The sequence below is a fragment of the Borostomias antarcticus genome (genome assembly GCF_949987555.1).
Source record: "Borostomias antarcticus genome assembly, chromosome: 18".
Classification (NCBI taxonomy): Eukaryota; Metazoa; Chordata; class Actinopteri; order Stomiiformes; family Stomiidae; genus Borostomias; species Borostomias antarcticus.
In genome coordinates, this window is record NC_140251.1 from 8444480 (window position 1) to 8516568 (window position 72089).

At 45.8% G+C, this 72089-nt stretch overlaps 2 protein-coding genes across 2 annotated transcripts; both read left to right on the plus strand.

Moving 5' to 3' along the window:
• The first annotated feature begins 4577 nt into the window (after positions 1-4577).
• ice2 (interactor of little elongator complex ELL subunit 2) lies at positions 4578-24817 on the plus strand. Its single transcript, XM_084452535.1, has 15 exons — positions 4578-4670; positions 6229-6336; positions 6455-6689; positions 6822-6941; positions 7267-7401; positions 7590-7706; positions 8096-8255; positions 9195-9376; positions 9466-10459; positions 10682-10854; positions 11037-11166; positions 18785-18869; positions 19262-19312; positions 20034-20289; positions 24580-24817. Exons 1-15 carry the CDS (start codon positions 4657-4659, stop codon positions 24724-24726), a joined length of 2907 nt encoding a protein of 968 aa, XP_084308661.1. The 5' UTR covers positions 4578-4656; the 3' UTR covers positions 24727-24817.
• Positions 24818-25103: 286 nt separating this feature from the next.
• Positions 25104-32283, plus strand: LOC311321000 (annexin A2-like). The gene is made up of 13 exons (XM_084452867.1): positions 25104-25170; positions 26143-26201; positions 26303-26393; positions 26827-26921; positions 27526-27639; positions 27878-27968; positions 28538-28617; positions 28749-28808; positions 29378-29471; positions 30868-30963; positions 31404-31462; positions 31686-31808; positions 31912-32283. Exons 2-13 carry the CDS (start codon positions 26154-26156, stop codon positions 31969-31971), a joined length of 1011 nt encoding a protein of 336 aa, XP_084308993.1. The 5' UTR covers positions 25104-25170; positions 26143-26153; the 3' UTR covers positions 31972-32283.
• Positions 32284-72089: the final 39806 nt, after the last annotated feature.

The following is a 72089-nucleotide window of genomic DNA, read 5'->3' on the forward strand; positions in this document are numbered from 1 at the left end:
ATGTCAAGCAATAATATATGTGGTGTATTATTTTTTAGTTTTGTGCATAGGCTCCAGACATCTGCATGTAAATACACCTCTTATTTATCACTTTTAGTTCTGTTCCATTTTGTGGTTTGTTTTCCTGGTTGTCTTTATGTTTCATCTGTATATTTGACTGGTTCTGAGAACAAAGAACTTCATCTGGCCTGTATATGTATATCTTAATTTCTCCCTCTCTCTCTCCCTTTCTCTCTCTCTCTCCCTCTCTCCCTCTCTCTCTCTCTCTGATTTTTACTCACAATATTTAATGTTACTATTGATCACATGTATAAAGGCAACTTTGTAACTTCTGTCTGTATAGGTAAGGAGAAAATACTTCTACTAAGGCCTACCCAGTGCAAATATTTATCTGTTTATCAAATACACCATGTTGTACAATATCTCTGTTTCTAGTATGCTTCTCTCCTTAGGCTTAGTTTGATAGAGGTAGGGTGTGCCCACATTTATTTTGTGTTATCCTGATGTGTGGTGCTAGGTAAGTTAATTTTGTGGACAAAGTCTTGATTCCTAGACCAGGCCGCCCTATTAGACCATCCATCTCATTGAGTATTGGTGCATTCTTGATATTAGGACTCAATAAATGATAATGATATTGATAATTATAATGATTATGATAATGATAGTGGTAATAATTACCCGGTCGGTACCTGTATCAGCGTGCTCGTCTGGGGATAAGGCTCTTATTTCCGTCTCGCTTATAGCAAAGTCAGTATCTGCTAATTAACACGTTATTTAAGGTTGCTTTTCTGATTTCTGAAAAAAAGAAGTGTTCAGGCTGAAACGGGCAGTATTGTGTTTTTTTTCTCTGATTGTAAAAACCACTTTCTGAAGCGGTAGCGGGTCAGAGCTGACCGGGGAGCATTATGTCTACAGCTGCATAGTGCTTCACCTGACTGGGTAGCACAATGTGGATGTCTTTTAACAGCCTCCCATTAGACTGCCCTGAAACAGTGGTTTCTTCAAACCAGCGTCATAGACCCTTTTACACCACAGTTAAGTGTTAATATAAAAAAATGTACTGAAAATGATTGCCACGTGAGGAAGCAAGTCTTTTCCTGAACTTATCTTTTCACTCTTGTAGCAAATATCAGCCAGAATATGCTTGCAATAATACACAGTGCTCCATGCTGAGTGCCTCTCAGTGTGACAGGATGTGTACATGGGGTTTCAATGCGTTTTTGTGTTTGTTTGTTTTCCAAACGTGTACTCAGCTGACAATATTTCCACATGGAGATTTTTCGTGTGTTCTTTACCGTATATCGATTGATCCTTCTCATGTTAGTTTGAGGCACCATGTCAGACATGTCTGTTAACATATTCACTCTGGGGTGCGCAGGTTTCCCCTGTTCTGAGTAGCATAACTAGGAATGTTAAGGACGATCTGAAATGGTTAAATGAAGTACATTCTTGCTGATCATATTGCATAAAATATTACCTGCACAACCAGGTTGTGGAACACCCAAAAGAATGGACAATCCACTTTGATGTTTTTTTCTCTCTTTGTTTTATGATGATCAATTTTGACTTTTTTTATTATTGAAAACATGAAATTGACTAATGCATTGTATTTTAAGTATTCACATGTGTTTGCAAAAGATGCAAACAACACACGTGAATTTCTTGTTCTATGTTAAACGTGAGCTCAAGGGGTTGGGGTAACTTAGGATGAGGGGTGGAGAGAGAGAGAGGGCGGGTCAATGCTCCATGCAAAGTACAGTACAAACTACGGGAAAGCCCAAACTGGTGTGTGGCTGTCACATATTTCTTAAGTCACATGTTTGCTACTGATGTTAAAATGGGGACAGATGATCATGTAACTTTTTATCCAGCTCTTTTGAACTCTTTAGCAGGTAGTCTATTCACAAATGTAGTTTTGCTCCTTCTTGTCTGATTCTTAAATATGGAAATAAGTATTTTGATTCATTTTGTAAATACAGCTGTAAAGAAAAATAAGAAATTTAATGTTGTCTTTTAAATACTTTTCATTCTAATATGAATGTTGTTATATTGTACTTAGAAACTGTACCTTTAATATTACCTTTATTAAAAGTGCATTGGACACATCAATTTAAGATGTGCTTTATGTGCTGTTATCCCATAATAAAATTTACCGCTTGTAATGGGCTCTTATTATCTGTCTGTCTCATTTTATCAATATGAATCCAACATAATTCTTCAAAATGTTTTTCCTGCACATATTATTGTATGCTTAAGATAAATAAGGCTTCTCTTAACTCTGCATAAGGCTTTGGCACTGGTGTCTTTGACAATAAGTCATCATTGCGTGTGAGAATTCATTATTTTTTTCTCCCATTGCTCACAAGGTTTTCTAGATATGCATATTTTGGAAACAATATTTCAATGATTGTAATTTGGCTGTGGGTTAGGAATGTATACAGTAATAAGGTCTGATACAGGGTGAGTCCGGCCCGTCTCAACCACCCTACTGCTAAACATAAACCTCCAGTACCCACGGTTCGGGCTACACCAGTTCCATCTCACCAGTGCTCCATCACCATAGACCTGGACTCCCTGCCTGCTGCCTACCGATTTTCTCAAAACCATTTTTGACTCTGTATCCTATGACATTTTAGCCATTGTCAATGACTCCCAATCTACAGGTGTCTTCCCACCAATACTTAAAACTGCTTTGGTGAGACCTGTGCATAAGAAAAACAACTTAGACACTTCAGTCCTTAGCAATTTTAGACCAATCTCCAATCTTCCCTTTTTGAGTAAAATTCTGGAAAAGATTGTCTTCAAACAGATTAATGATTTCCTACCTACAAGTTCTACCCTTGACCTTTTCCAGTCCGGCTACTCGCCCATCATAGCACAGAGACGGCATTAGTCAAAGTTGTAAATGACCTCAGAATTAATGCTGACTCCAAAGAGCTCTCTATTCTCGTCCTCCTGGACCAGAATGATACTATAGATCATGCAATCCTCATCAAAAGACTGGAGAAGTGGGTTGGCCTCTCCAGTCCAGTCCTTAATTCGCTTAGGACCTATCTAACCGGTCGTGATTTCTTTGTTGCCCTCGGTGACCATAGTTCAGGAAAGACCCCTATGACCTGTGGAGTGCCCCAAGGATCGATCCTAGGACCTCTACTTTTCAGCCTGTACATGCTGCCCCTTGGCAGTGTCATTAGGAGGCACAACATTAGCTACCATAGCTACGCAGATGATACCCAACTCTATATTTCTGTAACACCCAGTAACTACAGCTTGGTTGACTGCCTTGTCAAGTGTATTACGGATATAAATGTATGGATGTCACATAATTTCCTCCAATTAAACCAGGACAAAACAGTACTGATCATTGTAGAAAAAGCTGAAAGAGAGAAACTATCTGCACATTTAAAAACTCTGGAAATTGACACCAAATGGCAGGCTAAAAACCTAGGTGTCATACTTGACTCAGATCTTAATTTCGAAAACCACATCAAGAATATTACAAAGACATCTTTTTACCACCTAAGGAACATTGCCAAGGTGCAACCCTTTCTCTCTCAGGCTGACACCGAAAGACTAATGCATGCTTTCATCACAAGCAGGCTGGACTACTGCAATGCTCTACTATCAGGCCTAGCAAAGAAAGCAATCTCTAAGCTACAAATGATACAGAATGCTGCAGCACGAGTCCTCACTAAGACTAGACGAAGGGCACACATCACACCAGTCTTAAAATCACTACACTGGTTACCTGTCAACTCCAGAATAGACTTTAAAATAATATTACTAGTCTATAAATCTCTCCACAGTCACGCACCAGAATACATTTCAGACATGCTTTTTAGGTACATGTCCAACAGACCACTCAGATCCTCAGGTACTGAACTTTTAACAGTTCCAAAAGCGAGGACCAAGAAACACGGCCTAAGAAGGGCCGAAACAACGGAGGTCTTCAAACGAGATCTCAAGACGTACCTTTTCGACATACAGTAGCCTACAATCACTAGCCAGGACCTTGAGAGAAAGGCAGCCTCAAACCTACCTGTGAATCCTCAGTATACATTGGTGTATATCCTGCTATGCACTGTATGTATATCAAGTAGTGTACAGAAGCTGGTTACCCTGAAACAGGCTTGTTCTGTACTGACATCTGTGTTGCTTCAATGGCTCAGCGTGCTACTAACCTTTTTCTGCCTCCCCTAGTGCCTCTCTCTCTCCCTCCTATCCTCTAACCAGGTCCAGTGGATGCCCCACTGTCGCCCGCAGACCACCTTGAGTTCAATATTGAGAGGGGTCAGGGAAGAATTTTTACAGCTCACTTATCTGGCCCTCAGGTGATACTGTTTTTTGGCTTCCCTCTGGAATATGTAGGGGTGAGTCATATGCCCACCTCCCTTGTTCTCTGTAAAGCGCATTGTGTTGCCTCGGGGTATGAAATGCGCTATACAAATAAAGCTTTGATTGATTGATTGATTGATAAGGTATGTTCATCCGGACCATTTTAAAATCGGAGTGTTTCCTTGACGAGAGGCTTTGAAGGTAACACCATAACAACAAGGCGTTGGAATCCTTAGAGCACTCAAACCATTGAAATCAAGTGGCTTCAAGTATCATCCATAGCAGGCTTTTAAACAACAACAAACGATACATAGCTACACGATGGAACTGTTATGGTGAGTCTTTTGAACAGGTCGAGTTAGCTTGCTATAAGTATGCTAGCAAGCTAACTTGCCAATTGATGCAAACGTTAGCGTTACTTGGCTACTATTTTGGGATTTCACTATAGCCACGATTACCTACCTAGCTGGCTACAGTAGCTAGATAGATAGATGGTTTTTATTTCATTTCAAACCTTACACTCGTGAAGCACTGAGGTTTCCCTCATTTACAATGACGAGTTTACACAGACACAAATCAACAAAACAAATGCAATGTATATTAATAATAATACAAATAATAATAATTAAATACAGTTACAGGTTGAAGTACATAGGTCTAGAGTCGTGGACTTAAACTCCGTGGCTGAAGGAAGGACCTCAGGCTTTAGAGTCTGTTGTGAGGTATTCCATGTCATCATGGAAGAAGAAAAAAAACAGCCCTTCAAAATTCAGAATGCCGATCGTTAGGGTCTGGTAGGTGCCAAGGCTCCAGTCCAACAGAGACGAGATGTAAAGTGAAAGTTTACCAATGATGGCTTTGAAAATAAACAAATACCAGTGATAGTTACGCCTTAGAGGAAGAGATGGCCGGCACACCTTATGATAAAGAACACAGTGGTGAGTGTCATATCCATCACCCGTAATAAACCTTAGGGCTAAGGGAGTCCAAGGGTGTCAAGGTTGTCACGGAAGCATATCTATACTGTAGATAGTGTCACCATAGTCTAATACTGATAGAAAAACATCTTGAACAATTGAACACAAACCAAGATATTTATACTCCGTGACTCTCTCAATATGCAGGCCATTAGCATTTGAAAGGTGGAGTCGATCATAATCAATAGTCCTGGCTCTAGAGAACAACATCAATTTAGATTTGTTAGGATTTAGGACTAGTTTAAGATTGGTGATACTTCTTGTAGTACATTAAAAGCAAGCTGCAAATTAACAATGGCTTCCTGAACAGTATCTGCAATACAGTAGACAGCTGTATCATCAACATATAAATGAACATGACAGCCGGTTAGTGTAGAGACAATATCATTAATATAGATGGTGAGAAGGACAGGACCCAACACCCAACCCTTAGCTAGAGACAGGAAATTAGATTGAATGCTACCCGATTTCACACATTGACACCTTGATGACAGTTAATCCTGAAATCAGTCACAAGCATCTCTATCCAAACCAATACTAGAGAGTCTGTTTAAAAGCAGCTGGTGATCGACTGTAACAAATGCTTTTGAAAGATCTACAAAGAGGGCAGCCCAATGCTTCCTGTTGTCTAATGCCCAGAATATGTCATTAGTGACAAGAGTGACAGCTGAAATAGTACTATGATTAGCTCTAAAATCAGATTGGTGAGGACTTAAAACTGAATGACTTGAAAGAAAAGATTTTAATTGGTTATTTACCAAGGTCTCCAGAACTTTGGCTAGGCATGGTAACCTTGAGATAGGATAGGATAGGCTTATCCCTATCACCTCCTTTGTGCAAGATGTAGCTACTGTATATAGTGTAATATATAGCCACAGCTAACGTTGATTCGTTAGCTAACACCTTTATATTTCAGGGAGGACATCCCACCCGATGACGGCCCATTCTTTACCAGAGAGCTGTACGACAAGTATTCTATCGCACCTAATGTCAAGGAACTCTGGGCTATTGTTCAAAGCCAAAGGTACAGTGTTGAATAATATATAGCTACATATTGTTCCAAGTGTATTTTGTGGGCATCTCATTGTTGCAACACCAGGGTGACATGTACTGTACTGCTCCTTGCCCTCACTCATTTCAAGTTCCGCGGAAGTGCAGGGCAAGTCCAGCGGCGTCAGCGGTAGCGACAGCGCCTGCGGTGAGGGCCATGACTCTGACGAGGGCTCTGCAGACGACCACCATGACAAAAACCTCAAGAGCCTGGAGGCTTACCCGGAGCCCAGGGTTCCTTTCCCCTGTGTGTCCAGTCTCACCAGCCAAGACCAGCAGACATATCTGCGAGCGCTGACAAGCTGCCCTCCCAAGAAACCTCCTCAGGTGCCGATACTGTCCTCTCCTCAGTGAAAGCCCCGTTGTAGCTGGAACCCTAATGTCTACACTCTCCTCAACACTGATAAATACATAATAATAGTCATAAAGAATGCTAACATATTGATCTCTACTCTGCAGAATTTGTGTGTGCGTGTGAGCAGTGAGGTGTCCCAGTTCATGTTACACCTGCAGAACGTGGCCAGAATGTGTGCTGAGGATTACAACGTCTTATCCCAGGGAGCAGGGCTCTACACAGATGTACGGGTACCACACCGACACCGCACAGCCTCACCCTGCCTCACCCTCCCTCACCCCCCTCACCCTCACTCCCTCACCCTGCCTAGCCCTCCCTCATCTTACACCCTGCCTCACCCTCCCTCCCTCACCTCGCACCCTGCCTCACCTCACATGGTCTCATGGGCTCATATGGTCGATGTGGGGAGCTACTTTAATACATGTATCTTTGTGTGAAAACCCGGTATTGGCTCTCCCACTCTACTTGAGCTCCGCCAGCACGCCATCTACTACCAGACCAATGAGAGTGACACGTTCAGGAATACTAACACGCCCATCCCTGTTACAGGAGTTCTTCAGAGCCTGCTTAGAACACATAAAGACCTATCCACAGAGTTACCGTATTCACGAGATGACCAGTTTAACAGGTGGCACCTTCAATCCAGGCCTCAGCCTGGCCTTTGAAAAACAGCTTCTGGTGATGGTAAGATAGCATTTAGGATGTTTTTATTTATAGTAAATAGTAAATGAATAGTATAAATAGTTTATTTACAATGTGTGTACAGTATATTCCCTTGATTGCCATTGAATATTTCAAACTTTAAAGTACAGAACTTTCTTTCTCTGTGAATAATCGTGTTCTGTCTGTTTTGGTCCCCTTTGTTTCTCCAGGGCAATGTGGAAATTACAGACCATCAAATTCTGCCTAATGATGCGCAGCTTGCATCGGATTATGAGAGAGTTTCATCAGAGAATCCCCCAGCTAAGAAAGCCAGGGACACACTCGCTGTGAGCATGTCACTCCCCTTTTTAATTACTGCCACCCGGCAAGGCCCAGAGAAGTGTAGGTTTTTACTGTTTTAGATCCACAATGATCAGAGGACTTGCAGCTCTCAGCATATTCAATTTCTACTTTAAGTCACCAGAGGGTGCTTAAGTGTAATTTGGGACAAAACACTGAAGGTTCTTCAGTAGTTGAAACCATATTATTGTCCTGTTACTCCACTCTGTTCTAGGATGTGCTTCTTTTTTTTTTTTTTTTCCTATCTTTTTTTTTTTCACCATCTTTCATCATCATTCAATTCCCTGACAATAGTAGCAGTGCACATTGGGACGAGGCTCGTGCACGTAGGGACCAGGCTCATGCCTGTTCTCTGTCCCTTTCTCTCCCTCTCCAGACCATCGGCGATGACGGCAACGCTGAGAAGCTGTGCGCCCGCTACGAACCCCACGTCTGTCTGACCAGAGACGCCCTGGTTCAGCTGCTCGACAACCACGGTCCAGAGTTCGCCGACGCCTGGGAGCTGCCTTTGTGGGTGAAGACCGGCCCAGGGAAAGGTCTGCCATCGTCGTCCTGAACACCGGCGTACTGCACACAGCAGTGCCGTCATAGAGCCTTCTGCTCTCACGCTGAAACCCCTCCGACTCTGGGGCGTTCCGGTTACCGAACGCCAGTTGACCGCGGCCACTAGGCAACGATCGTGCTCCCGTTTCACGTTTCAGACACGTCCCAGAACCAGCTCTCCCAGAACCCGCTCTCCGCGGAGCTCCAGTACAAATAAACAGCGGACCTGTTTTTCAGTATCACTGAAAAAAATTACTTAATAAAATCCTCGTAACATTTTGCATTAGTACTTTTAAAGTCAATTTTACTGCTGTAATATCAAGTAAAACTCACTTGCCAGTAACAATTATATACAAGTTCATTATTTCATAGACAGGAAAGTCGCAGTAATCCAAAAATTAAGTCAATCTTATATATCTGTATTAAACACTCTTATGAATAAGTAGATTTTACTGTATTCTTTTGATAAATGGATGGTAAATGGGTAGTTGGGTCCAACCCCCTGACAACCAGGCTGAACATCAAACAAAATGGTCGCTCCTGAAACGCGACCAGTGGGAGTTGAAGCCGTGTGGAGGACGGAATAAAACCTTGACCGCATTCCACTGACCCCACAGAATCAGTGGAACTGAGGCGTTATTATACCAAAATATGTGTTTGTTTGTTTGTTTATTGTATTTAAAATAAGGGACAATGCACATTAATCAACATATCAGTTTCCACATCAATGTAAATGTACCAGAGTTAGCTAGTAGACCTAAGCAAATTTTCATAATTTTTACACAATACAATAGAGTATCCAAAGATGTAACAGAGTTCCAAAGATGATAGCCTACTCAGTGATTGCAAATCTGGTTTGCTTTAAGCCATGTCTTGGCACCGAGTGGCCACAAGGCGGTGCTATTACACCAACTTGGTCCTGTGATTTGCAGGTAGTGGTCAGAGGAAGACTGTCTTCATTGACTCGCCCCTGCTGAAGACCGAGGTGTCTGTGAGAGAGAGGAGTCACATCTACCACGAGGAGAGTCTCAAGCTCTCCATCAAGAAGGACGGACAGAAGAACGTGTTCCACCTCCTGACCGAGGTCCCCACTGCAGTGCAGTACGCCCCTGTGGTACGCCCCGCCTCCTCTCCGCCACACACGGATTCTGATTGGTTACTCGCCGTTGTCTAGACTAACAGGTTTGAGCATTTGTTGAACAGGAGAGTTCCAGAGGAAGCCTCGTGCCACTTGAGGACACGGGCCTGGACTTCGATGTGGACCTCACCGACCTCGAGACATTCGGAGAGTCGGCGTCCGGAAAGTTCTCCAAGAAGCCGGCGAGCCGGAAGAAACGGAGCGCACCTGTGGAGACGGAACCGCCCGCACGCTCGGAATCCGAAGCAAAGCTGAGCGAGTCCAGCGCCGCCACCGAGAAGGAGAGCGGCGCCCCGGAGGAGGAGGAGCAAGGAGAGGAGTCATCTACGGAAGAGCCAGCGGAGACGACGGAGAGCAAGCCGAGTCCTGCCGTGCACCGGTCCAAGAGGCTGAGGAGGATCGTCGACACAGACAAGTCCGAGGAGGAGCAGCTGGTGATCGCGGACGCGACGTTTGGCGGTGGGGACTCCGAGGACGAGCAGTTGGTGATCGCGGACGCAAGGTGCAGCGGAGACTCCGAGGACGAGCAGTTGGTGATTGATGACCCGCTATCGCTAGACGCGCCACCCGACAAACAGCCCCAAAAAACGGCCAAGACCAAGACCGCACCCCAGTCTTCTCTCCAGCCCCCAGAGACACCCCTGAGCTCTGCTGAGTCCGTCCTGGGCCCCCCTAGGGCCCCCTCTCCCCAGAGAGATGGAGCCAGACCCGGCCCTGCCTCGCCCCCTGCCACGAGGCCCAAGAGAGGCCCCAAGAGGGCCAAGGTTCCCGGGGACCAGCTGGGCCAGATCTTGCGCATGCAGAAAGCCATGCTCAAGCCTTCCCAGAGCCAGGACCCGGCCAAGGCCTCTTCCTCCTCCTCCTCCTCCTCCCAGCCAGCGGGCCCCTTCTCTCCCCCATGGGCAGCGGGGGCTCCGGGGCACGGCCACCCTCAGTCTCTGGTGAAACCCTGCGTGTCTTCCTACCTGGAGAGCGGCCGCAGCATGGACGACGGAGGCACCTACGCTGTTGCTGCTGCCGGGCCCGTCTCAGACAGCACGACTACCACAGAACCGAAAAGTTAGTATCTGTACTTGCTGTTTCTCCGCAACGAAAAGATCGAAAATAACTAACTACATTCACAAGGAAAGCGTTTGTGTCTCATTGTACTATTTTGAGTTCTGGTGGTCACGGTAGTGTGTCACGTTGTAACCTGCCCCATCCTGCCCCTGCAGGGCTGCTGTTTTAGGAGCTGCTGGTGAGCGTGTCACATTGTAACGTGTCCCCCCTTCTCCTGTGCAGGGCTGCTGTCTGAGGAGCTGCTGGTGAGCGCGGAGGACGAGCAGGACTACCAGGCCCCAGCGGAGGGGAACCTGCTCTACAAGCTCTACAGTCTGCAGGACGTGCTGCTGATGGTCCGCAGCTCTGTGGCCCTGGCCCACAGCCGGAGGATCGGCCCCGACGGGCCCAACCAGGTCAGTCAGGGCCCGGCTGATTCACCGGGCTGATGACTGAATCTGTCATAGTCACGCACGCACACACACACACACATGCACACACACACACACACACACACACACACACACACACACACACACACACACACACACGTCTTTGTGCTGAACTTTTGTTTCTCTCCCCTCTGTCCTTGTCCAAGTTGGTGCCCGTGCACGTTCTGCCCAAGATGGAGTACCAGCTGAGCTATGGGGTGGAGTGCCTGACCAGCCATGAGGCCTGCCAGCTGTGGGCCGAGACTCTGCTACACTCCAGCACTGTCTCCTACGTAGGTAAGAATACTACTACACTAGTATGCTATAGCCTAGTACTGTCTACGTAGGTAAGAATACTACTACACTAGTATGCTATAGCCTAGTACTGTCTACGTAGGTAAGAATACTACTACACTAGTACACTACAACCTAGTACTGTCTCCTACGTAGGCAAGAATATTACTACACTAGTACGCTATAGCCTAGTACTGTCTCCTACCTAGGTAATAATACTACTACACTAGTATGCTATAGCCTAGTACTGTCTCCTACCTAGGTAATAATACTACTACACTTGTATGCTATAGCCTAGTACTGTCTCCTACGTAGGTAAGAATACTAGTACACTATAGCCTAGTACTGTCTCCTACGTAGGTAGGAATACTACTACACTCAAGAACTCACACTAGTACACTATAGTACTGTCTCCTAAGTAGGTAAGATAACTACTCTACTGCATATGAGGAACAGTTACATTATGTTCTATCCTCACCAAGTTCCGAACTGTCCTCAGCTGCAAGCAAAAAGGCCTTGCAAACGAGGTTCTAGCAAGCCTCCGTTTGTCTGGTTCTTAAAATGGAGGCAGAAGAATACGTGGAAGTTGTAGTCAACCTCGTGGCCTCAGACAGAGCCCCCTCCGGGTAAGGAGCGAACGAGCAGCCCTCCCTCCCAGGCCGGTGGAATAGCACTGAGATGAGTCATTCCACCGCTGTGGCTGTTTGGCCTCTCGGTTTGCATGGTTGCCATGACAACAACCACATTTTGGTTGCCGAGGATAAACAAAGCAGAAGGCCATGGCGTCAGCCAGACGACGGGTCCGGACTGCTCTGCAGCGTGGTGCTATCTGGCTCCTCAGGAATCCAGGAGAGACCCCACCCTGACTGATATCACTGTTCACTACGCAACAGGTTAGGCTCAGTGACTAGTTTTACAATGTAGCCTAGTAGTACCTCAGCACCCAGACAGCCGTAGTGACAACATGGCCCTGTGTATGAATGTCTGTTGAGCTGGAGTGTGGCTAAACAGTACCAAGCTCACTGCATTCCCACATAGCTGGCAGGAGACACTCCTTCAACCATACTTGATACTACATACTAGTATATGCATCAAAAGTTCCATTCTCCCAGTGTGCTGGGGCACAGTTGCACAGTTCTATTGCAAAACATTACCATACTTCATAGTCTGAGATATTAAGATCTATCTTATGAATTTTTACTTTTTTCCATTAGTTGCTTCTGGAAGTACTGAAAATGATTTAGTTTCAAGTTAGACTTCAGGTTCATGGTAGACAGACCACACATAGGGCTAAATGTCCAAAATAGCACACCCCTTTAACTCAATTATTAACCAAGATAAACTAAACATTAACAAAAGATGTTTTAGTATTTGACTCTGTGCGGGTGGAAGGATTATCTTATATCAATCCCACTAGCTCTCCGAGTGCTCAGAATATTATCACAACGGTGGTCTGCCAGGTACGTTAGCGCATCTCTGAATCGTCCCTCCCCCGGCTGATTTGAATGGGTCTCGGGTCGGTGCAGTTCTTTTGTGAGCGAGTGTTGGGTCGTGACGGGGTGATAACTTGACTCCCTGACCAGGCGCTAGCCTCCAAACAGAGGTGATCGGGTCCGGCCTCTGTGATGGAGATCCACGCTCCAGCCACAAACACCACCGTCCCGTTCACAGGGCCTATTGGTTGTCCCCCTCACTAGGCTCAAGGCAAAAGCCAACCGAGCCTTTGCATCAGTGGCACCAAACCAGTGGAATGCCCTTCCACAGGATTTAAGAGCGACATTTTTAAATGGCAGCTGAAGTCTCACTTGTTTAGACAGGCATATGTCTAGCCGTGTCTGTAATTTTTTGTTTATGTCCTGTCTCTGTAATTTATTGTCCTAGGTGCTATATTAAATATACTTTACTTACTTACCTATTCATATACCAACCGGTGTGGGCACTATGCCATGGGAACGGGCGTGATGAGCTTAACTGTAGCAGGCGGAAGGCTTCCGCAGCGCAGAGATTACTAGAGAGACGCAGTCTAGGGAACCTCGCTGCTGGTGAAATCATCAGACTGGGCAGGTCTGAACAGGCCGTGTTTGGACTGTGTGTCAGAGACGTCTTTAACAGACAGGGTCATGCGCCTTATCATGTGCAGCACTATTCTACTGTACATGTTCTGTTTGTGAGGTCCGACCCCATGGGCGTAGTGATGGAGAGTTCATAGAGACAGTAGGCGTGCTGTACGCGCTCATTATCTGTCTGCTACTCTCTCTCTCTCTCTCTGTCTGTTCCTCTCCCTCCCTCCCTCTCTCTCCCTCTCTCTCTCTCTCTCTCTCTCTTTCTCTCTATCTCTCTCTCTCTCTCTCTCTCCCAAACTCTCTCTCCCTCTCTCTCTTCCTCCCTCCCTCTCTCTTACTCTCTCTCTCTCTCTCTGTCTGTTCCTCTCCCTCTCTCTCTCTCTCTCTCTCCCAACCTCTCTCTCCCTCTCTCTCTACCTCCCTCCCTCTCTCTTTCTCCCACCCTCTCTTTCTCCTCCTCTCTCTCTTTCTCCCTCCCTCTAGCGCAGGGGTGCCCAATACGTCGATCGCGATCGACCAATAGATCTCAGAGGTTATGCTGGTAGATCTCTATGTTGGTAGATCTCTATGCTGGTAGATCTCTATGCTGGTAGATCTCCAGCCATTCAAAAGAAAAGCCATTATAAGGCGACTTGATGATGCGTGTGGAAGTTGCGTGTGCAGAGATAAGCAGTCTCATCACCTCTCTTTTTGTCCAAATGAGCAACTTTTTCCTCCTGCTACTTTGTAGATTACAAGGGTGACCTGCAGTTTAGCTGAGCGTTTTAATGATTTAATCATGTGTGGGCTGATTTCATCATTGTTTAGTCTTGTATGTGTAGCTGACAGCTGATAGTAGCCCAGCAAAATCAATCAGAAACTCAAAAAAGCCCGAATTCTGCAACCCTGACTGATCCATTCAGTGCAAGTCAGCAGTGTATTGAGCTGTGATTGAGTCATGTAAGCAGGCTAAAGACACTCTGTTCTGACCACTAGTTGATTGTTACCTGTTAAGATTGTGCAAGGCATATATACAACAAAGTTAACGTTCCACTTCCAGTGTGAAGTAATTGGTAGCTTGATTAATAATTAATAATAATTGATTTTGAAACAGTAGCCGTATGTTGTTATTTCGGTTGTATGTTGTTATTTTTGTGCGTGGCGACGCACCAAAGATGGCAAATATCCAGTTGTCACTCCCTCCCTCCCTCCGTCCGGTTGTTGACCTGCAGTTCTATGTTGCTACCACAAGAGGCAGTGGTTTTTTGTGCATGGCTGCAGGCCAGCGCACCTAGAATAGCGTTTGACCGGTTATCACTCCCTCCCTACCTGCATTTCTCTGTTGGCACCACAAGAGGTGTTAATTAATATTATGTTATTTTCAGTATGGGATAATTTTTTCTTTTAAGATATGACTTTAATGACACATGAATTAAAACCTAGCCAATGTTAAGTGACAAGTGACAGAAGGGCGGGGGTTCCGGGGGTGTGAGGCGGGGGCCCACCGGGGGGCGGGGTTTGGGTGGTAGATCTTGATGAGCTGGTCATTTTAAAAGTAGCTCACCGGCCAAAAAGTGTGGGCACCCCTGCTCTAGCGGGTCGTCCAATGATCGCACTGTAGGGCCGACGGTTCAAATCCCGCCTCCTCCTGTCCATATGTCGAAGTGTACAGATGTGGGAACATAAGAATGTAACTTGCTGCAGCATTTCACGTCGCGGTATTTGGCAGGGAAATCCCGTTGGAAATCTCGTGGGATTTCAGATGGGTGTTATTTCGTTTTAGTGATGCACTACCGCCAGGTGGCGTCTTTGAGTAGATTTAGCAGGCTGGGCTCTGTTTTTCTCCTATAGTCTACGAATGAAGCATCATTAAATTTCACATTCTTTAATTTAAATGCTCTGTTGTAAAGCACTTTGAGCTGAAGGTATCTGTATGAAAGGGGCTATACAAATAACGTTTAATTGTTATTATTACCTTGTTCTCAAACACATGTTTTATCCACCTCGATGTAATTTAATTATTACGAACACCTATAATATATCTAGGCCTACAGTAGCCTATCTATCTCGGCAACTGACGTCGGGTCAAGACGTGGTGGCTGTTTGGTCAAATGCGCAAAATAACAGTATTGTAAATATATTTGTTAGTAAAGATGTGGTGAACGTGAGGGTTTTGCGTTTTGTTTCTGGAACGCATTCAACTGTTAGGCTACTCGTAAACCCCGGAAGTAAATTTGAAGACGGGGCATAATGTAGCCAAGTCTGAGCGCAGTAGGCTATATGGCTTCAGCACGATACAAAGAAAAAATAAGCTTGATCGACTTGTGGATCCATACAAAATTGAAATAGTCGCCATGAGTAAAGATCACTCATTGCCAATCATATCCGGACATTAACTATCTTGTGCATAGCGGCAGGTTTGACAGTGAGACATCAACCGATAATTGTAATAATGCGATTATTGAAATGGTCTTGTGAACGCCTTTATCTGATTTCCAAAATCGGGGTAAGGTCCATAGGACGATTGTGGGTTTTCATTTGCACATAACTATATTTTAATAAAACATTGAAGTCCGCCTGTCAATGACTTTCCCTAAAATTGTGTTCTGTTGCACCCCCTATTGTTAAATTATAAATGAAAAAAACATACACAATATGTTGTTATTTGAATGATCTTGAATATATATATTCAAGATCATTCAAATAACAAAATATCGTGTATGTTTTTATTTATTTATAGCCTACCGGCCGCCAGCTGTTCAATGAACGGCTATAGGGAATGCGCAGTTTCGCGCTGGCTACAGCCTATTATATGAACAGTTTTGCGCTATGTAGGCTATTATAAATAGGCCTAAGTATTATTCATTGGGAATAGCTTGGACTCGCTGGGGACTGGTGGAGAGACGCAGAGCCTCCCCAGACGCGACATCTCCAGTTGGCTGTGTATTTGAGCTGCCGCCTCAACCGTGCGTAAGAGCAGAGCGCATCATATAGCTACAACTAGTAGCCCATAGCCATTAAAACGGCTTATTGTTTTATTCATATATCAACTAGATAATTCGATAATAATGAGTAGCCTATAAAATGAATTCAATAGGGCAAGCCTTAAGTTGTAGCCTAGGCTACAGTACAATCACAAGACGTATAGGCCTAGCCTATCGTAAAAAGCGTTGCGTTCTCATAGGCCTATATTAACTTAGATAATTATTAATTATGCTCAGGTCATAATGTCCGTTGAAAATAATTCCCTCTAAGCAGAATTTGAATTGTATTAAAATAGGAAATGATTCCTTCTAGGTCTATATAAAAAAAAACATTTTTCTAATGTGTAGCCTATAGGCGATGAACAAAACCACAATGTAGCCTGCTTAGCGAGCGAGAGGGCAGTCTACCATAAAGTGTATAACCATAATGTAATATATCTAGACTACATGCATTGTGGTATTTCTTTATATAGCCAATTGTTTCTCAATAAACAGTTATGTCATCCTCTGAGTCCGAATGTAGGCTAATAGACCGGCAGCTCTAAATGCCTTCCCAATCAATGAGACATGGTTGTAAAAATGATGTTTTATTGATGAAAAGGGTAAAACTGAAGAGTCATTGCATTGATCGATGCAGTCCGCTACCAGCAAACACTGAAAATACAGGTCCTCCAGCGAACCTGGACTAGACTATTGTAACCCCCCCCCCCCCAAAAATTCTTTTATATTCAAATAAACTGGAGGAACCGGTTTCCCTGGATCGTGGGAGGGGGGTAGCCTGCGTTAGCGGGTGCTTTGCCATGACCGGCCATTGAATTTATGTGTTGCCATTCATTTAAACCACCATCTCATCTAGACTACTTCTGTTGCTGCATTTTTACATTTATGCTTTCATGATTTTAGAGCGCAATAAACATTTTTGCAGGATTCCAAAAAGTCCATCCATTCATCCAACTTTGTTCTGAGCGCAGCGCAGGCTGGTAGCCTACTGTCAAGGCTCACGACTGATGCACTCCCTTAACACGTCTCTTCCCAGGCCATCAAGATAATTTCAATATGAAAGACCTTGGGATTCCAGGAGTCAAGGCCGTTTCAGACGGGGAGCGACATTCCGCCTGCGTTCTGCTCGGAGCGGGGGACGCACGCGTCCTGCGCGCAGCGGGGCAAGCTGACTACAATTCAGCTCTTGTCGCGGGCGGGCGTGTGCAGCATAGTTCCATATGAGAACACTCCTCGGTCCAATTCCGTATAGTAGATCAGCCTGTGTAGCCTACTTTCAACGAATGTATTATTAGACATAATATCATAATAATATATAAAGCCTTCAACGACCTCCTGCTGCCTGCCTGATGGTCTCAGGGCTAAAGAGACCGCGCGATCATTCCTCTAGCTGCTTTGCTGCTAATGCGAGTTCGTCTCCGTTCCTGCCCGAGAAACAGAAGTTGAACTTATAGCATCAAAATAGCTACAGGAATCAACGTTGTAAAGTTATCTATCTGCTTTTTAGCCACCGACAGCTACCGTTAATATTATGGAAGCTGCTGTCGTGAGCTAACGTGCTATCACGGTCTCATCGTGCAGCTTCACAGCCTGCTATTAGCAGACAGCATTAAGTTGACAAAATCACACTTGCACATCATTAGAATTCCAACCATTTATATGGGATTTATCATTCAACTAAACATGGAACCTGAATAGCCTAGGCTACTACCTGATATTTCAACCTGCTGCCATCAGTGATCGGCGCGTCTGCTTGTTTGAGTCATGAATATCTTACGCAGTTACATTCCATGTGTCCCAAAACTGTTAAATCATTCCCCATGTAGTTCACTATGAGTCGCACTCAATACATCCATGGTAATAGGGAGGGAGTGAGTGAACCATTTCAAACACATCTCTGGTCATCTCCGTTAGCCATCTTACTCGTCCTGATGCCATGTTCCATATGAGAACACTCAGCCTAATGTATTAAACTTCTACTTGTCCCGACAGTTAACAGATATAGACCCGGCGACAGTTACAGAGATAGAAACTATAAATAGATAGGCTTTGTTCGTAATAATTAAATTACAACCAGACAGACAACAAGGAGTTTGAGAACGGTAGGCTAATCTAATGTGCGAGCCAGCAATGGGTCAATGAGTGGTATTACTGCGCCCCTATGGGCAGGCGAGCGGTGGTGCGGAATGACGTAAAGCGCCTGTTAGAATACCGCGGGTCAAGTTACATTCTTATGTTCCCACATCTGTACTTGGGCAAGACACTGAAGCCCAAATTGCTCCCAATGAGCAGGCTGGCACCTTGCATGGCAGCTGCCGCCATTGGGTGTGTGAATGTGTGTGAATGGGTGAAATGAGAGGCCATTGTGAAGCGCTTTGGATAAAATGTAAGTGCAGCCCATTTACCATTACCATTTACCCTCTCTCTCTCTTTCTCTCTCTTCAACCCTCTCCCTCCTTCTGTCTTGCTCTCCCTCCCTCTCTCTCTCCCTCTCGCTCGCTCTCTCCCCTCTCTCTCTCCCTCTCTCTCCCCTCTCTCTCTCCCTCTCTCTCTCTTTCTCTTTCTCTCCCTCCCTTTCTCTGTCTCTCTCTCCAGGTCACATCAGTGCACACACATCAAGGCTGGCTCTGCTGAGGAATCTGCCGGCAGACTGGAAACGCAGCGTTTCATGTGACTTCAAGTGAGTGTCGAGCGTCCTCAGCCAGGAGTGTCGGTCACTGTAGTATCCGTCCGTCCGTCTGCCCGTACGTCCGTCCTCACCCTCAAACATAGACACCGCACTGTCCTGCACCGGGACGCTCACAGGGGGGTTAGGAAACAGCTTGACCCAATCATCAGTAGCTATTTTAGTCAGCTTGACCCAATCATCAGTAGCTATTTTAGCCACCTTTAGTCAGCTTGACCTACCGAACTATTTCAGTACCTAGTGATCATAGTGATCACTACCTAGTCAGTTAAGGCAGTGAGGTATTCAAGGTTTTTGATCGTTCATAGTTCTGTTGATCACTGTTTGAACATCAAGGCAGAGTTGACGTGATCCGGTGTCGCTACCCTCTGCTTCTCTGTTCGCAGGCCTGCCAAGTCACTGAACATATTGCATCATTTGCTGAAAAAGACCACTGTGTAAGTTTGTCTCTTCCTGCTGGCTCTACTGTAACTCATCCCCCTGTGCAAGACGAGGCAGAAACTCTGCGTCAAGAACGTGCTTGTCTGGCTCAGCGAATCCAGGTTTTTGAGATAAGCCTCTCATTGGTGCTGCTCAATTCCAGCGGCACCAATCAGATTCAATCCCCCGACACTATTTAGGCCAAGACAATTGTGATTGGTGGATCTCAGAATGATAATGGGGTGCAGCCAGACCCTTCTCCTTCTGTGTGGAGAAAGGTCCGGCTATGCGAGACTGAAGTACCGGCTACACGCTGCAACTCTACGAAGTGAGAAAGCTTTTCCCTCGTCCGCTCTCTCACCTCTCTCCCTCCGTAACGCCCTGCTCCTCTGTCATGGCCGCCTGGGTAACGCCCTGCTCCTCTGTCATGGCCGCCTGGGTAACGCCCTGCTCGTCTGTCATGGCCGCCTGGGTAACGCCCTGCTCGTCTGTCATGGCCGCCTGTGCAGAGTGAGAGTTATGTGAGGAGAGCCTCAGGCCTGAACAGGCTTCCTCCACCTGTGTTTGTGTTACGTGTTGCTCAATCTACCGCCTGATACATCTCACAATGGACCTGTCACCTACTGCTTTCTTCCGTCTTTACACCCAGACATTCCTCTCTCTCTCTCTCTCTCTGTCTCTGTCTCTGTCTGTCTCTCTCCCCCCCCCCCCCTCTCTCTCTCTCTCTCTCTCTCTCAGGCTGGAGGCAGGCCGCTACCTGCTGAGCCACAAGGCGGGCGAGCCGTTCGTCACCATCTTCCGGGCGGCAGGGGAGGAGAGCAAGGCCAGCTGTGGGGCGTACGACCTGCGGCGGGCCCACGGCGGTGTGCCCCCGCCCCCCACTGCCCGCGGCCACGCCCCCCCCTGGGTGCCTGTGGACCCCAACGTGGCCCTGCCCTTCCACAGGAGACACGGCCGGGTGCCCTGCACCTTCCCCCCGAAGGACCCCCGCAAGGTACGGCCAAGCCCCGGCACGGCCCCTCTGCGTTCAGGCGCCAAAGCTGATGTTAAGTGTTTTGCGACACGACACCGCGCCCCTCACAGGCTGTAGTCATGTTTGAGGTCGTAGTCGCGGTTGAGGTCATAGTTGTGGTTTCAGTGAGCTTCACCGAAGCAGCCAAGAGACTGTTCTCTCTGACCAATCAGCAGTCTGGACAGTGTTTACACGACCCCCGCTACAGCCGGCTTGGAACCTCGACGGAGCAGGTCCTAAAAAAGTAACGGCTCACCTCGCCTCTATGTGCCTTTGCGTGTTGAGAAGCCCCAAAAAGCAAGTAGTGTAGAATGGAGTAGATGTGCTTTTTGGTCTGGTGGAGATGGGCTGTGTGTGTGACGTCACGGGGGGCGTCTGGAAAGTCTGCCACACCCCATGTCGTCGCTCGACACCGAGCTACCGGCCGAGCTACTGTACACATGTACACCGTTGCTGTGGAAACACGTGACGCGATCGTATTCCTCACATTCCTGAGTTGCCTGCGGTCGCTGTTGACTATGGAGCTGCTGCGGTGATTGATTGATGATTGAACAAACAAGCTAGTTTTATCTTTATAAGTGTAGTATTTAAATTCAGTTATATTCAAACTAGCTAGCTAAATTAGACGTTAGCTAGTGCAAGTCCGAGGATTTATTTTCATATTTTATTACAAATACATTAGGAACGTCCAATATTTGATATCAATAACAAGATAGCTAGCAGAGAAATACAACCATTTTTCTTCCTTGTCTTCCTTGACACATGTCACCTATCAGATAGACTTAATGTTAGTTACAAGGCAGATTCATTGTTCAATAGCTTATTAATCCAGGAATAATACATATTTCCCAAGCAAAAATGTTGAGTACCTGAAGCGTGTCCCCCTCCAGCGTAGAGCACAGTGGTTCAGGGTCATCTGAACCTGAAGCGTGTCCCCCTCCAGCGTAGAGCACAGTGGTTCAGGGTCATCTGAACCTGAAGCGTGTCCCCCTCCAGCGTAGAGCACAGTGGTTCAGGGTCATCTGAACCTGAAGCGTGTCCCCCTCCAGCGTAGAGCACAGTGGTTCAGGGTCATCTGAACCTGAAGCGTGTCCCCCTCCAGCGTAGAGCACAGTGGTTCAGGGTCATCTGAACCTGAAGCGTGTCCCCCTCCAGCGTAGAGCACAGTGGTTCAGGGTCATCTGAACCTGAAGCGTGTCCCCCTCCAGTGTAGAGCACAGTGGTTCAGGGTCATCTGAACCTGAAGCGTGTCCCCCTCCAGCGTAGAGCACAGTGGTTCAGGGTCATCTGAACACACCAGCTCAGGTGGATGGGACACAGCTTCCTCAGCGGGCGGGCTTGCTCGTGATGAACAACTAGAAGACACTTACTTTTCCGCAGAAGCTTCACTGAAGCATACAGTGTCAGAGTCTTCAGCTGGTGGCCATCTCCTGTTGCACAATACAAAGTAGCCCCTCCCCCCCCTAAATAAAAATAATAATAAAATAATAGGCAACAGTGGAGAGGGTGCAAAACAGGACAGTGTAAAAAGTATGGTGTGCAGAATATTACCTATAATATATATGCATGTGCAATGTTTACATGTACGTATGTGCAGTGTGATCCAACTTTCAGACAGAAGTAGTTTGTTTTGTTCGTGTAAGTATATGTCCATAACTGGCATCACTTCACATGTTTTAGTAAGTACTTGACCTTGTTACAGAACTCTTTCCCCTGGTCCGTCAGGGTGACCTCCGGTGCACCATGGGTGTGGACAATGTCCATCAGGGCCTGGGATGTTGCCGCTGCAGTCTTGTCCTAGCTATGTATACGCAGTATATGCCATGGTACTATTATTTGAGATGCGTGTGGTTGATGAACTGAACAAATAGTTCCAAGTACATTTTTAAAAGCATGATCATTGTTTATATCAGAAATAAATACTAAACACACCGAGCACAAACCTGGATGGGAACCGCCTCCACCCACTTGGTGAAGTAATCAGTCGCCGTGAGGCAGTAGTAGTTGCCATTCTTGGACGAGGCCTTGAACGGTCCGATGAGGTCAACACCTAGTAGAATACAGTCAAATACATGTCTTGGCATACTCTAATATTGGACAAGATGAAGTAAAACTTACCCTGAAGCATTAATCTCTCTGCCCCTCTCCGGATGCAACGCTTCTTTCCCTCAGAGACACCCTCCTCATACTTCTCTGCTCTGGACAAATAAAAGAAAATCTCATTGAGTGATGCCATATTAGATAGATAGCTCGTATTACAGTAATTAAATAGCACATTATCAATTATTTAGCCACTAGCTAGCTAAGCAATTTAAGCAACAGTTGTCTAAACCAGAAGCTACAAGCACTTCAAAATAAATCTAACAGACTAACAACTAACAATTATTTAACTATCAAGCAAGCAATTTACTGTTGGCTAACCTTATCCAAGGCAACTAGCTATCTAATAATTTTTGCTAGCTAGCTAGTTTGCCTAGTTCGTTTCAGTAGTCTAGATATCTAGCTAGCTAGAAACTTCAAAATAAAACTAACACGATCTAAAATCTAAAACAATGTGTACAATATAAAAGGAAAATGATATAGAGGTTATCTGCTGTAGAATCTTGTCTCGGATTATGTTGTGAAAAATGTCTGTAAATGCCTGAGGAACGTTTCCACATCAACGATAAGCAATTACGTCACCCGGACACATTTTGGCCTCCGGACACATTTTGGCCTGACACCTCCACCCCTCTCTGCTCGGGCTCCACCCCCCTCTGCTCTCGCTCCACCCCCCTCTGCTCTGGCTCCACCCCCCACCCCCCTCTGCTCTGGCTCCACCCCCCTCCGCTCCTGCTCCACCCCTCTCTGCTCTGCCTCCACCCCCCCCAGCTCTGCCTCCACCCCCCTCTGCTCCGGCTCCACCCCCCTCTGCTCCCCTCTGCTCTGGCTCCACCCCCCTCTGCTCCCCTCTGCACTGGCTCCACCCCCCTCTGCTCTGGCTCCACCCCCCTCTGCACTGGCTCAACCCTCCTCTGCTCTGGCTCCACCCCCATCTGCTCTGGCCCCACCCCCTCTGCTCTGGCTCCACCCCCCTCTGCTCTGGCTCCACCCCCCTCTGCTCTGCCTCCACCCCCCTCTGATCTGGCTCCACCCCCCTCTGCTCTGGCTCCACCCCCCTCTGCTCTGCCTCCACCCCCCTCTGATCTGGCTCCACCCCCCTCTGCTCTGCCTCCACACCCCTCTGATCTGGCTCCACCCCCCTCTGATCTGGCTCCACCCCCCTCTGCTCTGGCTCCACCCCCCTCTGCTCTGCCTCACCTCCCCTCTGCCCTGCTGTCCTGGCCTGGAATCCCTCTCTTATCAGGCTGAAGCACTCAGTCGCTCCACTCCCCCATGTTTCAATACATCCAGTCTAGAACCAACAAGATGGGGACAATGGAGGGAGGTAGTAGCTGCTGGTAGAAAACTATCTCTGGTATGATTGTCGAAGGAGGAGCCACAGTCAAATTGTTATGGAATGAGAAACATTCCTTAAAGAACACTTGAGAGCTGTTTGCTGCTGCCAGTCACAAAGGCCAGGTTCACACCTCGTACTGTCTGCCTGTCTGTCTGACTGCCCGTCTGTCTGTCTGTATGTCTGTCTGCCTGTGTCTGCCTGCCTCTCTGTCTGCCTGCATGTCTGTCTATCTGACCTCACTTTACCTTCTATACCACCTGAAGCACAACTTACTAACTTTCTCTCTCTTTCTCTTCTCTCTCTCCTCTCTTTCTCATCAATCTTTCTCCTCTCTCTCTCTTCTCACTCTCCTCTCTTTCTCCTCAATCTCTCCTCTCTTCCTCTCTCCTCTCTTCTCTCTGTCCCTCCCTCTCCCTCCTCTCCTCTCACTCCTCTCCCCTCTCTCTCCTCTCAATCTCCTCTCTTCCTCCTCTCTCTCTCCTCTCTCTATCCCTCCCTCTCTCTCCTCTCTCCCTCCTCTCTCTCTCCTCTCAATCTCTCCTCTCTTCCTCCTCTCTCTCTCCTCTCAATCTCTCCACTCTTCCTCCTCTCTCTATCCCTCCCACTCCCTCCTCTCTCCTCTCTCCCTCCTCCCCTCTCGCCTCTCTCTCTCCTCTCAATCTCTCCTCTCTTCCTCCTCTCTCTCTCCTCTCAATCTCTCCTCTCTTCCTCCTCTCTCTCTCCTCTCTTCTCTCTCCTCTCTCTATCCCTCCCTCTCTCTCCTCTCTCTCCTCTCTCTATCCCTCCCTCTCTCTCCTCTCTCTCTCCTCTCTCTCTCTCTTCTCCCCTCCCAGTCCAAGGCTGTACCACCACAGACCAACCCCAACCAAGAGGACAAGAAGAAGAAGAAGAAGAAGAAAAACAAAGGAGCTTGGGCAAAAAGACGGGATGTTTGGATCCAGAAGACTGTTCAACGCCACAGAGGAAAGAATGCTCTCTAGACTGGACCATGACTGTGCTGGCCCTGCAAGGTCATATTTCTACTTGAATTTAAACATGTTTAGAAAATGTTAAAGCACTTACATAGGCTACTTACAGAGCTTGAGTTGATTGGTTGTATTTTTTGCCACTTATTATTATGTTGGTACTCTTTTCAATACTTAATATACTTTTATATATTTCTAATAAAAATAAATGAAAAAATAAAATGTATTTTTTGAAATGGAACTGCACATGAGGAAGTTTGGAGAGGGGCGGGGCTCCGAGTCAGGGGAGGAGAGAAGGGGTTGAGTTTGAAGTCCAGTGAAACGCCCCTTGTGCTATTTAACCACCACTCCCACTCCGGTCCGCTCCCATGCCCGTTCACACTGCCAGGACTGTTCACACTGCCAGGACTGTTCACACTGCCAGGACTGTTCTGTGTATCATCTCAGCTCTGTAGCCAGGTAAGATCAACATGCCTAAGTGTCTCATTTCAATATTTGCCTGGCTTTCTGTGATACCATAGAGTTTAGTTTATTACACAGTAGTATAATACATGATCGAGCAAGTCATGCATGATAAAAATGTCACAGATGTGCGAGTTATAAACTTGATTGTGCACTGAGCATGCAGGAGACTCACTGAGACGTCCTTCATTCATTCATTGTGGATATTACTGGACATTACTGCACAGTTTCCCAGAGTGGAACTGTAAATGAGCACTGTGCCGCTGTGTGGACAGAGCGGTCGGGCCAGTGATTCATTCACTCCTTGTGCCTCAGCTCTCTCTCTCTCTCTCTGTGCAACTTTTTCCAGGGTGTGGTCACCGGTTTCTTCTTGGGATGGTCGCCAGACTTTCTTTTTCTCTCTAATTCTCCATATTTATTCAACAAGTCAACACATTCTCATAATTATAGCTTTACTTTGTCAGTGATTATCAATACTGACTAGAAGGATCTGGACACAGATCTTGTTTCTTGTTGATTAAAGTGCAGTAGCATTAGACTATGAAGGGAGAGACCGTGGTGTTTGGTATCAACCTAATGAGAGAGCAGAGCTGCGTGTCTGACTGATGAATCTTGCTGTAATCAAATCTGAACAAAGTGGAGCAGCGGAACCACTCCCGTGGCTCGCGGGGTCATATGACTTGGCTGCAGGCGCTCACCGTGGCCTGAAGTTCTTCACACAGCTCCTGTGTGCCAGACAGTGAGGGGGAAGTCCTTATCAGGACTCCCCCCAGGAATGCAATGATGTCCTCACACACAGCAAACACGACATTTGCACAGTCTGTCCGACAGACTTGCGCAACACCTCTGTGAAAGGGTTACCATGATGAGATTGAGACATATTGTTGAGTTATCATGTGTCACACACCCTGGTAGCTGAAATAGCTCATATAATAACTATAATGACCCCTTTTTCATCGACTTTCGCAGGAGAAGTTAAAATGGCGCTGGTGTCTGAGTTTCTGGGACAACTTAGTCTTAATGTGGGGGTGAGTATAACGGACGTGTAACGTCCTACCTTAATTACGCATCCTGCGTGAATTAAGAGACCCACTGATAAATAACATTGTTTGCTTGTCTAAATCTCCAGACCTGTACCACCTACCCCACAGTAGTGCCTATCCCGAACTTCGACCCCGAGAAGGATGCTGCCAGAATAGAGACTGCTATCAAAACCAAGGGTAAGAAAAACCCCTTAGCTTCAGCTGTGTGTTCCTCTGAGTCTGGGGTCAGGGTTCTTGAAAGGCATATTATAGAAGGTGCTCTGTCCGATCTCTGCGGGCATACAAGGCTGTGGTATTTGTGCGGGCCTACAAGGCTGTGGTATTTGTGCGGGCCTACAAGGCTGTGGTTTTTGTGAGTCAGTTTCCTGCCCGTCAGCCATCAGACCGAGCTGGGAAGTGTTCCCAAGGCAACGCCTCAGTGCTGGCAGCAGCCTGCATCCCAGCATGCCCTGCTCCAGGCAGGCACACACAAGCTTGTCCACGTCTCCAACGCTTTATTCATCAGGAGTACTTCTCCACCTGTTGATTCTTTAGGAGTTCTAGCTGGATAATCCAAGATGTATGGAGATATTTTGATTTTAATCCTAAAATGTGTATATGGATAAACCAGGTGTGGAAGAACAAACCATCATCGATGTCCTGACCAGAAGGACCTACTCCCAGAGGCGAGAGATCGCTTTTGCATATGAGAGGAGGACCAAAAAGGTAGGACTGGGTCAACTAGTCAAACCAGTGTGCACTACTGTACCTGCACTGTGTTAGAGAGGTAACCCTAACACTAGCCCTACCTGCACTGTCCATCAGAGAGCTAACACTAACCCTTACACTACCTGCACTGTCCATCAGATAACTAACACTAACCCTAACACTACATGCACTGTCCATCAGAGAACTAACACTAACCCTTACACTACCTGCACTGTCCATCAGAGAACTAACACTACATGCACTATCCATCAGAGAACTAGCCCTAACCCTAACACTAACCCTAACACTACCTGCACTGTCCATCAGAGAACTAACACTAACCCTAACACTACCTGCACTGTCCATCAGAGAGCTAACACTAACCCTAACACTACCTGCACTGTCCATCAGAGAACTAACACTAACACTAACCCTAACACTACCTGCACTGTAGTGTCACTCAGAGTGCTGAGGGAATTAAACAGGAACACTTTAATAATCGATCAAACTGGATAATTGCAGGATGATCATACTGTGCATCCACAAAGTTAACTGAGAAGAATTACTAAACAGTTAAAACGTATGAAAGATGATGGTCCTCTAACTTGAATGTCTTTTGTAGGACATGATCTCAGCTCTGAAATCCGCCCTGTCTGGCTCGCTGGAGACCGTGATCCTGGGACTGATGAAGAGCACAGCCCAGTTTGACGCCATGGAGATCAGAGGTAGCATCAAGGTAAACCTGCGCCATACCGCATCTCTTCCTGCCGGCTGTGCACTGCAGGCCAGTACTGTACTGCCCTCTACTGGTAGAGTGCTGATTGCCGCTTCCAACTCAATAAGTGGGCCACTGGATAAGCGATGGAATCACCTACTCTTTGTACTACTTCATGCTTATAACCGCAAAACAGACGTGGAACGTGACTGTGGTGTTTGTTGTGTAAACAGTGTTTAACCCTCTCCGTCTCTCTCAGGGTTTGGGGACTGACGAGGAGGCCCTGATTGAGATCCTGTGCTCTCGTAGCAAGGAGGAGCTGCTGGAGATCAAGGCTGTGTACAAGGAGTGTAAGTCAGAGACGTCCTACTGTACATGTACATGTCCATCCTACAGGAGAGATGTCCTACTGTACCTGTACATGTCCATCCTACAGGAGAGACGTCCTACTGTACCTGTACATGTCCATCCTACAGGAGAGACGTCCTACTGTACCTGTACATGTCCATCCCACAGCAGAGCTGTCCTGTGTTGTCACCATAATGGCGGGTTCAGACTAGACGCGAAAGCGCAGCCCGTTTCCTTGCGGCGCCCACGTTAACCAACGTGACCATTCACACCGGGGCGTCGCGTTAGAAGCTCCGTGGCCGGCTCGCGCTCTGCTGCGGGTTGTTTGGCGTCTGGTCTATTTTTTCCGCGAGCCGCGGGCGAACGCGTGTGATTAAAGTGCAGAGCAGCGGCGGCACTTGGTTACCGGCGAGGAGAAAAGCACTTCTGCCGCGAACCGAACGGACTCCCGCTCGCCTGAGTACTGATGCATCACGGCGCTCTCGCATCCGGTCTGAACATGGCGTGAGAGAGCTCCAGAAACGCACGACTTCTAGAGCTCGCTGTCAGTGATCCGCCCTGTCCTCCACAGTGTTCAAGAAGGATCTGGAGAAGGACGTGGCGGGGGACACGTCTGGAGACTTCGCCAAGCTGCTGCTGGCCCTGGTGCAGGTGAGACCAGCATGCTGTCTTTAGCTTAAGATCACAACACTGACCCCTCTCCGGGTGACCGGTGACACGTGTACCGTCGTTTCATGCTGCATTTCAACGATGTCCTCAATAAAGCCCTTATTTCTGGACAGGCGAAGAGGGCAGATTCGTCCGCTGTTGTAGACTATGAGAAGATTGATCTAGATGCCAGAGTAAGTATGATCAGCTAACGCTGCCCTGTGGTCGAGCCCACAAATGAATGAAACTTGAGACTGTAAGTTATCAGGTTGCGAGGAAAACTCTGGGATAATGTATTATGTAAGATGATACTGAACATCTGTGTCTCTAGGCTAGCTCAGTACATGTTCTGTGTAGATGATAATGAACATCTGTGTCTCTCCAGGCTAGCTCAGTACATGTTCTGTGTAGATGATACTGAACATCGGTGTCTCTCTAGGCTAGCTCAGTACATGTTCTGTGTAGATGATACTGAACATCGGTGTCTTTCCAGGCTAGCTCAGTACATGTTCTGTGTAGATGATACTGAACATCGGTGTCTCTCCAGGCTAGCTCAGTACATGTTCTGTGTAGATGATACTGAACATCGGTGTCTCTCTAGGCTAGCTCAGTACATGTTCTGTGTAGATGATACTGAACATCGGTGTCTTTCCAGGCTAGCTCAGTACATGTTCTGTGTAGATGATACTGAACATCGGTGTGTCTCCAGGCTAGCTCAGTACATGTTCTGTGTAGATGATACTGAACATCGGTGTGTCTCCAGGCTCTGTATGAGGCCGGGGTGAAGAGGAAAGGCACTGATGTGGCCACCTGGATCTCCATCATGTCTGAGAGGAGCGTCCCTCACCTGAAGAAAGGTACTGGGATGCTGCCTCCAGACCCAGTTCACACTGTAGATAACACAGACCTACATCCCAGTTCACACTGTAGATAACACAGACCTACATCCCAGTTCACACCGTAGATAACACAGACCTACATCCCAGTTCACACTGTAGATAACACAGACCTACATCCCAGTTCACACTGTAGATAACACAGACCTACATCCCAGTTCACACCGTAGATAACACAGACCTACATCCCAGTTCACACCGTAGATAACACAGACCTACATCCCAGTTAACCACAGATACCATAGGCCTACATCCCAGTTAACCACAGATACCATAGGCCTACATCCCAGTTAACCACAGATACCATAGGCCTACATCCCAGTTAACCACAGATACCATAGACCTACATCCCAGTTAACCACAGATACCATAGACCTACATCCCAGTTAACCACAGATACCATAGGCCTACATCCCAGTTAACCACAGATACCATAGACCTACATCCCAGTTAACCACAGATACCATAGGCCTACATCCCAGTTAACCACAGATATCATAGATCTACATCCCAGTTTATTGAAGCATACTGAGGTGCTCCTGACTCTGTCCATGTCAGGAGTTACTACCGTCTGTTTGATAGTTCAGTGACAGGGTTATGGGTCGTAGGGCTACAGTAGTTCGATGACAGGGTTATGGGTCGTAGGGCTACAGTAGTTCGATGACAGGGTTATGGGTCGTAGGGCTACAGTAGTTCAGTGACAGGGTTATGGGTCGTAGTGCTACAGTAGTTCGGTGACAGGGTTATGGGTCGTAGTGTTACAGTAGTTCGGTGACAGGGTTATGGGTCGTAGTGCTACAGTAGTTCGGTGACAGGGTTATGGGTCATAGTGATAGTTTGGTGACAGGGTTATGGGTTATACTGATAGTTCGGTGACAGGGTTAAGGGTCATAGTGATAGTTCGGTGACAGGGTTATTATGGGTCATAGTGATAGTTCGGTGACAGGGTTATTATGGGTCATAGTGATAGTTCGGTGACAGGGTTATTATGGGTCATAGTGATAGTTCGGGGAAAGGGTTATGGGTCATAGTGATAGTTTGGTGACAGGGTTATTATGGGTCATAGTGATAGTTCGGTGACAGGGTTATGGGTCATAGTGATAGTTTGGTGACAGGGTTATTATGGGTCATAGTGATAGTTCGGTGACAGGGTTATGGGTCATAGTGATAGTTCGGTGACAGGGTTATTATGGGTCATAGTGATAGTTCGGTGACAGGGTTATGGGTCATAGTGATAGTTCGGTGACAGGGTTATGGGTCATAGTGATAGTTCGGTGACAGGGTTATTATGGGTCATAGTGATAGTTCGGTGACAGGGTTATGGGTCATAGCTAACTATTGTCCTTCCGTCTTCTAGTGTTCGACAGATACAAGAGCTACAGCCCCTACGACATAAAGGAGAGCATCCGCAAGGAGGTGAAGGGAGACCTGGAGAAGTCCTTCCTCACGCTGGGTAGACAGACCTTATTATTCAGAAACTATGTCACTTCATAGTTGCTCACTGACTGATGCTCAAACCTAAATCATTGGTCTCGGGCTCCATAACCCCTCATCAATCAGCACTTGGAACTGAAAGTCAATCAATCATTCGAATCTTTATTTAACCAGAAAATGTAAAAACCCATTGAGACCAAGGTCTCTTTTACAAGAGTGATCTGGCCAAGAAGGCTGAGCACAATTCACGTCCTACATACATGACTTACAAACATAGTACAATACAAATAGACAGAACACTACAAAATTACAAACTGTCAGTAGGCTGCCAACCACCAGTACAACTATATAAAATACTGACATCATAAAACCATAACAAAATTTTACTAAATTAGAAAGTAGAAACTCCTTTCTAGTTTCAGGTTATTCATGCGTCCATCTCTTTCTGTTGTGCTCTAGTTGAGTGCTTCGAGAACAAACAGCTGTACTTTGCCAACAGACTCAGTGAAGCCATGAAGGTAATTATATTTTAGGTTCTTTTTTACATCAATTCTTTGTTATTTTAAGGATTCAACTTTTAGCGAGCAGATGTACAAACTGCACCGGCTCATGGAAAGTGGAATATTCCTCCCAGGAATACAGCGGGGGTGGGCGGGCTGGCGGCGGCGGGCGTCTTACACCGGGGTTGCATCATGCAGCTGCGCTGGGCTCACTCTGCGTTTCACTCTCCTCCTTCCGCAGAGCAAGGGGGCCAAGGAGAAGATGGTGACCAGGATCATGGTGTCACGCTGCGAGGTGGACCTCATGAAGATCCGCTCCGAGTTTAAGAACCACAACGCCAAGTCCCTGTACCAGACTATCGCTGTAAGTGACGCACGCTCACACCGCCCTGCCAGTACACGTGTACGTTAAGTCCGCTGTACACGTACGGTCAGCCTGACCAGCTGTGTGTCTGTCTGTCCTCCAGGAGCACACCAAGGGGGACTACCAGAAGGCCCTGCTGGGTCTGTGTGGGGGAGATGACTGAAGACTCTGGGTCCATGGCTGGGAGGCTTGACCAGTGGACCACACACCCCCAGCAGCTCAGGGTCAGCTTCCCGTACTGCACAGATGCTTTAGAAGGCCAAAGCCTTGCTCATACCCAGTCATACTAGACATCCCTGTCTGGATAGTATATATCATTCTGCTTTTCAAAAGATGAAGACATGAAAACACTCCTTATGTTTGTGAAAAAACAAACTATAAAAAAATATATAAAATGACTTTGTTGAAGTGTTCTACATATTATTTTTCAGTGTATCATCATGACCCATTTACAGGTTTGTTCCAACATACAATTGATAGAACTGTCCACTAGAGTGCGCTAGAGAAGTACAAACTGCTGCTGCTCCATGGCCTGAAACTATCTGCAGTGTGCTGAGGCAAGGCTTTGATGTATACTCTTTTTGCTTCTTTTTTTTTTAATAAAGTGAAATATTTGATCATGAATAACATTTTATTCATCTCATTCCCTAATTATCAGAGGGAAAAGTGTTAAATAAAAACAGAAGTCTAAATCTAGATTCTGGTAACTTAACTTGCACAGGGAACAGATGGTAGGCCTAGTCTCCTTTGAATAAGAATATGCTAATTCTGAAGATTAAGTTATTTTAATATTTTAAAATAAGAGTACATTTGCTCTGTATTGAAAAACTACAAGCTCACCTTTTGGGGGGTTATTCAATCATTTGAAATAGATTACAGCGGGAATTTTGTGATAAGAAGTCTATAATCACCCTCCAATTTCCAGTTAAAGGCTTCATAAGAATTATTTAATCAGTGTGTTTTGCTGTGTTTGTTTGGTGCTAATATTTTAATTAAAAATGTTAATTTAACCTCCAGCAAGGATGATTTGCATATTACTAAACAAGCTACTATACGGTGCGTTTCTGCTGTTTAGTTTGAGGTCTCTCAGGATGAAAGATCCGCCACAGTGTTGACAAGGCAGTTCTAGAGCACAAGCAAACGGCCCCAAAAGACGAGCTCTGTACCACAGCATGCTGTGATGACTGCTAATCACAACAGAGTATAGAGACCCGGATGGTTGTATTAGAGGACTTGTTATTTGCACTACATCTAAGAAATGTGTTTTGTGTCTTGCCATCTACACAGACAGTGTGATCTTAGGATCATGAAACCATATAGGTTATAATAGCACATCGTCTTGCATCGTTATTGTAATTTGTTTCAGGCAGATGCATACTAATGAAAGTCTAATTCATTCGGAGACGTGTGGCTCTTATTCAATGGCTGACTAACAGAGGAGAAATTCCCTCAAAACTTTATAAGCCTCGGAATTTATGATCATTTTGTAATCATATTGATGAGAACATTACCCCTTTGTGATGGTTTATGTTTATTGCCAATAAAATATAAAATATAGTGTAAAGTAAGGTAAAACTATTTTGCAAAGCAAGGGCTGAGATTTACGTGCAGGTCCAGAGACAGATTAATCTGTGCATCATAAAGAGGAGAGTACCTCCCATATTTCCCTCTTTTTATGTGGATGTACAACATGCTGTTCCGTTCAAGGCCGGCCCACGGGGACCTGCTGCCGACCCAAGGGGAACTCTCTCTATCTCTCTCTCTCCTCGATTGAAACGATGCAATTTACCGTCCCAAACGCCGGCACTTCATCATCCCGAAGAGGACGCTAAGCCTGTGAATGTCAAACACGGGGCACGCGGAGGGAGGCGCGGTAGACCGGCACTGGCCGTAAACACTACGACAGGAGTCAAATGACAGGCATGCTAAAACCTAAACGGAGGGGAGTAATGATGACGTTTTCCTAGCAACTGATGATGAGAGGAATTTGTCTTACAGTTACAGTAGTACCTCCATGTTTAGATGAATGCTGTGATTTGGGGATTTGAAAGGAACGGCGTGTTTCTGACAGGAGTCACTGCACGTGCTACATGTCGGTGACCTATGACCTTTCACCCGAGGCTTTAACCAGACGAGTGTGAGCTTTACGGGCGCAGCCTGCGATGGAGAGAAAGTTCATACCAGCGCTCTCCTCTGTCCTCCACTACTTTGTACCAGTTTGGGGGGGGGGGGGAAGCTGTAACAGAGCATTAAAATTTCACACTACAGCTGTTTGGCCCGCCAGACACGCCGACTGTAGACCAACATGGGGAAGATATTAGTCACTGCTTCTCGTTTGTTTATTCCCAGCTTTTCTAAACAGATCTGAGCATCAGCAGCTCTGTAGTCACTCACCCTCTCTCTGCCATTCCTGAACCCAGACTAATTACATGCATGTGCGGAGTACCACAGGGTGTTTAATTACAGACAAGACCAAGAAGGTCCTCCTATGCGACCTGTGCATGTGTTTGTATGCGTGCACTGGCCTGCAGCATTCCCAATGGGTCGCTGGCATAGTACAAACGAGTCCTCCTACGGGCTAGGCTGGAAGACGCGCTCCCTCAACAGGGAAGGAGCAGAGAGGCACGAGTTTGATTAATATTTTCTTAATTATTGTTATTTAATCCATCGCAGGATTCTCCATTGAAAGCGCGCGGCCTCTTGTCTCTGTGAAGCTGAGTACGATGGCTCATTAGGGCCGGGGAGGATCCTGTATATGGTAAATAAGAGGCCGCCGCCCTGAGGGCCCGCCGGCACCGTCGCGTGCGGAGGATGGCTCCCTCTCCTGACTCCCGGCGCTCGTTTCTCGGCGTGCGCGTCGGCCCCTCCTCCGACCGCAGAGCTGGGACCCTCCGCCCCGCGGCGTCGGCAGGGCCGCTTCCTTTCATGAGGCTGGAGCCGAGGGGCCTGAGGAGGCAGGGGAGTCGAGCCGTGGCCCCTCTTCCCTTCTTTGTGCGGCAGACAGACTGACGACGGAACCGACGCAACAGACAGAGAGATAAAGCCTGTCTCCTTCTGGGCTCTTGGCTGCAGTCAGCCCATCATTTCACACAAAGGCAAACAGAGAGGCTTAGAAAAGAGCAGCGTAGGCCGATACAGGCATGGCTTCTCATGAAGAGCTCAGCTTCTGTCAGATGTGGCAGGTCCAAATGAATGACTGCTGCTTTCTTGGCCAGGTCACCCTTGAAAAAGAGACCCAGTGTCTCAATGGGCTTTCACCTGGTTAAATAAAGGCTATAAATAAATAAATAAATAAAAACATTCTCGGAAACAGAGTAGCCTTATCCTGTAGAGGTGTTCCGAGTTTATCCTCCAGCCTGAATCTGCTTTTAACGGGTGTGTACAGTCTCACATTGGCCTGATAGGGTCTCTGTTACCTGTAAGTTCCCCTCATGTTTCAGTTTGTTCAAAAGTGAACCCACAGACATGGACTTAAATTAAAAGTTTACGGTGTCAGCACTATCTGATGCTCTGGGCTGGACTTGGATGCTGACTGTTCATTGTGCTGCCCCCCCCCCCTCTTTTTCTCCATGCACTGAGGGGATATGAGGAGTGCCCTGTGGCAGGTTCACCTCCCTTCTCTTTCTCTCTGTCTCTCTCTCTTTCTTTCTCTCTCCTTGCTGCTCCATAACCTCAACACTCTCTCTCTCTCTCCGTCTCCCTGGAATCGGTGGTTCCCATAGTTCTCTCTCTCTCTCTCTTTCTTTCTCTTTCCCTGGTACTCCATAACCTCAACACTCTCTCTCTTTCCGTCTCCCTGGGTTCGGTACTCATAGTTCTCTCTCTCTCTCTCTCTCACTCTCTCTCTCCCGTGACTCGCTTCCCACCATCCAGCATCAGCTGACAGGCCTTCTGACACCGCCACCTCCTGCTGTACCCATTGAATCCCACTGGAGCTGAGCCTCTGGTTCTGTCTGGAGCACAACAGAGCAGTCCTCTCCATGTAAGGTGTGCTTTGTGACTGAAAAAAGGAAGTGGCACTCAAGTTTTCCTGGGTCCGCATCCAGTGAAGGAAACTGAATGCGTGTGGTAAAAATATCATACATGAGGTGTGTGTTTGTGTGTGTGTGTGTGTGTGTGTTTTTGCGTTTGCGTGTGTTTGCGTGTGTGTGTGTTTGTGTGTGTGTGTGGCTCGAAGCCAGCCACACTAATGCAGATTGGCTGTGAAGTGGTTGTAATCACCTGGCAGGGGCTTCGCCAGCTCTGAGATTGTTTGCACACGTGGGTGTGTGGCTGTGTGCACAGTGACACAGCTCACTGGTAATCAGTCATAGATGATCACTGGAGGAAGACAAACATCATGGGAAGTTGCATATTCATGTTTACTTACATGAGTCATTTGATGTGCAATCCCTATCAAGTTTAGACAAGTAGGAATGATAGCCACCAATTAAGCTGCGTTCTGTAAGCTCTGTCCACTCTGAAAAATAATGTGCCCCAGACAGGTGATAGATCAATATTGGGATAATCAATGCTGTCAAAAATATATATGAATTTCTTTCGGCACCCACATTTGTGAGGGGGCAATGACCTTTTATGTGTAATGCACCTTGTAAGGACGCAAACATGACAAACTGCCCCCTCAAGCTTGTGTCCGTCCATATTTGAGCATTTGGCATTGAACCTGTAACCTGGGAGAACAGTGGGATTGACTGAGAGGGCCTTTAATACACAATTGTCATGCTGCCTTAATCCCATCTCCTGGAGGCAAAGCATGTCACCAGCGTCCTTGTCAAGCTGGGCACTGGATCCCCGCTAAGTCTCAAACACACACACACACACACACACACACACACACTCACACACACACACACACACACACACACAAGCAAAACCTCACCCTCATACAAGAGATGGGAATCAGCCAGGCGGACACTCAAGCATGAACCAAATGTCAGACTGAAGCCACAAGGAAGGGTGAGAGCTGTGTTAATTATGACGCCGAGAATCTCTTCCATCTCTGGAAGATCAGCTATTCAGAGTATCCATGGATCACAATTAATTTTCAAGAATCAATACATTTTCAAACAGTAATTTTGAGGTCATTGAAAACAATGATAAACTTTGCTACATGTACTTTTTTCAGTGGTCTTAGCTGATCATAGTATCTGTGGATGAAATTGCATTCTGCAAAATCTGCAATGAAACATAAACATTTTCTTAAATAGTTCAACCTTCAAAACCAACCTTTTGAAAACTGTACCTTTTCTTTCCTTCCCAACATGTCTTGCGATGAGAAACATTGTTTGAACCCAAACTGAAGCCTGCTCATTTCTGACAGCAGAAATACAAAGTTTTAGAAGGGGAATCTAAATTCCCTTTCTCTCCACGCTTCTCTCTCATTTGACTTTGAAAGAACAGAGGTAAAAATAAAAAAAAACTCCACTGCTGACAACACGTTTCCCATGTGACACTTAACCTTTGGAGATTTCTTATTCTCTGTGATCATTCACTGCTTGGTTCATGTTAATTAACCCTAGGGCAGTGGAGAGAGTTGCACGCTTTGAAGAGGGAGAAGTCAGAGATGGAGAGAGAGAGATGGAGGAATAGAAAGAAAAGATCCTGTTGTTTTCTTCCTTTTCTCTGTTCGTTTCTCTCCCTCTGTCTGAGAGGCTCGACGTCGCCAGGGACGACTGGGAATGGTGTTGGGTGTAGGAGGAGGAGGATAGTGTTGGGTGTAGGAGGAGGAGGAGGATGGTGTTGGGTGTAGGAGGAGGAGAAGGGTGGTGTTGGGTGTAGGAGGATGGTGAATGGTGTTGGGTGTAGGAGGAGGAGGATGGTGTTGGGTGTAGGAGGAGGAGAAGGGTGGTGTTGGGTGTAGGAGGATGGTGTTGGGTGTAGGAGGAGGAGGAGGATGGTGTTGGGTGTAGGAGGAGGAGAACGGTGGTGTTGGGTGTAGGAGGATGGTGAATGGTGTTGGGTGTAGGAGGATGGTGGATGGTGTTGGGTGTAGGAGGATGGTGAATGGTGTTGGGTATAGGAGAAGGAGGAGAATGGTGTTGGGTATATGAGGATGGTGTTGGGTGTAGGAAGATGGTGAATGGTGTTGGGTATAGAAGGAGGAAGAGGAGGAGGATGGTGTTGGGTGTAGGAGGAGGAGGAGAATGGTGTTGGGTGTAGGAGGATGGTGAATGGTGTTGGGTGTAGGAGGATGGTGAATGGTGTTGGGTGTAGGAGGATGGTGAATGGTGTTGGGTGTAGGAGGATGGTGTAGGAGGAGGAGGATGGTGTTGGGTATAGGAGGATGGTGAATGGTGTTGGGTGTAGGAGGAGGAGGAGGATGGTGTTGGGTGTAGGAGGATGGTGAATGGTGTTGGGTATAGGAGGATGGTGAATGGTGTTGGGTGTAGGAGGATGGTGGATGGTGTTGGGTGTAGGAGGATGGTGGATGGTGTTGGGTGTAGGAGGATGGTGGATGGTGTTGGGTATAGGAGGAGGAGGAGAATGGTGTTGGGTGTAGGAGGATGGTGTTGGGTGTAGGAGGATGGTGAATGGTGTTGGGTGTAGGAAGATGGTGAATGGTGTTGGGTATAGGAGGAAGAGGAGGAGGATGGTGTTGGGTGTAGGAGGAGGAGGAGAATGGTGTTGGGTGTAGGAGGAGGAGGAGAATGGTGTTGGGTGTAGGAGGAGGATGGTGAATGGTGTTGGGTGTAGGAGGATGGTGAATGGCGTTGGGTGTAGGAGGATGGTGAATGGTGTTGGGTGTAGGAGGATGGTGAATGGTGTTGGGTGTAGGAGGATGGTGAATGGTGTTGGGTGTAGGAGGAGGAGGATGGTGTTGGGTATAGGAGGATGGTGAATGGTGTTGGGTGTAGGAGGAGGATAGTGTTGGGTGTAGGAGGAGGAGCAGGATGGTGTTGGGTGTAGGAGGAGGATGGTGTTGGGTGTAGGAGGAGGATAGTGTTGGGTGTAGGAGGAGGAGGAGGATGGTGTTGGGTGTAGGAGGAGGATAGTGTTGGGTGTAGGAGGAGGAGGAGGATGGTGTTGGGTGTAGGAGGAGGAGGAGGAGGATGGTGTTGGGTGTAGGAGGAGGATAGTGTTGGGTGTAGGAGGAGGAGCAGGATGGTGTTGGGTGTAGGAGGAGGAGGAGGATAGTGTTGGGTGTAGGAGGAGGAGCAGGATGGTGTTGGGTGTAGGAGGAGGAGGAGGATAGTGTTGGGTGTAGGAGGAGGAGATAGTCCGGGAGTCTCAGGCTTCTATTTTGATGAACCTGGTTTTGTCGGGTAAAGTTTTTTTCTCTGCTGATTCTTGTATCTTGGGGTTCCCTCTTCTGAACACAGGAGGGGGCCCGGTCATATCCCTTGAGCATTTACTGATATTTACTCCCTTATTCCCAAAATCACAGAAAAATAGGGGTTTGAGAGATTTCATGCCAAATATTCAAATCAAATACATCAAATTTGCATTCTCCAATGTTTATTCATAAAGGAAGTCCTGTATAATGTATTTGATTCCAAATTAATGAATATTAACCCTTTTAGGTCATGCCAGCAAAATAAATAAAAATGTAAGTGCATATCCGAAGAGGAGGTCAGCTTCCTCCTACACCTGCTCTGTTGGAGATAAGGGGCAGAAGCACCCGGGTGAAGGTGCTGAGACTGCTGGGACAGCACACTGGCCAGACAGGCTGTTGGATGGAGAACCAGACAACAGAACACTCCCTCCTCTGATCCCATCTCCCAACTCTTACCATAAAGGTCTGACTGAACACATCCAGTCACTTAACTACATTATGCACTCCACAATAAATCACTTCTCCAGCTGGCTTTACAGAAATAGTTCCTCACACACAAGGAACAGGCAGGCTTCTGTGCACAATGTATACACCCCACTGTGCTGGCTGCCTACAGGTGACCAGCCCAATTATGGCTCAATTGTGCAGTGCATGCTAGGCCAGTGAATGTGGACGGAAGGCTGCTATTAGACCGCCTGCTGGGATGCTGCTGTCTTGGACTCTCTCCCCTCCCTCCCCTCGGTCCACCCAGCGCCCCAACCTGGCTTTTCACGTCAATCAGGCCAGTAGCTTCAAATGACACAATTACTGGTATCAGAATAATAAGTAGTTGCATGGCTATATGCCCCTACAGTCTCCAGCTAGAGCAGGGGTCTCAAACTCAAATTGGTTTGGGGCCACTGCTGGTATCATCATCTCATAGGAGGGCCACTTCAACTATCAAGTGCTACTACTTTAACTATAGGAAAGTGCAATATTTCTGAAAATGACATTTTTTATTTCCATAACTATTCACGTCTCTAAATGTTGTGAGACTATTCCATAACTAACATTTTCATCATACAAATTCAAACAGTGGTTTCTATACTGTACATTTTTATATATTTTAACAGTTAGTGCAAATCTTTTTTCCTTACTTTTATTTTTTATCTTGAATAGCCTACATTTGTACTTTATTTTATTTGAGCTTCAAGATGTGCATCACTAATGTAAGCCTGCCCTGGACCTGTACTTGTATTTATTAAAGTTAAAGTTTGTTTTCATTTCTTGCCAGACACTTGAATACATTTGTAAACTATTATTATATTTCTTGCCAGACACTTATCTTGAATAGCCTACATCTGTAGGCCACTATTCTATTTCTTGCCAGACACGTATCTTGAATAACCTACATCTGTAGGCTACTATTCTATTTCTTACTCCCGCACACACTAAAAACAAAAATATGTCCTGATGAAGGTCTAACCGAAACGTTGGCAGATTAAAAGCAGAGAAAAAGTGTGCGGGAGTATGTCATTCTTCATTTGAAACTTTTAAAGGGGATTTACTCCCCTGGTGGGTGGAATGGTGTTGGGTATAGGAGGATGGTGAATGGCGTTGGGTGTAGGAGGATGGTGAATGGCGTTGGGTATAGGAGGATGGTGAATGGCGTTGGGTGTAGGAGGATGGTGAATGGCGTTGGGTGTAGGAGGATGGTGAATGGTGTTGGGTATAGGAGGATGGTGAATGGTGTTGGGTGTAGGAGGATGGTGAATGGTGTTGGGTGTAGGAGGATGGTGAATGGTGTAGGAGGATGGTGAATGGTGTTGGGTATAGGAGGATGGTGAATGGCGTTGGGTGTAGGAGGATGGTGAATGGTGTTGGGTATAGGAGGATGGTAAATGGTGTTGGGTATAGGAGGATGGTGAATGGCGTTGGGTGTAGGAGGATGGTGAATGGTGTTGGGTATAGGAGGATGGTGTTGGGTGTAGGAGGAGGACAGTGGGATTCTGTGAGTCTGTCCCTGTCACCAGGGGTCCTGTTGGCCAGTACCGGCTGACCTCCCTCAGGTGGCCATGGATATGGAAATGAGCGCAGAAATAGCACACAAGACGGTTGTCACAGCCTTCAGCTCTCTGCCTCAAAAAAGAGAAAGTATTTGTCTGTTTCTTTTCATTCCTTTGGCTGCCGGCGGAAATGGTCTTCTATGTACTCACTTGACACACAAAGCGCATTTCTTAGTAAAAAGTGCCACCGGTGGCTGGCGGAGCGATATTGCCCGAGCCCATGGAATCTGCTGTGTGTGTGCAATTATTTAGTTAACCAGTTCAGTGCCTGTGTGTCCTCTTCCCTGGTTAGCCCGGCCCAGCAGCTCGTCAAAGACAACACATGTCCTGTACATCCACGGAACCACCTCTGACCTTTACAATCCTCTGGGTACACGGCTAAAAATACATATACACACACACACACATGCACGCACGCACACATGCACGCACGCACACACACACACACACGCACGCACACACGCACGCACGCACGCACGCACGCACGCACGCACACCACCAGAGTAAAGTAAGACAGCATGTGCAGTACCGTGTCGGTGCCGTCTCAAATTCTGCATGTTTTTTTTTGTTTTTTTTTCGACTCACAAAAGCACCTTTTTCTTTCTCTGTACCACTGGGTAGAAATCCAAGTACATTCCAAAACAGGAGAAATATTCATGAGGCAATCCGCTGGAGAGCTTAGCAGGAGCAGCACCACCAGAGGGGCTATTCCAATGTTCTCAGGGCGAATCCTGCAGCCTCCTAACTGCGGCTTGTCTAAAACACAGAGAGACAGAGACAGGAAGAAGGATCAGCCATGGAGAATAGGAGTGCGGCGATACCTCCAGGATAACACTTGAGGTGGAGACTGATCAAAGCTATGCCCAGAGACAGAGAGAGACAGAGAGAGAGACTGAACCAGCAGATTTTCCACAGCCATCTCTGCTTTCAGTGGGGGGAGGAAACAGATATTTCCCTTACAGCGTCTTTGGCAGAGTTCGAAACAATGAGGCAATACTGTCGATAGGCCTACCCTAGGTCTGACAACCATGTTATAACTCTGCGATGGCGGAAACTAGGCCCTATACAGACCCTCCACCACACAAACACTCACACAACAACGTGGTGTTCATGTTTCTCCAGTCTTTCATCCAGCAGCTCATTTCCATCTCCAGTCCCTCCCTTACATGGCCGCCGATTGTCCCGCCGTGAAACAATGCAAATGACGAGGAGAGAGAGAGAGAGAGAGAGAGAGAGAACGACCTTTTGAATTCAGGAGTGCTACTACGCCCTGCTCCTCCATATTGAATATGAAACGTTGAATATGCTAACTTTACGCCTTTCAAGTGGCTCCGCTGTCTTGTGAGGGAAATCAGAGACGCAGGTATATTTAGATCTAGAGCCTGAGGGGGCGGGACAGGAAGTAGAAGGCGGTGGCCCGTAACGGACACTGACAGGTCGTGATAAAACCCCTTCGTTATATAGATGGGTTTAAAGGGGAGCAGCCCTCGCTGGGGCAGAGGACATCAAAGAGCAGGCTTTCATACCTGGGCCTCAAACACCTCTGGCCATAGGAATGACAGCTGACTGCGCCAACTGCTGCTTTTTGATTTGATTGTCGTTTTCTGAGGGAGGTTTCTCTGCTATTAGCGTTGATATTTCAACTTCTGGCCAGAGAGGCGCCCTTGCAGCTGAGCCATACTGGTGCTCTGCTCTGGACGTAGATGGGCTCCTAACACACAGAGGCTCCAACGAGTACCAGTTAATAGATTCCCTCATCTCTCTTCCTCTCTCTCTCTGTCTCTCTCTCTCTCTTTTCATTTTATCACTGGATATTATCACTGGATTACACCCACAAAATGCCAACAGGTTATACGTATACCAGAGACATAAGTTAATAAATGAATGCCACACCAAACATGGAATTGAGGATTTTGGAGCGGAGACCATTCAGTACAGGGGGGCGGGGCCAACAGGAAGCTCCTTCAATGAGGTGAAGGAAGTAGTGAGTGAAGTAGGAACTGGAGAACAGTGTTACATCAGAAATCTGACAGCAGGTTCCTCCCGCCAAGCTTTAAAGGAAAGAAGAAAGGGAAAGTTTGCAAATTGTTTATTAATGTATTGTTAGCGTTTTGTCTATAGCCAGCCAACCGTCAATATACTTGCACATGAAAGTGCAAATTTGTATTTCTGCCATGGCCTGCAAGCCTTTAAACTATGAAACTAAATATATACTTACATTTTATTTCAAAGGAAAAGGAAAAAATGCCCTCTCTGGCATGAGGACTGGCTACATAGAACTCTACTCAGGGATAGGAAGTACATCATTAAAATGGGGAGAAATATTAAAACAGGATATGAAAGCGTGAAGATGTACTCCTGGCCTTCGGCTACTCTGAAGAGCTTCAAAAACATCGGGGGATCCATCCCGCAGACCGCCGCTCACTCGATATTTGCCTTTTGCTCGCTGGCTACACTCTGATTGGTGAGGAAGAGCGTTGGTATTAAATAATCAATCAAACGGAGATGCATGAAGGAGAGAGGAGAGCTGTGAGGAGAGAGAGAGAGGAGAGCTGTGAGGAGAGAGAGAGAGGAGAGCTGAAGGAGACGCTCCTCTCCGCATGCCCCATAAACACAACACCACCGATGCTGTGGTCTCTTCATGTCTGCCTGACATCTCTGATTCCATCAAAGACCAGAGGCCTCCCTGTCCTCGAACACACAGCCCAAGACCCTGGCATGTTTGGCCTAATTATACACAGAAATATCAATGCTTAGGGGAGTCATTGCCACGCCCCCCCCCACACCTCCTGCCAAAAAATGTATGTACTGTATGAGGTAATTACCTCGTTTTCTTTCTTTTTTTTCACTGTTTCTCTTTAAGTCTCTCATCATCGGGGACACGTCCGGCTAGGTTGCTGTCAGGTCTGGCCAGCAGATGGACCACAAGAGGGGCACATTAACTGCTGCTGCTCCTCATGGATAATGGAACAAGGTGTTCATTTTAATAATAAACAAAATGACTGGGAGACACTGGGAAGATCACTAGGCGTCCTGCCTCCCTCCGCTGTTCTCTTGTAAGCAGAGCATATGCAAAACACAGCCCAGGCGTGTGGAGTCCCGCGCGCACGCCTGCATATCTCCCAGGCATGTTGGACAATTACCAGCCCTCCCAACTTACTGCACCTTGCTAATGCAATGCGGTGTCGTGGTCACTGTTCTTTTTGTTCAAAGTACTGGGTAGCTTTCATCTGTGAAGTTCTTTATCATCCCCATGCTCCATCTCCATATTAGCATAGGGACTTTTAGCTTTAGCCTTCTAATCAACTGTCTGTCACACAGAAGAAAGCACAATGGCACAACTATGGACAGAGTGTTGAATAATTCTGGACCTTGTCAAAAATATGAGGTGCAATACAAAAGAGATGAAATATTGATGGGTGCAAAAAAAAAAGATATGCATTCGTATGCACACAGACCGTAACAGCAGCACCGCAGTGGATACTGTGTTTATATTTGATTTATGAAGCCTTTCAATCCCAAAACAAACTCAAGTTATTTTAGTTATTTTGTTGCCAATAAACAGCTGGAGGGAACGTTGTTTTGCAGCGATGCTCGTGCTCGAAAGGTCCTGATCTGCAGCTCAGGAAGCTCTGCCATGCTCGAAGAGAGAGACGCTTTAGAACCCTGTCTAAAAGGGGTGAATATATATTGGTTAACCTGCTTTAATGACAGGTATACACTCAAATCTGTGGAGACGCCTGCTTGAATGCAGGTAAATGCTGTAGACCTGCCAATCACGTTAGTGGAGGTAGATAACTATGTTATTTTCTTACTGTATTCAGATCTCTGCTTATTGCAGATGCGTTTGAAGAGATAGTCAATACCGGCCTTTTGAAGAGGGAGAGAGGAATGATCAAGCTCCAACGCTTCTAGAAGAGGAAAGCATTTAGCTTTTCTCTTACCAACACCACCAGGGCAACAGCAGTTTGAAACTGAATTTCAGGGGCAAGGCAAGGCAAGTTTATTTGTACAGTATAGCACATTTCAGCAACAAGGCAATTCAAAGTGCTTTACATGAGACATTAAAAGCACCAAGACAAAGTGTAAGAAACACATTATGAAAGGTTATATAAAACAAAATGCAAAAAAACACATTATAAAAGGACATTTAAAACAAAATGCAGGAAAAATAAAATAATATAAGTTACAGTGCAGTGTACAAATGAATAATTATTTAATTTAAAAAGAAAAGTCTTCAGTCTTGATTTAAAAGAACTGAGAGTTGCAGCAGACCTGCAGTTTTCTGGAAGTTTGTTCCAGATATGTGGAGCATAAAAACTGAACGCTGCTTCTCCATGTTTTGTTTTAACTCAGAAAGCAGAAAAGAAAGCAGACCTGTGCCAAATGACCTGAGAGGTGGTTCATAACTTAGCAGTAGATTAGAAATATATTTTAGCCCTAAACCATTCAGTGCTTTATAAACCAACAGCAGTATTTTAAAGTCAATTCTTTGACAGGGCACAAGAAGGCAAACAAATTCAGGAGCTTTGCCTTTCATTTCATTAAAGCCTTCCTGACACACGCCAATTGGGAGTACCTTGCCAATCTACCCAGTGAGCTCAGCTCTCTTTAATTGACTTTCAGTGGGGCCTCCTCTCCCCTCTGCTTCTCCATGGATGCCTATGGTGTAGGCTCACTACTACAGGGAGCTCTCTGGCGGCTTTACCATCATACCCAGGCTGTCTCAGACACCCCCCCCCCCCCCAGCAGACACCTGTCCTGCAGACACCAGTCCCTCGTCAGGATGTCATCCCGCTGCCTTTTATCAATGTTGACCAGCCGCCTCCTCCTGGATGCTCCACATGGGATATCCACCAGTCCCACATCTACGTCATCCCTGGTCACCAGATCTGATGTCGTAACGTCCAGAGAATATGGAAAGGAAAATACTCTGAAGGTATGTAAAGTGAAATACTCTGTAGACGCGCCATGTTTTCTCTCTGCTAGATGAGTTCTTTTTCTCTTGAGGTATAGACCCTTTAAGCATGAACACAACAGCAAGCTTTAGGAGGACAGGGTTTTGTCGTGCTTACCTTACACTAGCTCAGTGCTAACACACACACATTTAGGCAAAAAACACCAAGCCAGAAAATCCATGAGAAGACTAGTGAAAAGCTAAAACATAGGCTATACTGTGATGTGCACGAGACACATTTGACACAGACAGAATCACCCTAACCAAGCATGCATATTTGAGCTGATAGTAACGTCATCCTCATTTATTTCCAAGAACTGTTCTGGAGGTGGAGATTAAAGAGATAAAACAGTGTCTTTTATGTATAGGGCACTTTGCTAATTAGATGGATTAAAATGCGCTTTGGGAAGGGAATTAATTTGCAAGTGAATGGCAGTTAATCGGAGTGGGCGGGGGGAAACGTGTGGAGCAGATGCCACACCCCCTCCCCAGGGGTTGGTTCATTTGGTACAATTTAGAAATTACACGACTCGTTTACAAAACAACATGCTCATGAGTTGCATTCTACAGTACTTCCCTCATCACTTGACTTTCGGATGTGTTGAAAGTAGGCTAGTACATTCGGCTGAGCAGGGGCCTCCTGGTATCACCATTCGCTGCGGTAATAGATGGCCATCTATAATTCATAAGGTGGCAAGTACCCCCAAGTTAATTTTGCCCCAGGCACTGTTTATTTCTGCTTTGTACTTTGTTTAAAGCCAGTTGTTGACAACTCTTGGAACATGTCAAACTATCACCGCTAATAATTGCTTAAGGAGCTGGAACTTTCGCAAATGTTGGCTCCAGCTCCAAAAATACCCTCTCCCCACATTCCATCTAGAACTCCCTCTGATAAATTTTTGATTCATATCCCTCTTACTCTTGACAAAGAAGCCTCTGTAATTCAAAGCATTAGCTGTAAGTGTTTTCATAAAACAGAATAATGTCGTATGTTCTTCACACTGTAACACCAGGGTTTTTCATGGAACGGGAAATTCACTTGCTCCCTCTCTCCTCTCTCTCCTCATTTTTTTTGCCAATTGACCAAAGTGGGGCATCTTTCATGTGCTGTACATCACATCAGCTGTATCAGGGGGGCCTGGGGCCGTACCTCTGCAGGTCAACCCCCCCCCCTCTCTTTCTCTCTCTCTCTTCACTTGGCGACCATCACTCACTGCCACCAGCATCCAGTTGATTAGTGCCAATTAGACGGGCTGTCACTTTCCCTGGTGGGGGGGGGGGGGTGGGTGGGTGGCAGCCAGGGACCCCACCCTGTCCCCCACGCTCCCCGTCTGGGGCGGGCGCGCGCTAAGAGCCTCCACTGATGGCTGGAGGCTACGGGAATCAGAGGGGAAAGAGGAGAGAGGCGCGGAAAGGAAGCTCCGGGTTTGACAGAGTGAGAGCACCGACTTCCGAGACAGTCAGAAGAGGGAATGTCACTTCACCCACAAAGACGTCTCCCTGAGGCTGCTCTCTCCCTCCTCCACCAGTCAGACACTCACCATATCTCTCCGTCTTTCTGGTATGAGTCTCTCTGTCTGCAATAAAGGTACACTGGCCTAGCCCTAGCTATTCACAAATCACATCCGCGTTGTAGCTTCCTCTCTGCTCTGCTCAAGCTCACAATCACACAGCAGATCACTGTCACATTTTGCAGAACGGGAATGGGAGTTGTTGACTCAACAGCTCAATGATTAAATCTGAAGTTGTTCAAAATAAACAGGAGATTGGAGACTGGATCATTATCCAGTCTCCAACATTATTGTCTCCATCATTATTGTCAAGGACAATCTATCTTTTTTATATATTTTTTTATTTTACAATTCTACACATCCAAGACAGTGAGCCTGAACGTATTTGAAGACATCCATCTTGTCTGTATATTTGCATGCAGGTCTTTTGTCGTGATGTCTCTTTCAGGATCTCAGTGCGGCAAGCCTACAGAGCTTCTCCTCACAGCCGAGGTTATCCTCAGTGCTGATGTCTGCGGGGGAGCAAACACTATGTGTGTGTGTGTGTGTTTGGTGTGGAGCCTATTAAATATTAATGCGTTTCATTGTGTATGATGGCGTGTCAAGATGTTTGCCAACAAACAACAATATTCCTTGTAGGATTCATCCGATACGGAAAGTTGACGATTTAGCTCTCAGAGAAGAGAGGGAAATATGCAGTCTTCTTTGTGAGAGCTGGTACGGCAATATCAATATAATAGCATCAATATTTTATCTTTTACTATGGAAAAGCTAAGCTCTGCTCAGAATGGCAAACCTGAAAGATAGGTATGGGAGCTGAGCAGTGTCCAACAGCATATGAACAGAGTAACAGCCCATCACAAGCAAAAAGGCTCATATTTTTCTTGAAATGTTTTGAGGCTGGGAGGGTAAAAAATTTGCAATAATGGAGTCTTTGTATTAACTCTAACTCTAACACCACCCCATGGGGATGCAAACTGACTATGGCGATCTCCTGTCTTGTGGCTCTTAGTGTTGAGTTGAGCCGTGTGTGGAGGGTGGTGGTGGTGTGTGTGTGTGTGTGGGGGGGGGTTGAGCGCCCCCATCCACCCGGCCATCTCTCTCTCTCTCAGCGCCTGAGGGAGCCCGACTCCAGACAGCTAGGACAGCAGGTCCGCCGAAGCCACGCTGTAATTGCCGTCTCCTCCAAGTGCACGTTCAGCACCGGCGTGAAGCGCGCACGGTGATTAAATCAAAAACTCAGACTCGTCCCTTCCAGGCAAAACAGCACGGCCCCCTGGGACACGGTCACCGCCTACCCCTCTGTGCATGCATGTGTGTACTGATATCTTTAAAGATAGGACTTGTATGGAAAAACATCTTATCCACAGGAATTCTTCATCTATCCATACCTCCCTTTAATATTATGAGTACTGAGACTTGACTTCAGTTTTACACTGCAGAGTTATTGTCCTACGACAAACCGCACGCACACATAAAGCCATGGTACGGACCAGTAGCATCACTTGAGTTAATGGTTTTGTTAATTGGGAGACATGAACTGCAGCAGTGTTCCTGTTAAATGTGTGACATGGCAGCATGCCTGGCATTGTTAGTAGAGGTTGCTAATGCTTTCACTAGATTAATACCTTGGCTCTAAACCACAGCAGTGATGTAGGCACGGGTTAATTAAACATTTACATACAAACACCCAACAATCTATTGTCCTCTGTAATTTATGCCATCAATATGCACTTTAATCAGGACGGCAGGAGGGGCATGCGTTAGCCTGCTACGTCCTAATTGGCACCACGCTGCTTTATAGCGTTGCTGTTTTGCTGGGTTGAATAGGACAATCTCATTCACTGAGCTTGTTTGTGTAATAGGCTCAAACCGAAACGCAGAGCCCCTATGTGTTGGGGAACCGGCATTGGGTCCACACCTCCAGTTGTCCCTCTTTTATCTCTGATGCTGAACGCTGAAGCTGGTGAAGCTCAAACACAGATCCCTCCTACACACACACACACACACACACACACACACACACACACACACACACACACACACACACACACACACACTCAGACCAGCCCCAGTCTAACACACACACACACACACACGCACCTTCGATGAACCGCAGTGAAAGCACATCTTCTAAAGGAAATACTGCTTGAATCCTGAAAACTCTCAGGGTGACCGGGAAAGTATTAACTTTTTCTTATTGTTTTCCAATCATTTTTATATTTGTGCACAGTGGGATTTGGGCCAGAGGCAACAAGAATCACTTCAATCTTTTATCTATACTCCTCTGATTGAAACTGTACCAGCAGGAAAGGAACGGGGGCGCTATCAGTCACATTTTTGATCCACTTAGGTTTAGGACTAAAACGTGTGAGGAGCAAAAAAAAAACTTTTATTGTGTTAATCCTAATGGATAACACTGACACAACAATGGAATTTCCATAATAGCTTTGCAGCTGTCTCCAAAAAACAAGAAAAGGAAAGGAAAAAGTCTCTCTCTCTCCCCCTCTTTCTCTCACAGGCACACACACACACACTCACACACCGGAAAAGCCTTTCACATTGCCAACTATAGGCCCCAGGTAGCGTTCCCAGCAGCTCCTGGAGGGCAGTGTGTATCAGCAGCCATGTCTGTCCCTCAGACATGTGGTGTGGGTAAACAACATGTTTAAGCCTAAAACAACGTGTGTCCCTGAAGACGGCAATTATTTATGAAATCAAACACAATCCGGCAGCCTGCCAAGTGGGACAGCTCTCCAGATCACCGTGCACTTCACTATTCATTCTGCTCTGAACATCTGCACATAGAGGCCTAGTTCTAGCAGGAGATAGGTAGACTGACAGACGGACGGACGGACGGACGGACGGACGGACGGACGGACGGACGGACGGACGGACGGACGGACAGACAGACAGACAGACAGACAGACAGACAGACAGACAGACAGACAGACAGACAGACAGACAGACAGACAGACAGACAGACAGATAGATAGATAGATAGATAGATAGATAGATAGATAGATAGATAGAAAGATAGATAGATAGACTAAGAACAACGCTTCACTTTCACTCAGACCCAAAGACCGTGAGAGCACACAATAAGGTTTTCCCTTGGTAGGACGGCGAGGTGATTCCAACACGTGGAAGTCTTCAGTTTTCTTCCTGGGTTCTCTCTGAGGGGACATTCGTTCTGAAGGCAGACTGGCTGAATTATTCAACCTGGGGGATGATTGGCCGTGACTCGAGCCACACAACTCAAGAGATTGAAATGCCAGTGTCACTACAGTATGCATGCTCTGAGGGCGTTAGCCTGCAGTAGGCAGCTGCTACAGCTGGTACACTCACTTTGTCATCCAGTTTCTCAACGCTGTCTGGGAAGGGCAATTAACGCAGTTTCACACTGCACAAAGACAAGCTCATTTCATTCTGAGACGAAAATGAAAGAGATGGGGCCAAGACAGAGCATTTGTCATCAGTTTGTCTTTTTCTCTCAGCATCTCTGGACTTGAAAGAAAAAAAGGCAATTTTGTTCAAATGAGTGACCTCTCTCAACTTCTGACTCAGCCACTCATCATCTGTGAGGCCGTCAGGTTCCGCCCCAGGCGCTGACCAGCTCCCTTTGCCCCTCTGAGCTTTTTCCCCGGTGAGGTCACTGATCACTGTCACCTAGCGGTGATTTGAGAGTACAGGTATGTAGGTTTTCTCTACAACACGTGTATTTAACTGTCAGTGTGCATATGTTTTTTCCAGTGTAAATTTGGCCCTCAGGTAAATTTGCTCATAAAAAAGAATAATGGTAAAATTCTCGTCAAAATTGAAAGAAAAGGACTTCTCCTTTCAGAATTACAGTAAGGTACAGTGCAGTGTTGCACATTTCAAAACAATCTTAACAGGAGCATCAGTAGAACATAGCATTTTATTATTGATATAGCAATAAGCTTTAAGTGTGTTTACAGAACTATAATAAACATCATAATATCATCCTTTCCAGGATCTTATACAACACAGCAATATAAAAGGGTGGCAATATTTCCCACAATGCATAGCACTAACAGCGCAGAGACGTTAACCCCATAAATCATAGGCGGAAGATAAATATGAGAGGGCGACTAAATTAAATGGTACTTAGCCTTGTGAGGTGCTCTGTAATAGATCTACAGAGCAGGCGTAGAGGAGCAGCCAGCACCCTATCTGTCCCTGAAGTCCTCCTCCTCTCCTCCTCTCCTCCTCTCCTCCCCACGCCTCTTTCCCTCTAACCCACCCCCCCGTTCTCCTCCCACCCTCACAGTGAGGGGGTCACAACCCCCCATGCTCTCTCTTCTCACAGACAAAAGGAGAGGTCACAGGCTATTCAATACATATCACAACCCTGTTTTAAGGACCTTGAAACAGTTCCTATTTCAGGGCCTTGCATGCGCCCTATCTAGCACCTGCACAGACAGGCAGGCTAGCAGCTCTCTCCTCCTCCATGGGAATTAAGAAAAGGGGCTTTGTCTGGGAGGGGCCCCCGAGGTCTTGTCAAAAACTGCCTAATTATGATTAATTATATACACACCTATGCAGATTAACTCCACTAGGTTCACAGTAAAACTCCACCATCTACCGTGCCATTGATTCTTATTACTGAGGTGTTTGCCGTGAAGCAAATTATTGTTGTTTTCCTTTTGATAAGTTTTAAAAGTTCCCAGTTTTTGTTATTATCCTGTTCAATCGTCTATTTACATTTTTGCCCTCACGTTTCAAAGAGGATGAACTCAAAGATTGATTATGTCCAATTCTTGCCTAGCCGCGAGCCAAGCTCCTTCAACTAGAACCGCCTCTGCGTGGCGTGGTCTCTGCCTCCCCGGACCAGATTGTTATAGATGCTGTTTATGGTGCTGCTATGACAGGTGTGAAGGGCAGCGTGCTGAAGGATGTATCGCTGGGTTATCTCCTCACTGTCTGAATATGTTAGAGGGTTGTAAATGACCCCGTGTCAGAGCGATGAGGCTAGATGCAAGCACAAAAGGCTTCTTCCATTTATAATGTCACTATGCTCCACTACAAAACCTATTTTGTGAAAATAGTGCTAGATGCAGCGGAATAACTTTAAACTCTATGTTGCTTATATTGTATTTATATAATATAGGCTATAAAATAATATATATAATTTTTTGCACCACTTGAGAGTATCCTTTTTTTTTTTACAGTTCCAAGAACTGTCAGTGACTATCAATGGAAGCTTTTCAGAAGACTGTAGAAGGTTGTCTTCTTCACTAACAACTATAGCATCATAGGTGTGAGAACTGCACTATGATTGACTGATGGAGTCACAGTGATGATCAGGTTTATACGTCCTGATGGATTTTATGGCCCCCTCACGGCAGCACATCAAATGGTGTCACTCCTCACTGGCAGGATGAGAATGTTGTGCCTTTGAGACACTCACTCTGCTGAGAGAGCTGTCGTCCTTCCTCCTCGACCGGCCCATGCTTTATAGCCAACAATAAAACATTTTAGTGCAAAATAAATTGGGATCGTATTGAAACGCAGATGGTGATATGTCATCGAAGACATACAGTTATTTTTGAGAAAAGCTGGGGCGTAGTTTATCATGGTCGGAACGGTGGAGCTGGGTCTGCTACACATCATTGGCTTCCCGTGCTCAGTTAGATTGTGAAGGTCAGAGTTCCCTAGCCCTTTATGGCTGTTTAGTTTTGGAGAATTATCACATGTGCAGGACGGGGCTGATTTATGCTGCTCACTTCACAGCAGAGACACACATGCGCTACTAACACCCAAGAAGGTGAAACGGTCTAGCCTACTTCTTCTCCAATGACATGTCACCAATGGGAACCCAACCCCAAGACGTTTCAACTAGGCTACCATGACTTTCCTTACTGACGAAACGGCACAGGTGCTCATCCAGGCTCTTGTCATCTCCCGCCTGGCCTGCTTACTACAACTCCCTCCTAGCTGGGGCCCCAGCATCAGCCATTAAACCTCTGGAGCTTGTTCAACCACCCCAAGTTCTACCACACAACTTCCCTTCTCCATTCCCTACACTGGCTCCCTGTACTGTAGCAACTTGCATCCAGGAACCCATCCTGTTCTTAGATGAAATTATTTCCCTGTTTAGCTGTCCAGTGCCCAAAGGTCTGGCCAGTCATTATTTGGACTGTTCAACACTTGGCAGGTGGTTTTAAATGTTGTGGCTGATGCATTCATGTAAGCCGAAAGATCTCAACCCGCGAAGATGAACGGAAATTAAGACTCTTAGGGTTGCAAAATTCTGGGAATATTCAAAATTGGAAACTTTCCATGGGAATTAACAGGAATTTATGGGAATTAATGGAAATTAACAGGAAACAATGGGAATAAATTGGCAATTTTGCGAATATGCAAGAAGGTGGGCCAGGAGTTTTATTTCGGAATAATTTTTTCAACAACTATATTTATGTTTGGTCTCAGGACAAGTATAAATTACATAACAATGTCATGTTTTAATATTTTTGTTTATATTATATGACATTTCATGTCTAGGACTGAAAATGTCCTCCAATTATGGAATGGCCCAGCTAGCAAAGCTAGTTAATGCACTTTAGCCAAATGTGCAAAATGTAGGCCTATTCTTATAACATACTATTTCAGCTGCAACCCTGGCAGTGGTAAATGGCCCTCTCAAATAACCAGGGTTGCCCCTTGATGGGCGGGGTGAAGATCAGACCCCGCTGTTGTCCCGGTGATGCTTATATGAGTGGGGGATATCAGGACGTGCCGACTGGCACAGCTCCCAACAAGGACAGTTTGTTCATAGTATGTTTCAATGTTAAAACGCTGAGTTGCTAATAAAACAAATATACAGACCAGATCACTGTCCCATACAGAGGTAACAGTGGAAGCAACTTGTCATCTGTGTTGCTGATCATAGATTAAATAGACCATATATATTTTGTCTTTCCTCAGCTGGAGGCAAAATGATGAAGAGACCCTGGGACCCTGGCTGTCTCGTCAGAGAGAGCTTTGGAGCCCCTAACACAGAGATGGTGAGAGTGTTAACACTTGTCTGTTATTGATTTATCTTTCATTACTTGCTAATGGTGGCGGTCTGCACATGGGACAAAACTGCTTCAAGTGCATCTACAAATGAATCACTTGCTTCCATTACTATGATGTTAATTCTGCAGGAAGAGGCAAATCTTCCTCCCCCTGAATTAACCTTAATTAAAAAGGAATATTTCCATGATCAGTCTCACTAAATGCATTGTAAAAAAAAAAAAAAACATGACTCAAGGCTGGTGATAAAACATAAAATAACACTTTACCATGTCATTACCTGTACCCGTGTACCTGTACTACATTTACAACGGTAAAAATGTAAAACCAGAAATGTCCCCTTTTTTATTTCAGAAATAATAACATTGGATATTTATTTATTTATTTTTTAAATATAATTGAACAATAAATGTCCCGGTTTCTCATTTCATAAATCTGGTCACCTTATCTTAAAGACTACAGTTAGCAAGCAGCTAGCCAGCTGGTTCTCATCACATCAATGTTATAAGAATAAAGATTTCTCTTCAAAGTTGATAATAACATTTACTAGCAAGTGGATGCGTAATAATTCTGGGCCATATATGGGCCGGAACTAAGTCACAAGGGCCAGATCTGGCCTGTATATGGTCCAGATCCGCTTGCTATCTGGGTGTTTTGTTCAAGGCTAAGAAGTTGCTGTCCTGTCAGACAGCGGTATGTGTGTGGGGCAGCAGCACAAGCCTCGTGTCCTGGTTTGGGTCCACCCAGGCACCACCCTGCAACCAGCACAGGAGGTGAGTAGCCTGTTAATCATTTGGATTAAGATGGAAACAAACAACATATCTCAGGTCACCTCTTGACCTTCATGTTATGGTTGTTTACTTAATGTAGGTGAAACGCTACCCTCAAAGGTCCACTGAAACGCCACTAAAGACATGGGTCACCGCGAAACAAGACATTGCAGCTGACAGCTCCCGATGCAGAAGAGGTGTCCAAAGCCCCCCCTGTCCTAGCCCAGTCCCAGCCTACTGTCAGCCTTAGCCCCTGTCCTAGCCCACCTATCCTCAGCCTTAGCCCCTGTCCTACCCCAGTCCCAGCCTACCCTCAGCCGTAGCCCCTGCCCTAGCCCACCTATCCTCAGCCTTAGCCCCTGCACTAGCCCAGTCCCAGCCTACCCTCAGCCTTAGCCCCTGACCTAGCCCAGTCCTAGCCTACCCTCAGCCTTAGTCCCTGACCTAGCCCAGTCCTAGCCTACCCTCAGCCGTAGCCCCTGACCTAGCCCAGTCCTAGCCTACCCTCAGCCTTAGTCCCTGACCTAGCCCAGTCCTAGCCTACCCTCAGCCGTAGCCCCTGACCTAGCCCAGTCCTAGCCTACCCTCAGCCGTAGCCCCTGCCCTAGCCCACCTATCCTCAGCCTTAGCCCCTGCACTAGCCCAGTCCCAGCCTACCCTCAGCCTTAGCCCCTGACCTAGCCCAGTCCTAGCCTACCCTCAGCCTTAGTCCCTGACCTAGCCCAGTCCTAGCCTACCCTCAGCCGTAGCCCCTGCCCTAGTCCACCTATCCTCAGCCTTAGCCCCTGTCCTAGCCCACCTATCCTCAGCCTTAGCCCCTGCCCCAGCCCACCTATCCTCAGCCTTAGCCCCTGCCCTATCCCAGTCCCAGCCTACCCTCAATCTTAGCCCCTGCCCTAGCCCAGCCTACCCTCAGCCTTAGCCCCTGCCCTAGCCCAGCCTACCCTCAGCGTTAGCCCCTGCCCTAGCCCAGCCTACCCTCAATCTTAGCCCCTGCCCTAATAGCCCACCTATCCTCAGCCTTATCCCCTGCCCTAGCCCACCTATCCTCAGCCTTAGCCCCTGAACTAGCCCAGTCCCAGCCTACCATAGGCCCAGGTTCAGTCCCAGCACAGGGTTGTCTGTGGTTTTCTGGGTTTGGGGAGGCATACTGCAGGAGCAGCAGCATCTGCCCAACAACCTGCTTCTTCCAGTCAGCATATTCAATGATAAAAATCTGCAATTAACATACCATATTTCTGCATATCTCAGGACTATTCAGCAATGAAAAATTACTATGCTATGCATACAAATTCATAATTTTACATGGCTTTTTATGAAATATTATACCAAAGCTTTTGTTGTTGTTGCTGAACACCAAACCACTTCTCAAAAACAAGGGATTAAATAAAACCAAAATGCATTTTTGGTTGCCTGCCAGTATAATTACACTGCATGTATGACACACATCAACCTATGACGACACAATACAATTAGGCTACTCATGGAGAAGGCTCTCATTTGAACCACATGTCAAGCAACCAGTAAAAACGGCATTCTTCTACCTCAAGAACATCGCCCGCCTCCGCCCTTTCCTCTCCTTCTCAGCTGCTGAAACCCTCATTCACGTCTTCATCACTTCAAGACTTGACCACTACGATCCTCTATGGCCCCCTCACCAAAGTTTTCAACAAACTTCAATACATCCAGAACTCTGCAGCCTGTTTGCTCACTCATACCCGCACCAGATATCACATCACCCCTCTCCTCCAGAAACTCTGGCTTTCTATCGAACAACGGATACAATTGAAACTTACGCTCACCACTTTCAAAGCCCTCCACAACCCTGCCCCCTCCCATCTCGCTGACCTTCTCCACCGCCCCCCCCCCCCCCCCCCCCCCCGTACCCTCTGATCTGCTGACGCCAACCACCGGACCCCCCAACCAGAACACAACACTGAACCTGGGGTGAAAGGGCCTTCTCCATCACCACCCCCACCCTCTGGAACTCTCTCCCCAAACACATCGGTGATTGTACCTCACTCCCCTCTTTCAAATCATCCCTCAAAACCCACCTCTTCAAAATGGCTTTTAACGTCTAAAACTTTAGCCTACGTGTTTTTAACCACCCCCTGTTACTTCATTCATTTTATCTTGATTATTAATTCTTTCATTATTTGTATTTATTAGCTCCACCTCAGAGACAGCGGTGCAGAGCAAGGCGTGATGTTTTTGGTGGCGTGTGTTGGTTGGTTGGTTGGTTGGTTTGTTAGCAGGATTACGCACTACGAGACCGATTTTCCTGAAACTTGGCAGAGGGGTGTAGCATGGGCCACCTAAGAAACCATTAAATTCTGTAGGGGATCTGAATCACAGGGCGGGTCCACGGGCCTCAAACATGGCTGGGTCGGCCATTCACCTCCATTCATTTTTTGGACTACGATTACGCAAAAACTACCAGACCAATTTTCATGAAACTTGGTGGAGGGGTGTAGCATCGGCCACTTTAGAACCTGTTAAATGTTAGAGCCCATTCATTGGGGGGAATGGGGGGAATTGAAACAACCATATATCGACATGGGAAGGTCACAGAGACAGGGTTTTGGACTGTCATAAAGCTCTCAACCTAAGGAATGCAGCAATACCAAACGTCCTGCACGCACACATGTGCACGCACAGAGCCACTAAATGCACTCATGGGCAGAGGTCTGTGCTCTCCAAGCACCATTTCTTGTTACTAATTCTAGTTAATTTGAGTGTTTTATTGCCATTCTTTCTCTATTTTGATATTTTCTCTGTAAAATGTTGATTATGTCTTGTGATGATGATCTTGTGTGAAGTGCTTTGAGTGCCTAGAAAAGTGCTATATAAATAAAATGTATTGTTATATTCATTGGAAAATGGGTTCACATAGAGGGAGCAGTGTGGTCTCATTCCAACGCCACACACTGAATCAATACATACCATTAACCCAGGCAATGGCAAGTATAATTCAAACACCAGGCATAATTTATTCATGGAAATGTTCACTTGATATCATGCCAGTGATGACTAATCTTTTAAAACACCTCCTACCAAAGCTCTTTGTCAGTATAATCAACACAATCTGCATAATTTACATTAGTTACTTAAATGCCATGCTCAGCCTGAGCTCAAAAGTAAAGAAGTTTGTTTTCTAATGTTTGTGCCTATTAGCAACAAATTAATTAATCTCTCCAGAACCCTACTAGGCCACAAGCTATATTAAAACACCCTAGGTTTCCCAGAATGCAGGAAAACACAGGGAGGCACTATTATTTTCACAAACATAATCACACTGTGTTGCCGAAGTTGTGCCTGAGATGATGAGAGTAATATATTCAAGGATGGTCTGTGATATAATTGGGCCGCTGGTAAAGATCCCAGCCTGAATAGACGGTGATGTTCTGGTTTTTATTTCCCTCCACTAGGGGGGGCTGTTCTTCAGTGTTGGGGTGATGGGGAGGAGTGAGAAATGCTGCGCAGCATGGGAGCCTAGCAATGAACCTGTATCAGACTGATGCTACAGCTGAGAAACACCTACTCACACATCGTTACCCAAGCTAGCCAGCACCCCAACTCCTGTACCCAAGCTAGCCAGCACCCCAACTGCTGCTTCCTCAAGCTGTACCTACCTTTCATGAATAGTCATTCAGCAGCTACAAGCCATAGACTATTCTCTGACAAGTTCAGGGTAAAGTTTCACAGAGGCAACCAACTCTTAAGTCCTTAAACTGAAGTGCTTTTCCCTCTGAAATGTTCAGTGTTTATTCCTCCTGCCTTTCAGACTACGCCATCAATCAGAATGATCCCCTAAAAAGTTCAGCTCCTTCATTTGAGAATGTTTGTTTTGTTGTTTGTCAACATGACGGAGGAGATGTGCCTCTCTAAAGACCTATGTTAAAGAGGCGCCCTAAAGAAGAATACACACGACGTTGCCATGGATCCCATTGATGTGCAAATGTATTCATTTAAATATTTTTAAGAGGATCAGTGCAGATTACGCCCCAAGTTTGACAGAGATAATTCGATGGCTTGTGTAACAGCTTTGTTTGTGAAGACAATCATTCAAGTCAAGCCACCTCAACAACCCACAGATCTAATCAAGTTTACTCTGAGAAACAGGACCAAGTAGCTGTTTTACTTTTGTCTTCCCTTTGAGTTGTGTTTTGAAACCAATAAGAGATGGATGTCACTCAACGCTGAGTAAACCTTCTGTGTAGTCAACAAACACTGAATGATCTAAAAGCCTCAGTAGAAATGGGTTATCTCTTCTTGATTATATGTCCCTGGAGACATTTTATTAGGATTAATGACTATGAAAGACTATCAACTTCCCTTTCAGTCTGCACTCTCTCAAGCAGAAAAACACTCCATTTAAGCATTGTTTACCATCCAACATCCAAACACATTGCTCTTTCTACGGCAAAAGTGACAGTTTGCCAACAAACCGCTATAGTATGCAGCACAGAGCGGACATATTTACTCTTTATCTTGCTTTATACACAAATGCACCATGAAGACCCCCCAGTATTTAGGACAAGGGAGGATAGCTTAAATATTTATGCCTAAGCCTCTTGAGGCCCACTATTAGCTGTAAAATGTTTTACTTTCTGGGGCTGTCACTCTGCTCCAGCTCCCATTAACAACAGGGTTGACAGGGACCTCTGGGTCAAACATTTTGAAGCGACAAAAGGCCCTGATGAAATCACTCAGTGAGACCCAAATTACTTCTGTGTCATTGCTGAACAATAGTCCCCCCCTCCCTCTCTCCTCCCCCCAAAAAAGCATTCCTCCCTCTGTTAACGCTCTGACCCTTTCCTCTGCATATGAAAAATGCTTGTTTGTATACGCCGCGGAGGACGGAGATGGGGAGAAGTTCATGGACAATGTTGCTGGCAACGCCGGTTCCTCTGGGCTGGGAGGCTCCCCTCCCCCTGTTTTGTTGTGCTTTGTGAGAAAAGTTGATCAAAACAGGTTGTAAATGAAGATGGGGAGTTGGGAATGAACATGTTGGGGTGGAGCAGTGAAGCGGGAAATCCAAATATACAAGACCTCACTGAGAAGGAAGGGTGGAGAACGCTGACAGAAGAGCAAACTGATCTCTTAAAGAAGGGATAGGACTAGAAACACAAGTATAATCTGTGAAGTGCATGTGTACATACCTTTTAAATTATATTTAAGATTAGAGCATGTGTGGTACATTTAATTATTACTTTTTAAAGCTATTTTGTACATTTTGAAAATGTGTAGGCATTTAATTCTATTCTCTCATTAAGCACCTGACTATAGAAATAAACACCCCAACAATATTTAAAATTTGTATATAAGCCAATAAAATAGTGAGGCTTGAGATTTGTTCAATGTCATGAAGGAGATACCAGATCAATGTTTGACTTGTCTGTCAATGTTCATTATGAACTCAACACTTGACATAACCTAATGTAAGCTTGGACTTGTTTGCAGACCCCTCAAGATGTATCAACACGCATGGATTTCACCCATAAAGACAAGATTGACAGTGCTCGCAAGCTCCACAGAGCAGTAGAGTAATGTTGAGACTGACACAATTGGATGAGCCACAAACAGTTGAAGAAAGGCCTGTAAAGGACTGGAGAGGCAGGGAGGCTTCAAATCCCCTCTCAAACCTAAGTGGGTGGTCCTTTCACTGTGGGGTAACTGTGCAGTCGCCAGGCATTTGCACGGAGGTTTAGAGAGGCCTGGCTCTCCAGACCCAACATTCACCAATCCACGCCATACATCCACAGAATTAGATTCATGCTACACTGACTTTATTTAAGCTGGGAGAGCTGGCACTGGCAGTATCAAATGACAGCCAGTATTTGGGCCTTTCTGTGGATTAAAGGATGATTCAGGAAAGGCAGGGAGAATGGCTTCAGAAAGAACTCAGTCAGGGAGAAAGAAGTCCATGGTTTATCTGGAGAAAGTAACTGAGAGTGCCTGAGAGTTTGCCCAAATGTATTGGACATTGTAAACATGTATGAGAAGATTGACAGAAGGGCCAAAACTGACATTGAATACAGTCACTCAGAATTCCAGAATATACAAAGCATGAATAGTCACAACTATTTAAATTCACTACCTTAAGAATTAAAGACTGCAAGGATTAGACTGAGGAGAAAAAAATAATTTATCTAAAATCTTATATCTTCTTACACATCAGTGATCTTTCACCAAGATCAATTGTATTTGATTTAATATAATTTGTGAGCATGAATTGAATTCCAAGGGGATAAATATGCAGTGCCTCTGTCTTAAGCAAGTGTTTCTACTTCCCAAAGCCTGTCTAAAGTAACTCACTAGCAGGCCTTAGAGTGAGGAGGAACCAGCCTACCAGCCAAGCACATGGGATCTGTTTAAGTTGGCCCCACAAGTCACATATTCTAATGATCTCAAAGCAGCCTCCAATTAAAAGCAGCAAACACGCCTTTTGAATGCAAACTAACACAATTAAAAGTGTTTCATCAGTGAATTAGAGGAATAAGTTGTGAATTAGCACTTTGAATACACAAGGCCCTGTTTTCATCCCCAAACCCTGTTCACTCATTCAGGGGACGGGAGAGAAAGAGGTCTTTTTGAAGTCAGACGGGTTTTCCCTTTCTCTCTCTCAGTAAGGAAGAGAAGATTGAGTCGGCCTAATCTGCTCCTTGTACATTTGAATGTCTTCTGTAGGGAGCTCATCCTCCCAGTCTGATAAAGGCCCAGGTGCAGGGACAGTGGCCGTGCCTAACTTGTTCTCGGTGGGGGTCGTAAATCATGGGGGGCAGCCCACCCTTTGAAGATGCATGCCTGCTTTCCCTGTCTGATTTGTGGCCACTGGGGCAAGCCCTCTGCAGCCCTGCGGGCCAGGCTGACTGACCAGGGGTGGCGTCGGAGGGAGGGAGGCTGCCCACAGCCATGGCTGCCTATATACTTGAGGGCTCGCCATAAAGTCGTGCAACACACACTCGGTACACATCACCAAAGCCACACAGTAACAAGCAAAGCTTTCAACTGTCAAAGGTTAAGTGAGAGGAGATGTCTTTCCTTACGGAACTTGACCCTGTATAATTTGTGTACTTGTAAAATCCTTGTTTGGATCATAGGGTAGCATGTAAATCTCCTGGTGATTTAGTCATATTTAGACCTACTTTCTGTAGAAAAGGGTCACTAAGACTGCTACTGTAGCCCTTACCCCAACAATCAATCACAGCAATGTTTGATTGTGTGACATTTGTCTATTGCAGACCCAGACATTCTTCACACATTCTTACTTGAGACGCATTGAAAAAAAGTCTTGTAGTTGTAATGTATTCACTGTTCCGGGGTCTAGGAGGCGATGTTAAATCCTGTTGGTACCAATAAACATAGTCATTTCAATATTGGGGAATTGTGATTGGAAAAAATGAAGCCTCATGTCTGGTCAGCAAAAGGCAATAATAAAATATGTTTTAGAATGTATCTTTGTACGCAAGGCAAATTTGCTGCTTCAAATCTGAGTTTTTTTGTTTTTTTTTAGCACCCATGGGTCATTTTGTGGTCCTTGTTTTTGGGCCAGTGGCCTTCTGCCTTCCTCTCTCTCGCTCTACCTCTGCTTTTCATTTGTCCACTACAGTGACATCTAATGAAGCCAAAGAAAAGAAATTAGCAGGCCATTGCATGGCCCCATTGAGCGAGTCATTAAGGTGGCCGGTGCGGGGCCCTGTGAAGCCCACTGTGACACACAGACCTGCATTCCTCTGTTTGTTATTGAGATGGCTGTTTACGCTTGTTGTCAGAGGGTGGCTGGAAGCAGCGGCTTCCTCCCCGGGCTGGATGACAATCAGCCATTGGGAGCAGAGCAGAGAGGCATTCAGCCCAGCGCAGTCTAGAGAGAGATCAAGCCAGTCTAGAGAGAGAGGAGAGATCAGCCCAGTCTAGAGAGGGATTAGTCTAGAGAGAGAGGAGAGATCAGCCCAGTCTAGAGAGAGAGGAGAGATCAGCCCAGTATAGAGAGAGAGGAGAGATCAGCCCAGTATAGAGAGAGAGGAGAGATCAGCCCAGTATAGAGAGAGGAGAGAATCGAGATCAGCCCAGTCTAGAGAGAGAGGAGAGATCAGCCCAGTCTAGAGAGAGAGGAAAGAGGAGAGATCAGCCCAGTCTAGAGAGAGGAGAGATCAGCCCAGTCTAGAGAGAGAGGACAGATCCGCCCATTATATAGAGTGAGGAGAGATCAGCCCAGTGTAGAGAGAGAAGAGATATCAGCCCAGTCTAGAGAGAGAGGAGAGATCAGCCAAGTCTAGAGAGAGGAGAGATCAGCCCAGTCTAGAGAGAGGAGAGATCAGCCCAGTCTAGAGAGAGAGGAGAGATCAGCCCAGTCTAGAGAGAGAGGAGAGATCAGCCCAGTATAGAGAGAGGAGAGAATCGAGATCAGCCCAGTCTAGAGAGAGAGGAGAGATCAGCCCAGTCTAGAGAGAGAGGAGAGAATCGAGATCAGCCCAGTCTAGAGAGAGAGGAGAGATCAGCCCAGTCTAGAGAGAGAGGAAAGAGGAGAGATCAGCCCAGTCTAGCGAGAGGAGAGATCAGCCCAGTCTAGAGAGAGGAGAAATCAGTCCAGTCTAGAGAGAGAGGAGAGATCAGTCCAGTCTAGAGAGAGGAGAGAGAGATCAGCCCAGAGGAGAGAGAGATCAGCCTAGTCCTCTCCCTACCCCTCTCCTCTGACATGTCAGCTAAGCGGCTTTGCTCCTAGTCTCTGTCGTCTCTACCGGTGCACCTGTGACGAGGGCAGCTACACCTGAGACCTGTGTATCACAGCTAGTAGTCTGTAACGCCCGCTGCATGGTCTCATGTTTGAGAATGATGGAAATGAGGGTGAATCCGCATGCCTTAGAAACGAGAGATTCTCTCGAAATCTCCACTAACCAGTATACTGAATTAATCTGATGATATGCAACAATGTTGTTTTCCAGTGATATTCCTTTTGAGAATAAAGTCTGCATTTTAAAGTGTGTGCCTCATTTTCAGTTCTTTGAGCGCCTTGCCATCTCTTTCATTTTGTTTCATCATTCTTTGCCTTTGTTAATCAATTTAATGACCTGAAATATGTTCACTAGAGGGGAGGTTTCCTAAGGATTGCACAGTGCATAACTTGAGCTGCATTAATACCTTGAATTGCTCACCAGGCAGACTTTGTAATCACGTTTGATCTTGTATAAGAGATAATACCTAATTAGCAACACCTTGGTGAAGGATAAACATCTCACCAGCGTGGATGCGTGCTCGGTGACACAGAAGATCCCGGGAGACTCTGAAGTGGCTAAGAGCAAGTCAGTCTCCACTGAGAGTAAGCTTTCCTGTAGTCCAATACAATCTGATGCTAAAAGGTAAAACATGTTTTCCTTGAATAGCAATGTTGCTCGTCCTGAACAATGTTTCTTTGATTTCACGAGCAACTAATCAGTGGGAGATAAATTAATTGTAGCTCAAGGTGCCACTGAACCTTGAGTTCTGATTTAACAGGTTTGTTACGTCATGCACTAAGAGGCCATATCCCTGTAGGGTATTACTGGTTCTCAACATCTGACAATTAAACAAGCTACATGTAAACATTCATAGATGCCTGCTTATCTAACTATAAAGGCAGGAATCTCTGTCTGTCTGTATGTCTATATCATGATTATCTCTAGGACCGGGCACTTAATGAAGTTGACATTTGGCAGGTGTATTGCTCAGGACCCAAGGAAGTGCAGTATCAAGTGTAAAGTTGTTTGGATGAGTGGTTCCAGCGAAAGTTGCAATGAATCGTCCGTTCTGAACAGGCAGATGTTCAACGGGCACTAGGACCCAAGGAAGTGCAGCCAGAGGAGGTAAAGCACTAGCTCTATGCTACACAAGTGCTTACGTGTACATACAAAATCAATCATAGAGAGAGACCCAGGCCCGAAAACCCTGCGGTTATCAAAATGCTGAGGCGGCTGAACAGCACCGGCGGCAAAGCGAGGAAGCCACCTGAAGAAAGGCACAGTGACAGCCAGAACCACGAACAAGTACTTTCCTGAGACCAACCATATGTGCTGAACCGAGTCATATCAGCAAGCAACGAATGCGGATAAATAAACGTGTTAATGCGGAAGAAACAGAATAATCCTGGAGAAGACAGGTAAATAACTAAGTCTCCAGTCTGTTTTATATGAAGTGTGAAAATAGGATTTTGAGTCACAACATAGGGCCATGACTACTAATGTTAGCTAGCAATACAGAACAAGTTAGCTAATAGCTAAGGCTAGCCGCTACGGTACTAGGCTAGATACATAGCTAACTAGATACGAGTTCATGTGGCAGCAGATTGTTTTGGCCTGCTAGGCCTCCCTTCTCCAGGCTACTTGCTGATGCCAATCATGAGCCATTAGCTATCACATTTCTGCCAACAGGACCACATAGCTGGCAGAAGTAACATGTGGCACAAGAGTTACATCAGCTGCTTGCCACATTGGATGGGAGTCACATGAATGTTATAATTTAGTTAACGTTAGCTAAACAAGGCTAAAGTGTTATTATACTACAATGGAAGGAGTATCTGTATGTCTGTCTGTAACGTATTTAAATTTTCCCGCGAACGATATGAAGTTGAAATTCAGCAGGTATATTGCTCTGTGTGATGCAGCCAGCTGTTTGATGATGGTTATCTGTAAGGTTGCAAAAACCCACTGACCCAGTGCTTTGGTGACTTCCTGGGAGGACTAACACCGTGGTCTGAGAACTCTGATGACTTCCTGAGGACCCACAGCGTGGTCAGAGGACTCGGCGGGTGACTTCCTGAGAGGACCGACAGAGTGGGCAGGTGCGTGCAGATGTGGCCCTGCTGATCCAGCGAGCTATTGACTTCCTAAGATGTGAATGAATTACTTGCTTCACGAGAGAAACTGGATTGCAGTGGAACCCCCCCTCTCAGATGTCTCCTCATTCTTTGGAGACCGCCCCATGGACTTACAGATGGTTTCAGCGAGACCTGCTTCCCATAGAGAACAATTACACAGGGGACGGTGGTGCTGGCACAAATCTGGCGCACGCAGTCTCCATTCTCAGTGTTTCAAAACAGCCATAGGGGAGGTCTGCGACTTAACATAAATTAGACCACCAGGGAATGGGGAGATCTGACGCGGAGGAAGGGCCGCGCTGCAGACGAAACACGCCGCGCGGAAACTCAGCTGCCCCGAAGAAGAAGGCAGAGAGAGCCAAACCGTGCAGCGACACCTCAGCTACACTGAACATCACAATTTATTTTGTGGAGAGCCATGGATGATTGTTAGGCTACATTTTGTTGTTTTCTGGAGGAGGATTCAATCGGTGCCGTGTTTGTATGTATTCTGTTTGTTTTCGAATCACCGAGCTCTTGTGTTTTGGAATAGTCTGATGAGTGCTAGTAGCCCATTTCCCAAGTGAAGAGAACACTTCAGTAGTGATTAACCATCCAGGAACACAGAGGGAACCAGTAGCTGCTAATTAACCCCACATTGTGTTCACCAACAAAGAGACAAAAGAACAAAGTGGAATTTCAATACAAGAGATTATCACAATCACAATGGGCACAGTGCTGGATCATGCACTTAATGAGGATTTTCACACCGATCGCGACAACATGAGATTAGATCAAAGACAGATGAGGTTACATTAACGAAACAAAGAGGCCTTGTTATGCAATGACAAGCAACCATCTGTACCTCGCAGAATTCCGAGATAGAAAGCGTTGCACTCCTAAACTGCTCTTGTTCAATCTATGCAGAATACGGTAGATTCTAGAATTCTTTGATTCCTTGGTATGTATCGCTCAAAGCTACGACAGTCAACCAACGCTTTATTGGGAGAACTTTATGGCAGCTTTGTTCTGTCGGAGAGGAGGTAGCATCTTCCTCAAAGAGATGTAGACAAAGAGGAAGCTGTCTGTCTACTCTTTCACTGGTCATTGAGGTTTCTCTTTCTATACCTTTAGCTGAATGACAATTACTGCTGACTTCCTCCTATCCAGCATGCAGGCCAGGCTGACTGAGGTTCTCTGACCCTGCTCTACCCAGAGGGGAGAGACGGGATCTGTCAGAGCTCACACCTCTCCATGGTCCCTGGGGGTGGGTCTCCAGCTGCTGCCCCACGGGGCCGCTGCACACTCCCGCTAAACCCGCTAATCAGCTCCATCTCATCTCCGTGTGGATCTGGCCCTCAGCGGACCCGGGCCCTATTCTCACCCCTGCTACCCAGCGCACCTTTGAAGTGCCGTGCAAGTGTTAGTTTATAGTTGCAGGGAGTCAGATCAGATCCTAAGAAGAGGTGATAAATTAGCTTGTCCTCCCATGTTTGAAAGGGGGAAATAGCAGGGTGCTAAAATCCACACACACAGTCTGTTATAGGTCTAACATATTTAACACCTAACAGCTAAAACACTTCACAGCAAAACATTCCAGTGTCAGATCTGTTAAGTACCTTCATTACAGAGAGCTGTTTATTTGCTATTGAACTTACTTAGTTATCTACTAAAGTGAGGTTATTTAAAAAACATTTATTTGGTCAGACTTCAATTATACTTCCCTGAACCTATTGACTAAACCTCATTGTAATATCATGTAACATTCTACAAATATGCTATGATAATTACCAGTGGAGTCTGTGTTGAATATAGAAAGCTGGCTGTGATAAGACAAGTCTGGGAAAGGTAGAATAATAAATTATCAGAAACTTGGCCCATACTCAAAAGGCAACAATAACGGAGTGACTTTTTCCAAAATGAAACATTATTTCTGAGTCGAGTGAAAGCTGTTTGTGATTGGTGCAGTGTGGTTTTGGATGGAGACAACCTGATGCCTGCAGTTTGATGGATGGGAGATGGGAGTGCTTCCAACTCATTTTAGCTGAGCCCTGTCTTAACTTGTTCTACATAGCACACACATCAAAGCCAATGAGGGGAGACTCCAGCATGTTCAAAAGTAGCAGTGAGTTGCTCCACCGTTTATAAATTGTTGAAAAACTCCTTTATCTCCTCTGATGTAAAAAAAAAATCCTGTTGCTTTTGAACACATATGTGAGAGTGAAACCTTTTCCTTAACATCCTCCATAACGAATGTCTTTTTATTATCACTTTCCTGTGACAATACACATCCTTATCTCGAATAACTACCAGGTCATCTGATCGTAGATAAGCTAAATTCAGATGTATCACTTTTTACCAAACAAATAGGAGCATTACAGGCTTTGGAACACGTCTTTCAACAAGCCACTAATTATTGTTTATTGTTGAATAGTTGAATGTGGTCTTCATATACTGAACCAAGAGTTTGTAGTGACAGTGATCTTAATAAAATGTCTCTTGGCGGTGTTTCCCTGAGAGCGAGTCTGTGGCCTGACACCACGTAGCTGCTGTTATCTGCTCCCCAGTGGAACTTTGCTGCTGCCACCCACTGACATAATTAGTTTCACAGTCACCGCCCAGCAGTATGAATCAGATGTTGACACTCTAATTTCATGCACACATGGGTGTTTGGCGGAGTTGACCTCGTCTGCCTGTGAATTCCTCTGCTGCTTGGACTGCACACTACCTGCCCTCGGCCACGGACACATGTAGGGGCCGGGGCTGCCTCTCACGACCTGGGGCGGGGTCGTACACGCCATCACAACACCACGACATCACACTGACACCATGTATACTACCATCAGAGGTTCTGTAAAAAACACATTAAGATAAGTATGTGCTAACAGTGACAATATAACAAGAGTCAGTGAGCTGAGGGGACTGAATGTGTGGGACGTGATATATATTCTATCCATTCAAGAATGATGAGATTAATCTCATAGCCTATGTGATTTGTTGCACAAAATCGTCTTGTGGTGACCAGTTGAGTATAGCTCATGCCAGAAGTTCAGCCAGATAAAAAAACAAAAACAAACAAACACACGCCTCTGACAGGCTGGTCCATTTACCATGGACGACTATCAGAAAATATTTGTTTTTGATTGTTGTTTTATCAAAACTATAGGTACTTGCAAAAACATAGCCACCAGCAATATTGTAAACACTTCAAAGACATGTCTTCTTCTGCAAAGATTGTCACTTTTGCAGAGTAAACTTCATGCAACTTTTGCTTATCATGAATTAATTTTGCTGCCTCAAACGGCCATAATTTTGACAGCCCATTATATGCGAGAACACAGCACTCTGGGAAAGTGTCTGTGGACGTCCTGATTCTGTCAGAAGACGTGCTAGAGAATAGAGGGGAACTATCTAAAAACAGCTAAGCTAATTGTGAACATGTATGATGTGTGTACCAACATACACACACACAGTCATACTGTACATGCATGTACTGTACACACGCACACACACATGCACTCACACACACACATGCACACACACACTCATACATGCATGTACTGTACACATGCACACACACACACATGCACTCACGCACACACACATGCACGCACACTAAGACACACATACATTTAGGTAAACTCAAATGTGACAACATTCATTACGACAAAGCATAAATCCACAAGATAAACTCATAAGCAAACAAATCAAGTCACTCTTGTTCAGCGAAAGCCAGATATCATCAAAAGTTTTATGAAACACTTCCTTTCCTTTTGACAAGCAGCCAGAACAATAAACACATTGTAAATAATGGAACCCTGTCCATTTCAGCTCCCTTCTCGAGGTTAAGTAGAGTTTATTACTGAGGCCACTGACTGCATGCATTAAGCAAATCATAAATTGTGCATGCTAATTACCTTGGGCCTCCACTTTAATGAATTATTTTAATTAAACTACAACATTGTGGTTTGCATGTGGTCTATTTCATCCTCTGCTTAAGATGACCTTCTTTGTCAAAGAGGATAGTCTGAAGAACAGGGATGTCTTTCGTTAACTGAGTTCTCCACATGGATGAGGAAAACAGAACAATTTAACAGCATTAAATCCTTAATGAAGCACCTCTCTTCATCATATCAAGCTTCACCAGAGAGGAACGAACCAACAACAGGTTGGACCACATCACCAGATTCATTCAAAACATAATTTCTTATCTAACCCTACACTCTAAGAAGGTGCTATATAGAACTGTAACAGTAGTAGAACCTTCTGAAAAAAGGTTCTGTGTAGAACCGTTTTCAGGTCAGATGAAACCTTCAGGGTTCCAAACAGCATGCATCTTAGCTGAAAATGGTTCTATCTGGTTTAGGGTTCTTCTCTTTCTACTGTGCAATTCTATATCAGATGATTCTTCTATTGATACACATGGTTCGGTGTAGAGTTTGATAAGAGATAACATTTTGATTTGGAGCTATAGCCTGTACAGTATATAGCAACCAGTGAGTTACAGTTTTTCCCCCATCATTATTTATGTCAATAATCTCTAAAGGTTGAGGGGATGCTACAAAAAATATGAATTCAACGAAATGATGCAAGGAAAAAAATAAAGTTCTCTACCAGCCTGGAATTAAGTTCACCGATCTGGTTCTGAGTATTTATATGCTAATTGTGTTATAATCAAAATATAATAACGTTAAGGTGTTGGTTTAAACACTTCAACACATTTAATCACCAAGGGTAAACATTAATGCTGGTACAAAAGATGCCAAATCTGAAGAAAAAAAACAAGCAGTGTTGTGCAAACAGTCTGAGGGGGAGGGGTGGATTTAAATTCCAAAGGGGTCTGCGGGCTCGTTTCCTAGTTCCCCAGTCAGCAATGTGTTTGTGAAAAATCAGTCTTTTTGTCTCGTTGAAAAAAAGGCTAAATCTACATTGGTGGCCCAGTCTAGGTTTTCAATTATCTGCACTTTCTATTCAAGTGAATGAGAGAGAATGAAGTGGCCGGAGAGCCTTTATTTGATCTACTCAGTTGCATAAAGTGACGGAATTCTAAAGTATTTGTTTAATACCCATGTGTTGATTTGAGGAAGGTCGGCAATGCTATAACGAACTAATTATATCACTGAAAGTTATTTATCCTAATAAATAAAGGTTGATGTCATTTTAAGAAAAGCTAGTTTACCTCTAACACGACGCAACACTGAAATTTTGCGACAAATATGCATATTATTTATAGCCTAAAGGTCAGTGTTGAGATGGACATACTTAAATTAAATTCCAAAAACAGTAAAAAGATTATAACATTAAAACAACCACCGTTAGCCTACATCTCAAAACCTGTAATGTGTAAAACTTTAAAATCGCTGTGGCTTCCATTAGGACTAGTCTCAATATGGCCGTATTTCTACTATCACGTGTAAATTGTGAGTGTTGCTTCTCTAAATGTTTATTGTTGTGCTTAATTGTGTGTACAGCTTGATGAATGAGCTCGGTTGTGTGCGCTGTGACCACGGCATAGCAACCCCATGCATTCTAATCACCCGCGTGATTCATCCATTCCTGGCCCCTTTCTGAACGCTCCTCTGGGAGCTCTGGTCGCCCTGGTGTACCATATGCAGCAGGCTATTCCAGCGATGTAGCCTTCCTGGGTCATGTTAAGATAATGCGAACATCTGTGTTGTGTATGTAGATGACTGTAGCTTTCTTATTGACAGTAGGCCTGAGAAATAACAATAATAATATGTCGAATAATATAATAAATAATAATAACAACCATCACCGTCATCATCATCATCGGCTTAATAATAATCATAGGCCTTATAATAATAATAATAATAATAATAATAACAACCATAATAG

Bases quoted from the DNA above. Each gene is read 5' to 3' on its own strand.
- ice2 (XM_084452535.1), top strand. The intron at 6,690-6,821 runs GTGCCGATACTG...TCTACTCTGCAG, and splicing joins CTCCCAAGAAACCTCCTCAG to AATTTGTGTGTGCGTGTGAG. The intron at 19,313-20,033 runs GTAAGTTTGTCT...TCTCTCTCTCAG, and splicing joins TTGCTGAAAAAGACCACTGT to GCTGGAGGCAGGCCGCTACC.
- LOC311321000 (XM_084452867.1), top strand. From the start codon at position 26,154: ATGGCGCTGGTGTCTGAGTTTCTGGGACAACTTAGTCTTAATGTGGGG. The intron at 26,202-26,302 runs GTGAGTATAACG...CTAAATCTCCAG, and splicing joins AACTTAGTCTTAATGTGGGG to ACCTGTACCACCTACCCCAC. The intron at 27,969-28,537 runs GTAAGTCAGAGA...TGTCCTCCACAG, and splicing joins CAAGGCTGTGTACAAGGAGT to TGTTCAAGAAGGATCTGGAG.